The sequence below is a fragment of the Callithrix jacchus genome, chromosome 1, assembly GCF_049354715.1.
Source record: "Callithrix jacchus isolate 240 chromosome 1, calJac240_pri, whole genome shotgun sequence".
NCBI classification, from domain to species: Eukaryota; Metazoa; Chordata; class Mammalia; order Primates; family Cebidae; genus Callithrix; species Callithrix jacchus.
Window position 1 is genome coordinate 2,085,534 of NC_133502.1, and position 72,089 is coordinate 2,157,622.

The following is a 72,089-nucleotide window of genomic DNA, read 5'->3' on the forward strand; positions in this document are numbered from 1 at the left end:
TTGTTTTGCTCATTTTTTTTAATTACAAGAAAGTGAGACATATTTAAATTATTAACATCCCTTATAATTTTATTTAATGTGAAGTAATTCTTCATATAATGTTCACATTTTCTATTGAGTCATTGGTCTCAAAATATTTACAGAAGTTCTTCAAATACTAAGTAACATAATAGCTTCATCATATACTTTGTAAATATGATTTAACAAATATTTAATGTAATAATGTAAATACACATTTAATATATTCTATTTCAGGATAATAATCCCTCATAAAATTATAATTATGTTATTTGGGTTTAATTGGACCAAATGCATGTTTTATTTTGAGAATTACATTATTTCATTCAAGGATTTATTAAGAGAGAGAAAGAGTGATAATTGTGGGCATTAAAATATTAGATAATCACTATTTTCCATATTTGAATCCTTCTTTGTCAAAACTATATATGCCTTTTAATGGGTAAAGTAAAACCATATATGCCTTTCAAAAAGCCAGAAAGTAAACCATTTTAAATGTTTGGCAAATTATTTACATTCTAAGCTTTGCCACATAAATATATATACATTCAGATAACTCTACATTTACTTCCTTTTACCCCATGGGTAATATATACTTCTGGTTATTGAGAATAATATAAATTTGTAATCAGACTGGAAATACACTGGCAAATATTGAAATTGTTCAAATTTGCATCTGAGTGACCAGTGTAACCTCACCTAGACAGTGAACATAACTTTATTATATTGTAAACTTTTTCCCTTGGAGATAATATCTTTGTGCCACACAAATATAAAAATAGGAAATTAAACTAGATAAGAGAGTAGCAATGACAGGCAAAGACAGGGTAAAAGAGATACGCTGTATCTACATCTACCAGAATCAGCTGGAGCTCTGTTGCAGCAGGAGAACTAGCATTCACAAACCGCCTCTGCCATCACAGCGATGGTATTCAGGAACTGTCAAAATGAAGCCTTAACTGATCCTCATTTCCAGGATGATATATAGCAGCAGACAGTGCCTCAATGAAACCTTTGTTTACTTACAACTTTAATAACCTAGGTTATAGAGATGGCAAAATTCTATGAACTGCCTTTAAAAGATATTTTATTAACCTTTAGGATGACCTCATTTCAATGTTTAGCATATGCATTCTAATTTGACACCATGTGACAAAATGTTCATAACCTAGATTTATTTCTTTATCAGTTGTCAGAAGAAAATTCATTTTGACATTAGAGCCATTTATGTTTCACCTCTGTGATAATATATTTTATTCCACAACTTATTGAACACAGAATGTAAATAAAGCAAGTGTCCTCGCTATTGTTAATATTTAAAAATAAACTAATAAACTAATAAGCTGATACTTTCTAAGTTTCAAAGTAAATTTGGAATCAAAAACGTTACTAACAATGTTACTTGCTATATATAATGGAGGGTCCACACTTTTTCTCCATCTAGCATGTTAGCACATTATAGATTTGAATCAAGTATACTTTTCCTAATTATTTCTCCTATTAGATTTAGGTGTCATTGAAATACTTTCATGGCTGGATAAGTCAGGAAACACAATGATAAGATTTTCCTGTGTAGGCAAGACCTTCAGCACCTGGAAATTTTAAATTGTAACTCCACAGAGGACATACTGGATATGAGCAAAGTTTTTAAATTGTTTTCTACCTGCACAGATCTATGCACCTGTGTCTTTCTCAAACTTCTTTGTTTCTGATATTCCAATCTTTCTCCTACCAACCCCTGATAAAACCACCTATCTTGTTACCAGTGCTCAGTAGCCTATATATATATTATATATTATATATATTATTATATATATTATATATATATGTTTACAGATTACATATGTATTCACATATTCTATATGTGTGTATATATACACACCCTATATATTCACATATTTCACATATATGCATACACACATACACACACATATACAATATATTCATATATTCCTTAATTCTGGACATTCTTTCTGTACCAATGAAATAACTGGGAGCACTGCCCAAAGCACTTCTCACTAGGAGGATTAACCCCCACTGCTGACTTTTCGAGACACCTTTATGTGAGATTATGGTGAAACAGTTCACTTTCCACTTGCACCTACACACTGAGCTGACAATGAATGAACCAAGCTTGATACTTTTCTGCTTTGTCAGTTGGCTGTAAATGATCTCTCCATACGGCCACAGCTGTGAGCTGAGAGAGAGTTCATGTTGGAATTTTTGGTGGGTGACATGGCACTCTGCATATCCTAAACATGAATCTTAATTTCGTCGTTAGATTTGGTACATGTTTGATGCTAAAGGCAACACTTCTTTCTTTCGATGGATTGCTGCTGAAGACATCAGATCTTTCGATTTTGTAAGTCTGACAGAATCCAGCTCCTGAGGAGGTGCTCTAGTATTATGGTCACTTGATGTATTGTGCTCAGAGACCAATGACATGTCAGGAACTTTTTAAAAAATGGCATCATTCTCTGTTGCTGTTGGCATGGCTTTGATCTAATGCCCTCATGGCCTATTTAATGATTTTCCTCTTAGGACTTGTCGTAAATGCCTCATGACATCCTAGACCATCATAGATGCATATGGCATCATAGGGTTTGGCTAATAGATTGCCTCCAGCACTAGACCTGTTTACACCGCAGCCTGGACTCCCTAAAGAATATTTTTCTCCTACAGATCACGTTCAAATCAAATAGCCTTCTTCCACCTTCATAAATTGATGGAGGCAGGCTTGTCAGAGTGAAGTGTGCTAAGCCTCAAACTCAAAGAAGTCTTTTATGTGTTGTGCATCCTTTGTAATGACAGGAAGTAAAAGAATATATAATTTATTCTTTACTTTGGAAGGCATATTTGATTTTACCACTGGCAAAGGAAATTTCCACTGATGAGGCAGGTCTGTAATGTCTCTTTCCTTTTGTCTCCTACAGAATGTATCCTCTGTAGATTATCTGCCTTATAAAAGTCTCTATGTTTTCACACTCTTTGGACATCCACTTTGAGACTATAACATCGTTAATATAATGGAATATCATAATAGTATATAGCAAGTCAAGATTTTCCAGGATTTTCGGACTACATTATGATGGGGTTATGGGTAGGGTATACCCAACTTACTGCTTAGTGTATGTCTGACTTTCTCATATAAACACAGACTGCCCCACTTGCTTGATAGGGATGGAAAATGCATTTGCTATGCACAACATACTAGAGGCTGTGTCAGTCCGCTTGAGTAAAGCTACTATACCTGGCATCACAACTGCAAGTGGGGCTACAACTCTTTAAATGTGTGGAATCTCACTATTCCCCTTCTGAATCTGTTAGGTTTATGTGGTGCCAAAGTAAAACCCTAAGTAGAGATATGAAGATCACCACCCTCACAATAGGTAATTTATGGAGATGGTAATCATTGTCTTTTTCCAAAAATAAAATTATTTTTCATGTTTGTAACATTACAACAGAAGTCCATTTCAGTAATTTCATTAGATCTTCTCTACTCACCCAAAATACCAAAGAAACAGGGTGGTGTTTCTGCTAGTCCCAAGTATGCCCATTCCAATTATAAATTTAGGCACTGAAAAAATTATCAAGTGTGCCCATGTATCTGGTGAATTCATCATGCACAAAGACTCAGAATGATATTGTATTTAATGCTTTCACCCCTGCTATGGTTTGGATATTTGTCCCATCTAAAATTCATGCTGAAATTTAATCCCCAGTATAACAGTGTTGAGAAGTCAAATTTTTTTTCCTTTTAAATTACCCCATTTCAGGTGTTCTGTTACAAGCAACAGAAAGCCGAGTAAGACAGAAAATTGGTATGGAGGGTAGGGTGTTGCTGATAACAAGTATATGAAAATGTGGAAGCAGCTTTGAAACTGGGAAATAGACAGAGGCAAAAAGAATTTGGAGGAGCAAACTAGAGTCTATTAAGGGCATAGAAGACAAGAAAACAAGAGAAAGGAACTCCTTAGAGATATGTTAATTGGTTGTGACCAGAACGCTCACAGAAATGTAGACAGGAAAGGCCATTCTGACAAGGTTTGAAATGTAAATGAGAAACAACATATTTGAAACTGGAGTAAAGGCTATTCCTGTCATAAATTGGCAAATAACTTGGCAGAACTGTGTTCATGCCTCAGGGCATTGTGGAAGAGAACTTAAGAGTGATGATCTAGGGAACTGGACAGAAGAAACATGATTCAGGAGCAAATAAAATAATTTAAAGACATCGTTTATAATTCAAAGGAAAGCATAGTGGTATGACTTGGACAACTCTTAACTTGGCTATATTAAGAGCAAAGAATCGATGTTCAGGTGAGGAAACCAAAGGTGTAGTCCAGCACCTGTTTTCCAGAGAAATTATTAGCAGTTCTAGAAGGGAAATAACTGCTATTCCTGAAGACAATGGTAGAAAGACACAGAAGGTATTTTAGAAATCTTAGAGGCTACCTCTTCTAGTACAGGCCAGAGGTCTAGGAGGGCACAATGGTTTCAGGCCCAGGGCACTCTTTACAGGCCAACCACCTAGGACTGCCTCAGGACTCTGATCCTTACACTCCAGCACAATGCTTAGATGCTGCCATAGCTCAAACAGCCCTAGGTGAATGTACAAGTTGTCAGTCCTAGTGGCACTCAAATCAAGAGCTGTGGAGGCTTGGAAACCTCCTTCCAGATCTTAAAGGATGTCATAGAAAGCCTAAAGAATCAAGCAAAGATTTTTTTTTTTTTGTGGACAGAGACAGAGAAGAAAGCCCCCACTAGGGACATGGATGAATCTGGAGAACATCATTCTCAGCAAACTGACACAAGAACAGAAAATGAAATACCGCATGTTCTCACTCATAGGCGGGTGATGAAAAATGAGAACACATGGACACAGGGAAGGGAGTACTACACACTGGGGTCTATTGGGGGGAATAGGGGAGGGACAGTTGGGGGGGAGCTGGGGAGGGATAGCCTGGGTAGAAATGCCAAATGTAGGTGAAGGGGAGGAAGGCAGCAAAACACACTGCCATGTGTGTACCTATGCAACTATCTTGCATGTTATGCACATGTACCCCGAAACCTAAAATGCAATTAAAAAAAGAAAAATACCAACAGGAAATGTGAGGTTGGGAATGTCACAGGTAATTTCCATTAGGGCCATGCTTAGTGAAACTATGAGAGTAGAACCACCACCAGCATATTGAAACTAAAAAGTCACTGGCAGCATGCAACACCTGTCTGAGAAATCTTCACGCTCCAAACTCTAACGCTATAAGCAGCCACATGATTTGTACCCAGCAAATCTTGGGGACAAGGCTGCCTGTGACTTGGGAGCCAAACTCCTGGAGGCAGCACATGGAATCAAGAGCTATATTCTCCAATTTTAATATTTAATGTTTTCCCTGCTGGGTTTCATACTTGCTTAGACCCTGTTACTACTTTCTTTTTACCTAATGTTCCCTTTTGGAATGGGAATGTCTGTCTTATGCCTCTACCACCACTGAATCTCAGAAGTAGATAACTTATTTTGCTTTAACAGTCTCACAGGTGGGCTTTGGACTTTTAAGTTGGTGCTGGAATGAGTTAACTAATTTAAAAGGAAAGAGATTTAATTGGTTTATACTTCCATAGGCTCAACAAGCATGGCTCTAGCATCTTCTGTTGAGGGCCTCAGGAAGTTTTTGATCATGGCAGAAGGCAAAGGGGAGCAGATGTGCCACATGGCGAGAGCAGGAGCGAGAGAGCAAGGCCAGGGAGGTCCCAGACTTTCAAACAACCAGACTGCATGTGAACTGACTGAGCACTAACTCACTTATCACCAAAGGTACAGTGTCAAAGCATTCATAAGGGATCCTCCCCCATGACCCAATTACCACCCACTAGGCCCCACCTCCAACACTGGGAATCACATTTCAACATGAGATTGGGAGGAGACAAACATCCACATTATATCACATAGGTTAATGGGTTAATGGATTAATATGTTATCATGGGGTTGGGACTGATGGTTTTATAAGACAAGGAGGAGAGAACTGAGCTGCCACACTTAGCCCCCTCAGTATGGGATGACCTGGTCTTGGGACTCTGCAGAGTCCCCACCAGCAAGAAGGCTCTCAACAGATGTGCTCCCTTTACCTTGAACTTCCTAGATACCAGAAATGTACAAAATGAGTCTTATTTCTTATAAATCACCCATCTTCAGGTATTCCATTATAAGTATCAGAAAAAAGATGAAGACAGCACTCCACATTTCCACTCTGGCATGGGAGCCATGATCTTGCTTTGAGTCTTCAGTTATTACTGTCCAGTTGGACACAGTGTACAACAGGTTTTGGCACACTTTTGTATGTTTTAGTACTGCATTTTCCTGCTATGTTTACCTGAGTAAAAGTCTATAGGTCGCTTTGCGGAAGGAATAGCAGGTTATTGTTGTGTATGTTTGCCATCGTATTCCAGCATCTTTCTCAGCTCCAACCTTCTCTTCGGTCTTCTAGGCTGAGAACTGATTCAAATCTGAAATCAGGGTGAGGGATTATGCCAGTTCATTGGTAAGTCTGCTACTGCTTCCTAATCATTCATCCTGGATTTACATAAAACAGTATCTCTTTTGAGTTACCACGTCTCTTATTCCTGAGAACTCCATGTTCCATTTAATATCTCTATAGTTCTCTGTGGGTCAAGGCTTTCTAACTGCCAGTTGTTTTTTTAATCTCTACTCATTAAGATAATCAGATTCACCTGGTTTCATTTGATTAAATACCACCACCTGGTCACTATTAATTCTTTGAATCTTATCTTGTCTATTACTATTATGGTAGCCAGTTCTAAAGCAGCACTTATTCTCACATCCCTTGCTTACAAAAGAGAGCCACCACTGAGCTCCTTAATAATACTGGCTATTCTCTGGGATAGCAGGTGGGGCAAGGAGGAGATTGGGGAAGGATAACATTGGGGGAAATACCTAATGTAGGTGATGGGGGATGGAGGCAGCAAACCACCAGGGCATGTGTATACATATGTAACAATCTTGCACAATCTGTCTATGTACCCCAGAACTCTAAGTATAGTAACTAAAAAATAATAATAATACTGGCTATTCTCTCAGCAGCATATTCCTGTGTCTTCACTTGTCTGTTCTACGTAAGATCCAGATGAGTCAAGGCAGATGATGGGGGTTACTGTAAACACCGTGATTTTCCCTGACTATTCTATTCTGCTGGATTGGGTGACTTCACTGGAGCAAATCAATGTACATGATAGGCATCTATTGATTTTATGAATGTGTTCTTTTAGATACTTAGCAGAGAGAATCAAAAGCAGTTTGTCTTTCAACAGTATAAAGGAAATTAAAGGGGCAGTGGCTCATCGTTGTCTAGCCTCAAGATTATTTTAACTATCTATCCTTCTATGACATACAGCAACTTTGGTTGTCTTGACATTCCACATAGCAACAAGTAGGTCCTCTAATTTGACGACATGTCAAATAATTCTAGGAAAAAAAATCTGTTGTTACTCATATGTCCACTAGATACCCTGGACACTCTATAAAGATACATTCCAAGCCAGAGAGTAAAACTATATCCCTATAAAGATATATTCAACTCAGGGAGTGAAAATAAATCACATAAATATTCATGGAATTATTAATATATTGACATTTTATGGATCTGTTTTCTTGAGTATTGAGGGGGATTGCTTTTGAGTAAGATTATGAATAGAACTACCAACCCAGTTTGTATTAACTACTTTACTTTTTTCAAAAGTTTCATGGTTAGAATTATTACCTACTTCTATGCTAAAATGTCAAATTCTTGAAAGCTGTTGCCACTCCCACACAAGAATTAAAATATCATACTAGAAAATCACAAGGCAACTATGGTTTTGTTATTCTAATATTAAAAGACATCATTCACAAGCTAATATTGAGCCATGTCAGGGAAACTAGGAACCCAAACCCCCAAAGTTGCTTCAGTGTGAAAGCTGCCTCTTTTTGTCAGAAGATCCCATCAACAAAATTATCAGACTCATACACTTGTAGTTCAAAGGAGTCATGAGGGATGCGCTTCTCTACATGACGTCCTTCCTGATCAATATAATTTCTTCTGATACTTATGGGATGGGGAATTACAAGCATGTAGCATGTCAGTTACTATCATATATTCTCAGGTAGAAGCAACAACAGATTTTGAATTGGCTCAAAAGGTCATAAATGCAAGATCATTCTTACGTGTTTTATTCTGTATGTAACGAGACTTTTTAGTCAGGCTACTTTAAGATTTTCTCTTTATTACTGATTATTAGAATGTATTGTGGTATAGTTTTCTTCATATTTCCTAACCTTGGAATTTGTTGGGCTTTTGGGATGTGTGAGTCATGAACTTTTGCTCATACATCCCAAAGTTGATGGGAACAAGCATTATCCCCAGCCTTCTATGAATGTTTAAAACTATTTTCTCTGATTCACTAGAGTGGTTCTAATCAGACATTCAAGAAGTATATTTCACATGCTCTGACCAGCACTCTAATAAATAACAAAGGTAGCCCCTCTGAATGTTTGACTATCTCTCTGTGTGCACCTCTTTCCTCTCCAATTACAGTATTCTGTGAACTTTAGCTGCCTTGTCCTATCCAGATTCTCTGCTCCATTTTCTCTACTAAAGGTGTCCCTTGGGCTTTTCCTGTTATTCCTTCCTGATAGCATCCAGGAAATTCTCTCAAGGTAGCATGTTTAGGTGATTAGAGGCCTCATCTCATTGGTTTCCCATGTCTTTAGGATCACTAATCTTCATGGACTCTGTTACATTTGGTTGTTTCAGGAAGCAAAGTAAATCTGGGTCTAGCTCTTCCACCTTTGCAAGATGTAGAAGCAGAATAAATCTGGGTCTGGCTATTCCATCTTGGCAAGAAATCCTGTTGAATCCTGATTTCACAATTGAAATCCTCTTACATTTTAAGGTCCTGACAATTAACCATATTTTATACCCAAGATTGCTGAAACCTTTGTTAAGCTTGTGAATTTTTTTTTTCAGTGCATTCTGTGGTTAATTCTAGCAAGCCTGGAATTAGCCTGAGCTCCTTCATTAAAAGGTAATTTGTATCTGAATGCTGCTCACCCTTGGTGAAGATATTAACATACTCTGATTAACACCGTATGAAGTAACTATGCGTCTTAGAAAATTTGGGGTGATATTTACTAGCTTATCTGTATTGTCTATAGACTACAGTGAGACTGATAATTTACACCTGTTCTCAGTGAGAACACCCCAGGATTCTGCATCGAAGATCCATCATATAGGAAGAAGGTGCCTAAACAAGCCAGGTATTAGAAATTCTGGATGAGACTCCATTGTGGGCTCACTGGTTCTAAGTTGTGCCATGCATATTGATATTCTCAGTTCAGGAGAGAGAACTCAGTATGATCCCTACAAACGGAGAACAACTGGAATTGCACCCAGCCTCTTATTGCTTAGTTTGAAGCAACCTGTGGCCATTTTGCCTACCCTTAATGTAATGTTGTTGTTATATTGTATTGCTTTTTGCAATAAACTGGCTATTTGGTAAGGATTTTTATCATGTGTCTTACAACTTGTTTTTAGCATTGATCAGTTGCTTTCTGGGAAGCTCACATTGCTGATATTCTGCTTGAGATTTGGCAAAAGCTTTGAGAGGAAATAATATGCAGTATTTCCGGGTACCTTTCCCAATATGCTTTTTCTTCTTTAGATCCTGGTTTCCATGGAAATCCTGAACCCCTTATTTTGCATCCCCAGCTACTGGAGAGTATCTCAACTTCTTCCTATATTTTTCAGCTTCTTCTCTCTTTTCTTTACTCATGAATAAGCAAATGAACCAAAATTAAGCAACAACAACAAAAACAGAAGCTAAGTGTGAGGTTCTCATTCATGTGCTACTTTTATTTTTGAGGTATTTTTGACTTTCAACCTGCCTGTCCCAGTTCTCAATGACTTTTTAACACTTGCTTCGTGTATTTTCAGCTTTGTAGTTTTATAGTGTAAATGTTAGTCTGATATGGTATATGTTCCAATTACTAATATTGAAATGCTGTACCTGAGGTACAGTTTAACATCTTATATAGTAGACTGGAAGTACAAAGCATGCCTACCACTATATTCAAATGTAAGTTTCAGTGTTTACATTGCCTAATGTGGTGGCTACTAGACAATGTGGGTACTTAATATTTAAATGCATTAAAATTAAAGTACAAATTTTATTGCTCAGTTACATTTGCCACATCTGGCTAATGGCTGCTTTTTGCATAGTGAATATATAAAAGGTTATTTGGACAGTTTCAGACAGTTCATATAAAACTTGCCAGAATAATGGCGCCAAGCTTTTCTTCCAATTTTAGTAATCACACTCAAAGCTAACAAATAATTTTGGAGGTAAAATACTGGTAGAAAGAGAATCTTTTTTAAGACAAAGTCATCTGAATGCTGTGCATACATTATTCCAGCCCTAGCAGGCATAAGCCAAGTGAGAAGGGCTTAACAAATATTTGCAGAAGTTCTCCCAGCTATATAGGTCCCATATTGATAACCTTATAATATGATTTTTATGTGGCTTTACTACAAATCTAAGTTTTCTTGAAGCCCGCAGCTTTCCAAAAGCTAGAAACCAAAATCTTGGGATCACAGGAAGGTTAAAGCAGCATGTAACCCCCAATTAATGAACTATACTGGTTCCTCTTCTCACATAATATACATTTATCTACTTTTATTTGTCTGATCTACAGTCTGAAAATCATTTTGTCTATCTGTTCCATTTATCATTCATAATAACATATGCATTAGAATTTCACTCCTCAACATTTTACAGTTATTTTTGTTTACTTCATATTTCATTGCTTTTGTCCTGGAGCAAAGTTATTTTTCAGAGCACACACTGATAAGGCAATGTTAATCAAGTGTCTTGTTTACCGCATAGCTTTGCTATTCTCAGCACTGATGATTTTGAACCGTGGCACAAAAAAATTTAAACTCTTTTATCTTTCTTTTAAGTATGTTCCCAATTACCATATCTGCTATGATTTTCAAGAGTTTACCTAATTCTGAAAAGTTTTGGTGCATATTATTTAATTTCCTACTGGTTTTTCATATGTTATAGATTCAGCCAGTTTTCATTTCTGTAATCTCTCTTCATGCCCAACTTAATATGTTACCAAAACACCAGGAGTTCAGTCTAGTTCCTACTGCTTGCCATGCAGAAGCCAATGACTGAGGCAATGAGTATTGACAAGGAAGAAGGGTTTACTTGGGTGTTGCATCTGAGGAAGTCGGAACTTAGTCTCAAATCCATCTCCCTAATGGACTAAAACTAGGGGTTTATATAGCAGGGAAGAAATTTAACAACCTTTTAAAAAACAGGAATTAGAGAGGGGCAAGAAAATAGACATGATGAATGAGGGGTCTCCCATCTCATTGCCTGGATGTGATTATCTGGTGTGTTTCAGTTCTTTGTAACTTTGAGATGCCTGTGGGATCCTTTCCTGAGGAAGGAACTCAAAAAAAAAGTAAGTTTCAAGCTTTAAGACAAAAGGTCAATTTCTGTGTTTATTCAAGAAATTATCTATGGGACTATTGGGTGGGTTTCAACTATCTAACTTTGTTGTTTATTTTTTTTAACATGTAAACCCTTTCTTAAGGCTACTGGAGTGAGTAATACATTCTATGAAAACAACAGTTACAATCTTAACCTTTCCTCATGTGTGTATTTGTTTATACTTTAAAAAATATAATTAGTTTTGGATTTTAGAAGCTCTATATCCTAGAATATGACACTGTTAAAATGGCAATTTTTTCATATCTTCTATATAAATTGGTATGTTGGTAGTTTCATACCTCAAACCATATTTAATTAATTGAGTTATTCATTCGTTGCCTTTTGCCAACAATTATTTAATTTAGTACTTATATTTGCCTTCACTGAGAAATTGTGACTTTTTTGTTTTTATATTAAATGCTCTCTGCTCAATCAAAATGTAAAATTATTTGCAGTAAACATTAATATATGTGTTTAATATATTTTTCATTGTAATATGTGATTACTCTTTACCCTCAAATCTCAGGAGCAAAGAGGTTTTTATTTATTACTGTTCTCATTTTTCTTCTTTGTCTTCATCTTTCTCTCTCTCTATTTTATATTACAGGTTTGATAGTGTTTTACACTGTGGGATAATACTGAGTGAAGGGTGGTTTCTAAACAACATTCTGATGTCCATGTTATAGTTTATTTTTATTTGTGTCTACAGCAAATACTTCTGAACTTCTTAAGTTATTCATACTGTAGTTTTCTCTTGATTCAACTGTTCTTGTGATTCATGTACGTTCTTCAGCTTGCCTATTTTTATGTCAATTCACCAATGTTGTATCAATTATTTATTAAAAAATATACTTTTTTCTTATATATTTTGTGAATGTAAAAGAAAGCACATTAGTTATAAGTTAAAAAAACAGGTATTCTGAAATAAATTATATGTAGATTTTATCTATAGAAAATCTAGTTTTGAAACGTACTTATTGCTTTGAATATACTTTATATTTCTTCTCTAGCCTACCTTTGTACTTTTTTCTTCATTTTATGTCTTTTAACCAATCAGAGTATGATTATTGATATATTTTTTCTTATTATTTCCTGATATAAAATGTCATTGTATAAAATTATAGATATATTTATTGGTATTGTTATACCAGAGCAAGTTTAAACAGAAGCACCACACACTGAGTTTGCTGAGAGTCCACCTTTATGCTGGTGTCTGAGAGTCAGCTAGAGCTCAAACCTCTCGGCCAAGAACAAAGGGTGGTCCAATTTTTATACCAGTTTAAGGTCAGGGGGTGGTAAGTAGATTATTACAGAAGCAGAAGGAGCAGGTTAGGGGAGAATAAGGGCCTAACAAAAAGTTCTACTTAAAACTGTTTTTTTACTCAGGAAGTGGGGTAGCAGTTACATAGTTACAGATACAGGGTATACAGGGCCGGTGGGCCCTATTTCTCAAAAAATTGGTTACAAAGATGCCAGGTGTCTCGGATGCCAGATGTTCCAAACTTTTGGAACAGAATGCCCTACATAGCTCAGGGTGGGCAAAATGGAGTTAGCAGGATTGTTTAAAATATATTCATTATAACCAAGCTAGAGTATTTAAATATCTCTACCTCTAGATAAGTAGATAGAAAAGTATTATTTTTCTTCAGGTTCAGCAGTGAACCATTATAAAATTATTACTTAAATGGACGATATTAACATAAAATGTTCTATTTACAGAAATGAACAATTAGTTTTTGAGACCACTGATATTATTTAGGTATTACAGGTCATCTATGATCTCCTGCACATCTTGTTCATAATAGTCTTGATTGTAAAAATCTTTCAGAAATTATATTTAATGATTAATGAAACTAGCCAATAAAGCTACCGCTTAATGGCTGTCATAAAGATGGACAGATGCTACATTAATTTGTCATTTGTGCATTATAAGAATCATTTAATTACTAATACATGATCAAGTTTGCACTAGAGAATGTTTAGAATGAATATGGTTCCTAACTAGAAAATTATATGTCACATGTTGGAGAAAAGAATGCACAAGATGTCAAATGGATTAAAACTAAAATAATAATGTCAGAGAATAATGATGACCTTTATCTTAACATGCTTCATTGAACAAAAGTTAAAGAATAAAATATGTACTTTTCCAATAGATTGGCAAGAAGTACTTTATTGAAAAACAGTTTATGAGTTTTAGTTCTATTATAATAGCAGTTCCCTTATACTTTTTATCAAATTATTCAATGTCCATTATTTACATTTCAATACATGCCATTTATAGTTCAGAAGTAATATGAATACCTTTAAACACTAGTAATTTTGCCGTATATAATTAAATTTAGTTGCTTTTTAAGGACTATTTAAAAACTTATGTTAGATTAAATTTTTAAATCCGTGTGTGTTACCACAGAATTGATAGCTTACATTGCAAAATGAATCTGCTTGACCTGCTGGTAAGCGCATTTATTTTTGGCCTCTGCACAAAATATTTGTATGATAGTAAATAATATGCTTTACACGTGCCAAAAATTATCTTGGACGCCACAATTTCCACCCACCTTTGAGTTCCTTAACTTGTGAAGTAAGGGAAAATAGATTTATCTTTCAGGATTATCAAGATTGTACCCAAGAATATAAAAATTCTGCTTTAGAGGGTGTGTTACTCACAAATGTTAATTTTTTTTTGGTCCACAATTAGTGTAGTGTTCTTAAACATTATTACATAACTCTAAGGGCTTGTGGATTGAATAAATACCAAATTATATTTCTCTTTGAGGTCAATAGTGAGTATAGATCATTAGTGTATGTGTTGTAATGGGCTCCATGTTGTTTTTAAACTCAAAAGATTTCTTTACCATATAATATTTGATTTGGGGTTCTTAGTACTATGAAATATTTTCAATAACAAATGCTGAGCTCTAGGTCAGTTTCTCAAAATTCCCATTAATTTTATCCACATTATTCACAATATCATTAGTTACATTAGAAGTAAATATTTGTGGTATTTTTCACAGTAAGATTGTATTTGAAGTAAAAAAATAATAAAAGAATGTAATGAAAGTAATTGCATAATTGGGGATAATTAGAATATTAAGGAACCATTATGTAATTGCTAAAATTCCCATCAAATATTAATGGATCTATTTGCATATGTGCCAAGTTAAATGTAAAAATCTAATTTCCCTGACCATCCCATAAAATGTATCTTTGTCTTTCATTTGACATTTATTAGTTGAGATTCTCCATGTACACTGAGAAGTAGAAAAAAGAACTCTTGCTTTTTCCAAAGTTGCTAACTCAAGTCTCAATGCTCTACAGCTTATTCTACTTCTAAATAGCTTACATACTAACTGTTGGCTTCAAAATAAAGTTACCCAAAGTTACAACATTAAGATTTTTGATTATTTAAAGTGGTAAATAATCACAAAGATGACTGCATAATACTACATCTAAGCCTAAATGTAAACTCAATGATCACATCAGCCCCCTGTAAAATAGTCTTACAATGAGGTTGTGAGATTGTTCAACATAAACTATGCTTTGTATTTAAAACAGCATGGTACTCATACCAAAAGAGATACATAGACCAATGGAACAGAACCGAGGCCTCAGAAATCACACCACACTCATAGGATCTTTGACAAGCCTGACAAAAACAAGCAATGGGAAAAGGATTCCCTATTTAATAAATTATGCTGGGAAAACTGTCTAGCTATATGCAGAAAACAGTAACTGGATCCCTTTCTTACATCTTATACAAAAATTAACTACAGATGAATTAAAGACTTAAATGTAAAACCTAAAACCATAAAAACCCTAGAAGAAAACCTAGGCAATACCATTCAGGAGATAGGCATGGGCAAAGACTTCATAACGAAATCACCAAAAGCAATTGCAACAAAAGCCAAAATTGACAAATGGGATCTAATTAAACTAAAGAACTTCTGCTCAACAAAAGAAACTATCATCACAGTGAACAAGCAACCTACAGAATGGGAGAAAAATTTTACAATCTATCCATCTGATGAGGACTAATATCCAGATTCTACAAGGAACTTTAATGAATTTACAAGAAAAAAACAACCCAATCAAAAAGTGGGTGAATGATGTGAGCATACACTTCTCAAAAGAAGTCATTTATGCAGCCAAAAAAATATGAAAAAAAAGCTCATATTACTGGTCATTAGAGAAATGCAAATATAAACCACAATGAGATACTATCTCACACCTGTTAGGATGGTGGTCATTAAAAAGTCAGGAAAGTGACAATGTGGAGAAATAGGAATGCTTTTACACTGTTGGTGGAAGTATAAATTAGTTCAACCATTGTGAAAAAAGTGTGGTGATTCCTCATGAATCTAGAAGCAGAAATACCATTTGACCCAGCAACACCATTACTGAGTTTATATCCAAAGGATTAAAAATATTTCTACTATAAAGACACATGCACACGTTTATTACAGCATTATTTACAATAGCAAAGACTTGCAACCAACCCAAATGCCCATCGATAATAGACTTGATAAAGAAAATGTGGCACATATACACTATGGAACACTAGGCAGCCATAAAAAGTGATGAATTCATGTCCTTTGCATGGATATGGATGAAGCTGGAAACCACCATTCTCAACAAACTAACACAGAAACAGAAAACCAAACACTGCATTTCTCACTTATAAGTGGGAGCTGAACAATAAGAATACATGGAAACAGGGAGAGTAACATCACACATCAGGGCCTGTTGGGGGTTGGAGAGCAAGGGGAGGGAAAGCATTAGGACAAATATCGAATGCATGTGGGGCTTATAACATTGATAATGGGTTGACGGGTACAGCAGACCACAATGCCACATGTACACCTGTGTAACAAACCTGTGTATTCAGCACATAAATCCCAGAACATAAAGTAAAAAAAAAAATTAATATAAAAATAAATATTCTGGATGTGAAAATGAACTCTTGACTTGGGGAAAAAAATAAATATTCTGGATGTGAAAATGAACTCTTGACTTGGGGAAAGATTTTTTTTCATAAATAGGAATGAAAGTTTTCATGCAAGGTGAGTAAAAAATGAGTTTAATAAGTTAGTCATTTGTAGTTTATATTTTGTTAATGCTAAGATAGATTTCTTTACGATGATAATATAAATCATCCCTTTTTCTATAAGAGATTAAAAATATGAAGAGGAGAGTTGAAAGAAAAACTTCTAATTTCAGATTTAGCTCATGTACCATAGCATGTGTGGCATATGTAAAAATCATGGCAAATTGTTACACAGAATATTTTTATTCTTTTCTTTCTCTTATTAACTCCTAAATATTTATTCACTAATAAACATTTCCAGGTTATATTTTATATTTCCTACATGTTTAATTTCAGGAGGTCTTATTATTTTATTTTTATTAAAATATTTCACAGAATGTTAGACTAGGTGCAGCTATCAATAATAACAATACAGGTATATAACAACAGAGCTTGCACTTTCTGTATTACTCTGTAATCATATCCTCCACCTTTGCAACCTACACTCCAGAGAGAATTATATCCTACATTTTATTTTGGTAATAACATGAGCATTTCTTTTACTTTTTTACATTTGTGTATCTTCAAGTGTTAGATTTTGGTTATATATTTATTTTTTAATTTTAAAATTCTTTTATTAGCTAAAATTATATAAATGTTTTTATACAAGCATTCTTACATACATATGAGAGAGTTCCTTGTAGGCTTAGGAGAAAAGTCATTGCCCTATGATGGACACAGACCTTCATTCATAGACATTACCAAAATTTTCTTCATACTAGCTATGACAGTTTACATTTCCTTCAAAAGTACAAAAGAGTTCTCATCGTTTTGCACTTCATTATCACTTAAAATAATGAGAGGATGTTAAAAATTTCCTACCCTGGTAAGTGTAAAATGTTTTCTCTTTGGTTTAAATTTGCATATATCTAATTGTCAGTAAATGTAGTGGCTTGTAATGAATTAATTACCAAACATTTTTCAATTTTGTATTTTTGTTGCTATTATTAATAACCCTTAATTTATTAGTTATGTTTTATTAACCTCATCCCATAAATTTTAATTAGTATTTAATTGGTATTTTGTTGTTCTTCTATTCTAGTTATGTTCTATCTTCATTGTCATTGACTAACTCAGGTTATTGAAAAATACATGTGATATGTGTGTATTTCATGTGTGTTAGTCTTTTTAATAAGAGTTAATACCTGCTGGGTATGCATTTAATGCTGAGCATTTAATTTAACACTTGCTGGCAGTGTTAAATTTTATATATTCTATCACAAAATATATAGCCTCTGTATGATAAATATTATTCATATATGCATTTTAAGGTCAAATAAATTGCATTAGAAAAAATTGAGCATCATACCCTGGCTGATGTGTCAATGAATAAGTAATCTGATCCTAAGAAGTCTGATTTCAAAATGTACCCTTTATAAAACTTTATGGTATATTATGACTCATAACAAATTTATACAATTAGTCATAAACATTTATTCCAAGCAAATTATATTGTCAAATAAAATGCATACACATGGGGCCATAATCAAGCCACAACAAACACAAAAGGCATGAAAAATGTTGCAGATTTAAGAGACTATCTTTCTTGGGTGCCTAATGTTATAACACTGCTCAACCTTCAACCCACACTTCAAGCAACGGGAAGTTTTTAATAAGAAATTAAGCATAAAGAAAAGCAGATTTTTAAAAATGGAAGCCTGCATATAACAAAGTGGGAAAACCTGTAAGTGGACTGCTGCTATAAGACAGGCACACTCAGGGATCACCTTGAAAGACATTTAAAGTGAGACATTCACAACCTAGCAGCTTGTGTTTTAGACCTTATTTCCGTTTCCAGGAAAGAAAGTGTTTCAAGGTCATAATCAACACAATTTATGATCAATCAGAAATGGAATGTTTGGCTGACCATTACAGCCATAAGACTGATTTTGGATAACTTTCTCTGTTTATCTCTGTTGTATATATGACAGGAATGTGTGTTTCAACTCAACAATTATCAACTTCTTTTGATCAAATCCACCCTGCATGATACAACCTAAGTACCCAATTAAATGCAGAAATAAACGAAGTTAAGGCTAAATTATTACACACTTTCAAGGAAACCTAGTCATTATCCATATAACAAAAATCATTATGGATTTGGTTTGCTTTTGCTGCCCTTCCTCTGTCAGGCTTCAACAATATGTTATGGCCTTACTCATTGGTGCCTGCATAAAATTGCTTCCGACAAATCATGAATTACTCACTTAAAAGGCTCTAGCCATATGAAACATTAGACTCACCTACTGCCAAATAATATGGATTGCCACCTGAAAACCTTGATGTTGGACTGCTCTTCTATTAGATGTGCTCTCTCAAACCTGTATACATTGTCAAAAGAAGAAAAAGGTTTAAGAGGAAGATATATTCTAAATAGTTTATATAATTTATTTCAAATTTTTACCTCTTTCTACAAATTTGAGTTCAGCTCTTTTAGAGATTTTGGGGCTTGCGTCAGTTCTCCTTCTTCAGTAAGCATGTATTGTGGTAGAATCATGGGAGCAAGAGGTTTTGCGGGATTGATGTATGTGAAAGAAAGGAGAGAAGCAGAATTGAGCAGGGAGGTCATCACATACAATGCAGATCTGGCACGGTCTTCGACAATCACATGGGATCTCCAAAGCCTAAATGACTCACTTAGAGGAGTCCCATGTTGGACAGAAATAGTCATGTCCTAGTACCTTTGTGGTGTTCAGTTTTCAGCTAGGAGACACTTGGTAAGAAAATGGCCTCAACTCAGATATTGGATGCACATCCCCAAGATGCTATTGCTGAGGGCCATCAAATAGACACACGATTTGCAGCTGAGTGGCACACTAATTCTTAAGAAGAATTTAAGCATAGAACCTCCATGACTGACACTGACACAAAGATATAATAAACATTAACTTGAATATGTAATTTTGATTATCATTTTGCCATATTGGGCTGATTCCATTTGTAAAAAGTCATAAATGAGGTTAGAGGATAATTAACATTTAAAATAAAATATAATTAAAGAGTTGCTTTAATAAATGGCAATGGAGAAGGTGAGCAATTTCTGGAAGCTACCATATTCAGATATGATTAGTGGAGACTCTTAAACCCTGTAAAAAGCAAGATTCAAAGACTAAGATGCTATCAGAGTGTAAATGTTAGGTCACTTCTCTTGTCAAAAAGCCTTGACCAGCTAAAATACTAGTTGAAGTAGAGAAGCATAGACATAATTTGGGGATTGAAGTCATATATGTAGTCTATGTCTTGAAAAAAAGAAAACCCTCTACATAAACACACACACACATATCACCCATATACACATTTGCATAAATATTAGTGTTCTTCTACCCATGAGTATCCGACGCCTAAATTTTTCCAAAAATGGTTTTAGTATCTTTACTATGTAACAGACTATGTGAAACAAGAAAACTAGAGTGGGAAAAAAGATAAATATGGTCCTTACTGTGCTTACAGTTCAGGGGAGAAAAGAGAACTTTGGTGGTATCTCAGCTAATTTGTTTAATAACCATGAGCTCCAATGATGTCTTGGGTAGTTAAATGCTAGGCATGAAAACTAAACTTTAGGACAATGAACCTAATATCACCTTTTCCTGGTTACTGCTTACAGGATGGATAAACGTTTTCAGGAACCCATGGAGTGTCATCATCTATGAGACGCTTGCTGTATGCATTTATAATTTCTTTTTACATTCACTGTTTTCCAAAACTGTTTCTTTCTTTGAATTTTCTTTGTCATCCTCTCTGTATTAGGTCCTCATTTTGTTAACCTTAAGCATTTTTTAATCAAGCTGCCTAGAGATCAAGTCTACACTCACTGTGTGATTTTAGGCAAATTACTTAACTTTACATTATCTCTTATCTGTAAAATAAGAATAGTACTATACTGTAATTACTAACAGTACTCTCCTGAAAATGAAATTAGGAAATGTATGGATATACAGAAACAGTATTTGCCACTTGGTAATTCAATATTACCTCTTTTTTATTATTAGCTATCACTTAAATTTTGTAATGCCTTTCTAAATTCCAACACCTGCCATCTATCACAGATGCTTTTTTTTTTAAATTTTCTGGAACATATTGACTTTTTCTCTTTTTTTGGCTCCCAAACTAGAATAGATCCCCATTACTTGTATGAAATGGCATCTCTACTCCTAATATTAAAGGTTTTGAACAAGGTGACCTCAATCCCTTTCCTGATTGTAGCATAGGTAACCTCCATCCCCATCCCGTTATAACCAGTATAAAAGGAATATAATTGGATATTCCCATCTCTAATCCTTTATTTTCTCACTTTTCCCAGAAATCCTTTAACTATATATATGTCTATAGAAATCTGAGGCAGTTTTTATCATTAACTAAAACCCCTCCTCCTTTATGAAATATAATTAGGTTTTTCCTAAAAAAATAAATATAAAATTCACCTGTCTAATATAACATTTCATAATAATTTTATGTAAATGTCTCGCTACTCTACTAGATTGTAAATGGCATAGTAGGAGGAGCTCTAAGACCTTTGTAATAACGCATTACCATCGTATGATTAGATGGGGGATTTCAACTTGTTCTTTTTACTCTCAAGTTTCAATAGAATGCTGTATAGTAGATCTCTTCAACTTATTTCTTTTATCTAACTGAAATTTTATGTTCTTTGATCAACATCTCCCCAAGCTCCTCTTCCCCCAATCACCCCAGACCCTGGTAACCTTCTCTGTACTCTCTACTTCTATGAGATCAATATTCTTAGATTTTATATATGAATAAAATTATGTAGCATTTATATTTTGTGCTTATTTTATTTAACTTAATGTAATGTCTTCCAGGTTCATCCATGTCACAAATAACAGAATTTCTTTCTTTTTATTGTTGAATAGTATTCCATTATTTATACATACCACATTTTCTTTACATGTATTGAATTTAAAGTTTTAAAATGTTGGGTTCAGTAATGTCTGCACTATGAATTAGCCAAATCTTCATAACTGGTCAGAAGCATGATTTTATAACTGTTCCCTTTAGCTCCTCATGCTATCAATTTTATCTGTCAATTATGTCTTATGTCTGATAAACAAAATTTTATATGAAAGTTATAAAAGTGGCTTTTTAAAGGAAATCAGTGAAATCATCACCAATATCATAGAAATTTTATTAAGTATTAAAAAGTACCTCATTTTTAGTATTAACTTTTGAAACTAATTATTTATGATTCTTACTTTTTAAGTCACAAAGGTGTACTTAAAATTCTTAACTGGTAAACAAAGGTGGATATTATGAAAAGTTGAACAATTAGCACAAACAACTCATAATAACATAGTTTTTGATATATATACACATATATGTATATGTACACACAGTTTTCTACTAACAGGAAAACTATTGAAAGTAAACAATAGTGAATAGAATGGGGTAGTGAGAAATAACTATGATTTTATAAAAAAATGAAATAATAATTGTCTATGAATCTAATTCTATTCCATATATGAAAAAAACTCCAAGGTGAGGATAATCATTTGATTACATGCATTAAATAATATAGAGTTAAATTTTCCTGTTTCTTCAAATGTTAATAAAGGGGATGACATATAACAGCATGTGATTTTCTGCTCTTGTTATTTAATGTGCTGAGCTAATGTGCAACATCAATACTTCCTTATCTATTTGAGTTTCACAATTCAAAGTGAAATCAGGTTTTATTACTGAGACCGGGTTCCAGGGCACGGGGGAGGATCAGCTCCCTGATAGGATGTGTTCTTCCAGATCCTTTGTCCCTCACTCACCCAAGAATGGGAGGGGGGACCCCACTAGGTATGGTGAGCTCCTTTTAAGTAACTATTGGACCCTAAAGAGTTTTGCAGAAAGTGATTTATTTAGGGAGACAGAGAGAAAAAAAAGGAGAAAGAAAAGTAGCTCCCACAATGTTGTGGAAGGGGATCCAGAGATGGAGTCCTCCTAGATGTGGGAGAAGGGGACTTTTAACCTGAGAGATATTCCTGTTCTATTCCAGTTTTCTGTCCTATGAAAGGAATTCCTTTAAACTTCTGCTGATGTGATTGACCTTTGATTTCTGTGCAGTCTAAAGTTAAACAAAGACCTCTAAGCTCCCAGATGGAGATGTGGGTGGAGGTATGGCACTGGGAAGTTCTTGTCTTTGAAACTCTGGCCCCTTGTGGATCCAAAGAGAGAATACATTTCCTCATTACTTTGAAAATATTATTAAAATGTGTATCATCTTCTTACTACATTAGTTATTTGTTTCATTCCATACATAGACTGTTACAGTCTTTTGCTAATATCACAGTAGCTGCTGGCCATAGTCACTTTACAGACAAGTTTTGAAAAAAAATCTCAAAAAAGTTATGAGACTGATGATATTATAGATAGAACAGAAGGGAAAAAATAAACAAAACCTGGAAACTTTGCTTTGTTTATGACATGTAAAAGTAACCATAAATCAGAATGGTACTTGACAACATTGCAGGTTAGTTTGTTAATAGTTCTTACATTGAATTTCAAATTATATGAACTGAAGTAACAATGTTTGAGGCATAAATTGAAAGTATATTCAAAGTGAAGATTGCATGTACTTGACTATTGATAGGCATATATGTAACAAACATTCTATAAGCTACAACAATGAACATATTTTGTTTGAAGATAGAAACTGAATAAAAATTCATGGCAATAGATAATTTCTTTATAATTTCAAACTGAATAATGTGTCCAATAAATATGACACTATAAATATAGGAATGCATTTTATGGTTATACAAATTAAAATTGGTCAAAATGATTAAGAGTCATGTAACTTTTTTAAAGTATTCATAGTTATAACTGCAAGGTGCTAGGAACTTGTAAATTAATCATTTTGTCAAAACATTTAGGAAATAATTTCTATTAAATGCAAATGTACTTACTACAAAATTTTCATAAATTATAAAATATAACAGATAAAATGTATCTTTCTATTCCAATAAATGCTGTGTTAAGTGGGTTTATTTCATTTTTGAAACTAGATAGTTAGTAGTTGGTTTGAAATCTTTACGTGCACATTTAACGCTTATGTGATACCTTCTGTTCTGTTTGTGTAAATTCTATCTTTAAAACATCAATTTATTTATATAACATATTACATGCATATCTACTTTCTCGCATGTCAACAGTCTCCATTCTTAATGATGACATAATTGTTTTATCAACCATACACGTATTTTCATTATCTGAGTACTAACAACAATTATAGCAACAAAAATATATTTACTTTAGTTTAACATTGTTTTAACAATTTATTTTTTACCTAAGACTTATTTAATTAGACATATAAGATCAAATAACAATGTTTTAGGGTAATTTGAAATAGTTTTTCTGTCTGTGATTATATAACCAATTAGATATAAAGATAGGGTAACTTATTTTGTATTCAAATTTAGTTATTTTATTTTAAATTTAATTAAGTTTATGCTTGTATAAAATTTTAATGTGTATCCAAAATCAATTTTTAAAAAAAACTAACAGGAATACAACAGTGACTAGAAGGGGGTAGTGAGGAATAACTAGATGATTTTCTTTAAAAATGAAATAATAATCGTCTATGAATCTAAGTCTATTCTATATAAAAAAATCCCTAAGGTGAGGATAAGGATTTGATTGCATGCATTACATAATAAAGTTTCCTGTTTCTTTGAATGTTAATAATGGAGATGACATATAACAGCATGTGACTATGTACCTAGTACAATACCCTCTATCTTACTGATACCTAGTATCTAATGCAGTACCCTCTACCTTACCCTCTTCCATTTTATTTTATGGTTCATCTTGCTATTTCCTTGTACATAATCGAATTTGTATTTCTAGCCTTCCTTTCATAGATTCATGTTAGTGCACAATAAAATGTTTCTTTATTTGCACTTTTATTTATTTCACTTAATGAAGTATCTGGTTATGTTTTGTAGTAGTATATATAAATATTCCTTCTTGATTTTGTGGCTATATTCTATTGTGAGGAAAGTATCGAAGGCTGTTTGACTCATCTTCGAGTGATTTTTCACTTGGGCTATTGCCACTCTGCAGTCTACAAATACAGTCAATAAACCTGTGTATATGCATTTTACAATTTCATCATTGTATCTTTGGGATATATTTATTAGAAATGGGCTTGCTAAGTAAAAGTGTTTAAGCATATTTAATATTTCTAGATGTTGGCAGATTGTATTTTAAAAGGATTGAACCATTTAACCTCAGAAGTGAAGTATTTTATTTTCTTACAGTTCACCAAAAAAGTATTTTGTTAAACTTCGATTTTGCCATGTAAATAGGCAAGAAACAGTGTCTCATATTGTTTTAATTTTCATGTTTTTATTATAAGTAAGATAGGGCATATTATTTTGTTTAGATCCATTTTTTTCTGAACCTCAATTTTTTTGTTATTAGTAATAAAATGTTACCTTCTAAGTACATTACGTTTTATGATAAAAGAGGGTGTTTTAACTTATTCTTAAAACAATTATTAGATTGGTGCAAAAGGGATTACAAATAATAGCAAAAAAACTCACAAATACTTTTGCACGAACCTAATAAAATCGATCTTCCATGTGCAAGCCACTCGTCTAGGAACTAGCAATAATGTGATAAGCAAGATGAAGTTCATGCTTTCATGAACCGTGGAATGAGTCATGGTTTGGTGAAAGAAACAGGCAGTCATAAATAAAGAAGTGATCAGACAGAATGTCAAATATTGTTAACTACTAGTTAAAAGAAACAGAGACTGTTGGAAATGGAACCATGTTTTATAAAGAGCTTTCACTGACAATCTCTTTGAGGAAGTGACTTTGTGATTCAGACATAAATGACAGAGAGAGAGAGAGAGAGAGAGAGAGAGAGAGAGAGAGAGAGAGAGAGAGATTTGATGTTCTTTCAAAAAAGCAGAAAGATACAGCAAATGTGAAGACCTGAAATCAGTAAACAACTATCCAGTTTGGTGCACACAAAGATGTACCATTGGCTTTAAATGTCACAAGCGGTAGATGTACCATTGGCTTTAAATGTCACAAGCGGTAGAGTGGCACGTATCAAATAAAAAAGGAGGGAGGTGCCAGATCATTTACCATTCTAAGACATATAATGAAGGTGTTCAATTCAATTCTAAGTTTATAGGAAGCTATCAGAGTCTTTTATAAGAGGGGAATTGTAATTTATGCACTTATAAAGATAACCTGGAAATGCTGTAAGTAGCACATTGGATCTACATGGCAATAATGTACACATAGATGCCAGTAAAAGGCTATTGCAAGAGTCCAGGTGAGAGGTGAATGGTGGCATCAATGTTCTTTCAGAAATTTCTGTATTAGTTCCTCAAAATCTCAAAAAGATATAGTCCTGCTCCTCAAATTCTTCCATGTTTTAAAACTGTTTATCAATATTATTGAGAGCTTATTATATGTGAGGCACACTTCCAAGTATTTTATGTGAGTTGATGCATTTAAACCTTCTACTTTTATGAGATAGATAATCATATTACAGATGAAGTAATTGAACGCCAGAAAGGTTAACTAAATTGCCCATGGTCATACATCTGGAAGCAACGAGCATTTGAATGCAGACTGTCTTCACTCTGGCATGGAATTTTTGTTGATATTGTATAGAAAAATTCTTGCTGTTAAAAAGTTGGTAGTGTTAAAATGTATAATATATTTAAGGTTATAAGTATATTAGGTCATTTCAACATTGATTTTACCTCTATTATTCGCCAGTTAAAATTAGAAATTTTTTATTTTTTTATTTTTTTTAATTGTACTTCAGGTTCTGGGGTACATGTGCAGATCTTGCAGGATTGTTGCATAGATACATACATGGCAAGGTGGTTTGTCGTCGCCATCTCCCTTTCACCTGTATCTGGCATTTCTCCTGATGTTATCCCTCCCCAACCTTCTCACCCCCCACTGTCCCTCCCCCAGCTCCCCTAAGAGACCCCAGTGTGTGATGCTCCCCTTCCTGTGTCCAAGTGTTCTCATTGTTCAACACCCACCTATGAGTGAGAACACGCGGTATTTAATTTTCTGTTCTTTTGTCAGTTTGCTGAGAATTGTGCTTTCCAGATTTATTCATGTCCCTACAAAGGACATGAACTCATCGTTTTTTATGGCTGCATAGTATTTCATGTTGTATATTTGTCACATTTTACTTGTCTGGTCTATCATTGATGGGCATTTGGGTTGGTTCCAGGTCTTTGCTATTGTAAACAGTGCTGAAATGAACATACAGGTGCATGTGTCTTTATAATAGAATGATTTATAATCTTTTGGGTATATACCCAGTAATTGGATTGCTGGGTCAAATGGAATTTCTATTTCTAGGTCCTTGAGGAATCACCTCACTGTCTTCCACAATGGTTGAATTAATTTACACTCCCACCAACAGCATTCCTATCTCTCCAGCATCTGTTGTCTCCCGATTTTTTAATGATCACCATTCTAACTGGCGTGAGATGGTATATCAATATGGAGAAAATATTTTATTATGAAAGTGAAGTCATATGTCTTGGAAATTGTTAAACAAAAGTTTTTGTTTATACTATAATTTAATTCATAAATATTGATGCAAAATAATCAAATATAGACATTTCTCTCTTCAGTGAAAATATAAACATTAGAATATTGTGTTACATTTAAAATAAAGTTCACAAAACATGTTTAAACTAGATTTTTAAAAAAGGTTTGGGGAAATGATTAGAATGATGATAAAGTTACAGGCACATTTTACTATTTGTAACTACAAATGATGTAACAAATGATTATTTGTAGTTGCAGGTAGTTTAATGGGGCAGCTATGTTTTCTGCTGCTGGTTAGTTCATGCTAAAGTTAAGCATGCTAACATTTGACTGTGGTAGCACCATGGTTTTAGATGGAATTGGGACTGCGGGACTTCATGCACATTTCCTTTTGAGTACAACAATATCACTCTCCAACATAGTCACACATTCACTTTTAAGAAACTGTAAGTTGAAATGGCTAAAATGTTTACTGAAATATTTAGTATATAAAACCAATTTTAGAGGCAAAGATATTGTACACATGATAAATTATATTTAGTAATAGGTAATAAAAATAGTCAATAAGATGTTACTTTTTCACATTTTCTGGTGATTCGTCTTTGGAAGCATGTTTGTTTGTTTCCCACTTTGGGATCATTTTTATTCTGAAAATTCATTAAGCAGGGTAATTTCTACTGTAGGACCATTACTCTTTTTCAGAGGACTCTGTTGTTCTAAAATAAATACTTGGTTAAAACTACAATGAAATACCATCTAACACACAGTGAAATGGCTAGAATCATAACGATGGTAAATAATAAGTGTTGGTGAGAATGTGGAGAATGTAGGACTCTCCTACATTTCTGGTGGCAATGTAAAATGGTATATCTGCTATAGGAAGCAATTTTGTAGTCACTCACAAAATTAAACATACAAGTGCCATATGGCCCAGCAATTTCATGTCCAGTTATATACCAGAAAGAATTGTAAGGCAGGTACTCAAATATTTATTCATATTGAATATTTCAATATTTATTCACATTTACATGAATAATTCATGCCAGCACTATTCATAAGAGCCAAAAAGTCAAAAATCTTAAACATTCATCAACTGATGAATGAAGAAACAAAGTGTGGTGTATATGAACAATAGAGCATTAGTCAAGCATAAAAAGTAATAAACAATTACTATATACTAGAAGTAGGTGAAACTTGAAAACATGCTAAGTAAGAGAACACAGAAATGAATAATCTTATATTGTGTTACTTCCTTTATATGAAATATTTAGAATGGGTGAATCCATAAAGATGGAAAATAGATGGGTGGTTGTCAGTGCTGGAGGAAGGATGGTGTAGGGAATGATTGTTCGATGATATGGGGTTTTCTTCTGGGGTAATGGAAATGTTTTAGAACTACATGCAGATGATGTTTGCACAGCACTGTAAATGTACTAAATATAACTTAATTATACATTTTGAAAGGGTCAATTTTATGTTATTTGACTTTCATCTCAAAACCAAAGAAGATATAAAATATATAGCATTTTGTCAATAAGAAAAAATGACAGAGCAAGAAAATAAATACATAAATATTAGGCATAAAAATGAAATGTCATTTATTAGGCACTGAAGTGTCTGTTTACTTAAACTGTGCATGAATGGCTCATACCTTCACTTCTAGTAAAGAAAACATAAACATTTTAATGGGACTCAAAATACTAAAATGGGATAAGACAGGATATAAATAATATGTGATATAAAAACAATACTGAAATGGTAAACTGAAGCCATTTTTTTCACAGAATTCTGTTTATGTGAATAAAACCTCTGGATGAAATGTTGCAACAGAAAGAAATGAACAGTCTCCAACCTTCTTGGCACCAGGGACTGGTTTCATGGAGTGAATGTTTCCCCAATTTGGGGGAGAAAACTGTTTCAGGATGAACTGTTCCACCTCAGATCATCAGGCATTAGATTCTCATAAGGACTTCACAAATGAAATCCCTGGATTTCACAGTTCACAGTAGCGGTAACATTCCTACGAGAATCTTATGCTGTTGATCTGACAGGAGGTGGAGCTCAGTCAGTTGCTCACTGGCCTGCTGCACACCTCTGGTTGTGTGGCCTGGTTCCTAACAGGCCACTGACCTACTAATTCTAGTTTTTCCGATTTGAGTCACTTTATTTTCAGTAATAAATAGTTCTGTTATTGTTGGGGTTGTTGTTTGAAACAGGGTACCACTTTGTCACCCAGGCTGAAACTGGCTACTAATTTTTAAATTTTGTGTGGACATGAAGTCTAGCCATCTTGCCCTTGCTAGTCTTGAACTCCTGGCCTCAAGCAATTTTCCTGCTGCAGATTCCCAAAGTAGTGGGATTATAGGCAGGAGCCACCATGCCTGACCACAAATGTGTTTCAAGTGACTGAATAGTGCTGGGGTTACAGGTGTGAACCACAACACCTACTGAGAAGTTTTTGGAAAAAACTTTTATTATTTTGAATAAGCTGTTATGTGGCTTTAATTATTTCAAGTTACTTGTTTATTCCTTAATTCTCCAAACAGCACCAATTTTCAAGTACGTCTTAAAGTCCTGCAGTTGAATTCAGTGCTGTGCTGTGCTGTATTCTCTAGAAGATTTTTTTAAAAAGAAAAATAAATAAATCTAAGGAACTACATCTATTCTCACAAAACCCAGGAAATTTATGTGCATTATAAATTTTAATCTTAATGATTAAATTAAAAGAAGAAAGACACTAGTATGTACCAAACTGGAGAATATTGAATCGATTTTTAAAGATAAATAACAGACAAAATTATTCAGAAAATAAAATTAGTAATATGCAATAAAATGTTTAATTTAAAAAGTCAGTGCCTAACATTCACCTTTCAGGTAGGTACCATCATCATCTCAACTGATAAACAAAGAAACTCCGGTACAAAAGATACAATATTTTCAAAAACATATTAGCAAAATAAGTTAATTTGAATCCATATAGTATAGTTCCAGAATAAATAGTCAATCTAGTTGTCTTTTACAAGTATTATAACACTATATGTATGTGGTAAATCTTGTTTTTTGCTCAAATTTAAGAAAATAAAACTTATTACAGGTCTATATAGATATAGATAATTTTATATGTAAAAATTCTGATAAAAGTCACCATGTGAGACTCAAAGCAATTCCACTGAAGTGATTTAAAAAATAAATTTGAAATATTCTTTTCTAAAGTAAATTGTAGACATTGCAATTGATTCAGTGACAGCATGGGGGCATCCTAAGATCATGGATACAGTCACCTAATCATGTATACTGGACTTCAAATATATCATGCAGTCATATTTCTTTTATTAATACAAAATTGCTTTTAAAACAATCTGTCATCCTGCAATATCTGAGGTATGAAAATTGAAACCTTTACAGCAAAATATATATTTGTTAAATTTCACAGAATACCTGTTCATAACATTTTTACTTTTATTTATTTTCATATTTGTCATTATATTACATTAACATTAATGTCATAGATGCTGTTGGAACATTTGTTTAGCCTTTTCCTGAGGATTCCTGATCAGATTAAAGAGATACTTGACTGGCTTCTATTCTTCCTCTATGTACCCGATTTTCCTAGCTGATAAAATAGAGCAACACTTTTTCAATACTTGGGAGTCAGAATCTCTGCATGTATAGCTTAATGCAGAAGGTATAGAGACTGGAATCTGCAGCTACAGGTGCATTAAAAACTCCTGAGTTCTGCATTACTGAAATAGAAATAGTTCTTATAATCTATTTACTATCCTAGAAATGTTCCAATATATTACTTTTTAGTTTTTAAACTTTGGTTGTATAGTCTGTGTTTGTTTACTTAAATAAAATAAATATAGATTTAATGGAATGAAACTCACGTTTAAAAAGTAATTGATACTCATTAGAAAGCAAAAGAGAACATATTGAAACAACTAATTTATTGATACAGAATGATATTTAACATGTAGTGAAAAATACAAATTTTTAAAATAAAATTTATATCTCTAAAATAGCATCACAGCATACATTTTAGAGTCAGATAAAACTGCACTTGATAAATCATGAAATCTATGCTTTAATGTACTAATTTTTAAAGTAAGGTAATAAAAGCTTATTTATGGTGTTTTAGTAAAAAATCAAAATGTGGAAATTACATACTTTAGTATATGGAACATAAAAAGGTATCAATCAATTTAGTTGTTATTAGTATCTTCAGCATGTTTTTCATTTTACAAGGAATTTATCATTATTTACCCTACATTCTTACTTGTGAAAGCAGTACTATACTATTTTAACAGCATAGTATAGCCTTTCATTTCTAAGCAATTCTCAGAGCTATATTTCAACCTGTATATTTCCTTGAAGTAAGAGGTTACTTTATTTTGAAATCTGAGGCAAAATAAAAATATGATCCTAGCGTGAAATCTCACATCCTTAAAATTTAGATATCTGACAACTAGAAAATGTTAAAACTATAAAATAATAGCAGAAAAACACTCTAGTAAGCAATAATAGAAGATACAAAGAAATACTGATAGGTCACATCTGCTCAGTGACTAATCTGTATGTGTGTATCTGTGAGAAAGAGAGAGAGAGAGAGAGAAAGAGAGAGAGAGAGAGAGAGAGAGGGAAAGAAAATGAGAGATATGATTCATTCTGAAGTAATAGCCATCGTGGTAATATTTTGTGCCAAATTGACATATATATATATATAATATTTTTTTTTTGCTCATGTTTCTATTTTCTCACCATCACTAGCTAGGCTTCTAATAAGACCCTAATATAACTAGCTTACATTTTCATTCTTACAATAAGACACCCAGGCTAAGGCTCTGGTATATGAAAACATATTTTGAAATGAATATATACAGGGTAATTTCATGCTAACATATACATATTCATGCCAAAATAAATATTTGACAAGTAATTTAATAGTGCTCTACAACATGTATATTAACGTAGGAATAATACGTTGAGAGATAACTTTCTATGAATCTCTCATGTTTCTGCATCCCATTTGAGCCTTTGTTACTGTACAACATGCAAGTCTTGGTTCCAAACTATCTTTACAAGAACAGTTTTATGGCAATCAACCTTGGAAAATTGATATAGTGTCCCTTTGTGGTGCAAAGGACAGGCAGGCACACTTACTGTCCAGTAAAAGAAAAATGTCTCCTTCTAAACTGAGGTTTGGCATGTTCACTGCTGTTATAAAATTTTCAGGTTTTCTAAGCTCAGAGCCCCTCTCCTGTAAAACAATCTACCTCATATGCAAGCATGCTTTTGGGACCATATACATCTGTATTATGGAACTATGGGGTGCAAGAAAAATCAGTACATTATATTTGTTTAAAAAAACCCAAATAAATTAATGCTTATGTGTGGTAAAGTCCTCTGTCTCTGACCCAGGAGTTGTATGCCTTCTGCCAGTATTTATTAATCTGTGGTAGGCTAACTTGTTATGTTCCACATAGGAAAATCTCATATCTTTTATATTTCTTGATAGGTTTGATACACAGTGGTATAATTAAAGGACATGGCTTTCTGGAAAAGTAAGAATGGGGGCCTTTTGAAGCAATTAATGGAAACCCAGAGAAGTGCATAGGAATAGACAGTTGATATGTTGACAAATCATATGGTACATAGGGCAGTAAATGATGCTTCCTATTTTATGCTGTTAATGAGAAGAAATTGAAAGGTGGTTCTAAGCCAATTGTTAGAAACTACACACAATGACAATAGCCTGAAAAGTACCCAGTTTGCTGCTTCCCATTCTTTGAGAGGTGGAGATTAGATGACTAGAAGAAAAATAGAAGATGAATGAAGATATCTTGATGCTGACCTCCAGATTGGTCAGTATCAACATCTCCTCATTCCATTTTCTATTGCTAATATTCCAGCCCTTTTCAGCAAACAGTTACAGAGATGTGTACAGTATTAGTGCATTCTCACACTGCTAATAAAGACATACTCAAAATTTGGTAATTTATAAAGGAAAGAGGTTTAATTGACTGACAGTTCAGCATGGCTGGGAGGTCTCAGGAAACTTACAATCATGGTGGAAGAAGAAGCAAACATGTCCTTCTTCACATGGCGGCAGCAAGGAGAAGTACAGGAAGAAGGGAGGGAAAAGCCCCTTATAAAAACATCAGATCTCATGAGAACTCATCTATCACAAGAATACCGTGGAGGTAACCACCCCCGTGATTCTATTACCTCCCACTGTGTCTCTCCATGACATGTGGGGATTATGGCAGCTACAATTCAAGATGAGATTGATAACATTTGGGTGAGGACTCAGCTAAACCATATCATGCACCTACACTGAATGTGAAAGATTTCACCTCTAGGAATAACACATGCAAAGACTTGTTACTTTTGACTGTTTGCTTGAGATATTGGGAGAAGGACAGATCATGCCTGTAAAGAAACAAAACAAAATGGCAGGGCCATTTTAGAGCTCCAAGTCTTCTGTGGTCCAGCATTCCAAATTTGGATCCATGGAGATGACAATGAAAGTTATTGGAGTGACTTTTTGTTTTTGTTTTTGTTTTTAAGATTTACTTGCTCCTATAAGTGAGGTCTGGCTTTTTCAAAGACAGTTTTCAGTGACAGAGAACCCTTGTTTCTGATAAAGCAATGAGTCTAGACTTCTATTTTAAAAAGGTGACTCATGGTAGAATAAAAACTAGCCCAATGGAATCTAAATTATTCTTACAGTTATACCACGACTGTGAAAAATCCCACTGACACTCATGTTAAAACTGGATGAAAATTCAAGGAATTCCACTTTGATAATGGGGCAGCTAATGCCCTGAAATAGAGTCCTCATAGAAATTCACTTCTCTGTGAGACAGGCCCAAGTAAAGCAAGGAGTACACACCCCAAAACCCCAGCCAGAAGGTAGTGTACTATGACTGTTGAGTCAAGGGATTTTCAAAACTGAAAGAATCACATCAGTCATGATCACCTTGCTGTTTCATAGACAGTTAAAGCAGACAGAAATCATCAGAAATTAATTTGAGTGAACAGTGAGCAGCCCATTTAGCATCAGTATTACATGAAAAAAATGATTATCCCTGTGGTGACAATGTTACATTACATGAAGCAAAGCTGTGAAATCAAAGGAGCCCTGGGTTCTGAGAAGTTTCTCTAAAAATCTGAGTCTGATGCACTGTTAGTTTGGCAAATCTGCAATCTGATTGGCTGTGATGGTGCTGTGGATATTGAACCATAGGTCCAGTCTGTACACTGATAAATGTATGTGATCACTCTCCTCAGTGGGCGAAACCCAAGGTCAGTTTTTACAGCCCTGGGCATTCCCACTTCCATAAAACTTGTTATGTTTTTACTGACTTTTGGACTGTAGATACATTCTCAGCTATTTGTTCTGCCACTTGGAAAACTACACACAGCCTGGCAGATTAAAGTCACTCCTCTTTGGGATCAGAATTTTATAAACAAATTGTGGCTTCTAATTTAACCATCTGTGTCACTCAGATGCATTCCCAAAATAAGAGCCTACTCTCTGATGAATCTGTCTGGGATTCAGTTACAGATTGAGCCTAGAATACTCAGATGGTGATTTTGCTACTTGGACCCAACATTGTACAAGGCATGGAAACAGATGCACTGTTATAAGCTAGGAATGAATAAAGGACTCCATGTTTCTGAGTAAGTGCCTACCACCATATTCACATTGTAACTCCTGTGGCTGTGCATAGTGGCTCATGCCTGTAATAAGGACAAAATGGGAGGCCAAGGTAGGAAGATCTCTTGAAGCAAGGAGCTTGAGAATAACCTGGACAACATAGCAAGACCCCATCTCTAAAATAATTTTAAAAAATAATTGTAACTCCAGCTAAAAGTTACTTGTTGGGCTCCATCTAATATTGGGCACTTGCTGCTACATTGTCATCAAAACATCTCTTAAATTTTCATCTAATTTTAACATAATATATAGGAGAGTTCCCCAGAATAGTAAGCTGAATGTAAGAATTATTAAAATTCCATTGGGTCAGTTTCTCCTTTTCCTGTGAGCCACTTTTTTTCAGAAGTTCAAGAGGCCACATCACATAGTTTGTGGTTCCTGCCTACTCTTGACAGAAAAACATCATCAGGATTTTGGCCTCTTCTTGGGCTTAACACCATAAACTTTTTTTTTTAGGTTACAGAGTTGCTGTTCTAATCTGATCAGCTAATTCCAGCCACACCATTATCATTCTTGAAACTAATTAGTCATGTTTTCAGAAATCAGTGTCATTTTTAGTCTGATAATGGTATACCTTTCATTGCACATGCCACTCTACAATGGGCTGATAGTTAAGGTTTTTGAGGAAACTATCATTCTTCTTGTTTTCGAAAATCAGCTAAAAATGATATCTTATTTGAACTCCTTGAGCTCTTTCTGTTTCACAGATCTAAGGAAGGAGGTTATGTCACTTTTTTCAGCTGTCTGCATGAAGAAATTATTTCCTCTAGGTCCAGCCTAGGTAATGATCAAATAAAGTGGTGGTAAGTAATCTAAATGAATTTTCAAAATTTGGTATCCCATCATGGTCAAACCAGGGAATGAGGCATCATTCTTTTCCTTAACAGCAACTGTAAAATGGCCTGATTACCACATCTCCCTGGTGTCTGAGTGGCCAAAAAAAGCAGAAAGCATAGGGCATTAATCCTGGTTTTGCTCTTTCATCATCTAGTTGGATTGACATGGTCTTTGATTACGAAGATAACCTCTTGTTTTAGTACATTGCTCACCAAGTTCATTTATCATGGTCATAATGCATCTATGTAACTCTTATAAAAATACACTTCCAAAAGTTTGCAACTTACCCTTCCAAAGGTCTAGATGCAAGTTGAAGGTGATTGGAAAAAAAGTTAAACCTCTAGCTATCTGAAAAGATAAGCCAATTTTGTGATTGTGGACCATTTTGTTAGGGAGGGAGGCAATACTTAAGACACTGGGAGGTACAGGGCAGAGAAGGGCATCACTGACCTTGTTCTTGTATTAACTTTTCCTCATTAAGGAAAACACTCTGATTTAATGCTTAATGCTTCCAATATGGTTCATGCACCTAAATTTAATTGGTCACTAAGTTTTCTTTCTGCCATATAATTTTGATCACCATTTCTCTAAACTTTCCCAAGAAGTCATTCACAAATAAAACGCCATGGCTTTAGTTCCTGGATCTCTACCCAACATACCTGCCAAACCCTCTGGATGTGGTTCCCTGGGCTATAATTAACACCCTTAGGTCTATATATTATGTATAGAAACAAGGGATTAACTTTCCTCTCTCCTTAAAACATGGAAACTTGCTTCTTTTTTTTTAGGGTGGTCATAAAGGACCTATGTGTTTAAAGAAACATGTCAGTAGACCTTCTGATGACTGGAGATATCTCCAAAATATTGCTACTCTTAGTAAGATGCTTCCTGGAGGGATAACTGGCTCATTTCTATGTGTACCCTGCAGGAAGTTATTCTTACCATGGGAATCAATCCTGTTAAAATATGTGGTAAGAAATCTATCCCTTTCTTTGGCTCAAGTGATAAATCATCTCACCTTTCAAGTCAATCTCAATTCTCTGTTTGTGGTTGTTATGAGGGATAGAATTTTCCTTTGGAGTCCACAGAAAATCTGTGCATTGCAAATATATCCTTCAGTTCCTGATTTAATACCTGTTCCAAAGGAAAGATCAATACAATAACTAAAAAAAAGCCAAATGGATTTCTAATGTAGACCCATATGGCATATGATTTGTTTAGTTAGTTTGGTTTAGACGCTCTGGGGGGTAAGCTCACTAGATAAAACACAGGATGTTCACATAGATTCAAATAACATATAAACAATAACGAATGTTTTATGACAGGCATGCTGCATGCAATATAAGGAATATCTATTTTAAAGAGTGTTTATCTGAAATTCACATTAGCTGGATATTCTGTATTCTTACATGTTAAATGTAGCAACTCTTTGTGAGAGGTATTGTTGAAGTCATTATTATAGGATGGCCTTACTCTTTTTCTTAAAGTCCTGCTGATGTTCACCTTAATTAAATGCTGCATGAGCAAATTGAATGCGTTTGATCATAGTCTCTGTTGGGCAGATTAATCAAGGCAGCATACTCATGGATAATTTACTTCAGTTAAGACATTGTAAGAAAAAGGGATAGATGTTTTTAAAAGGCAATTTTCTATTGTCACTTGCATTAAAGGACACTTTTATATATCTGTTTCAAAAAGTGCATTTTGTATATAACAGCATCTAATTAACATATTTTACTCTTTACACATAATTTTCATAGGATTCAGGAACAATTTCTTTTTATCCAGCTTATAAAGAGTGCTCATAATATTGTGTCTTGCTAATAAATATTTTCACATTTAGTTATAACTATGTGAATTAAAAAATAAATGAATAAATTACCATAAAAGAATATAGTGATTCTTTTATGGTAATTTATTCATCAGATACATAGAACTTATTGTGTTTTTCAATCAAGACAATGTATTTATAACTATAACTTCTGCATATAAATAAATTTGTCACTTAAAATATGGCACTGATGTCTTATTAAGCATGATGGACCAGAGATGAAATTTAATATAAGCTGGATAATGTAGTGCCACATCCAAGTGTGGTTAGTTAGAAAGCTCAAGAATTCTAATGAATTGTTGTAATGGACTTTTATTGAATTAACATTAAAATTAAAGAGAGTAGACACTACCAAGTATCTGTTCTAATGTTCTCTGAGAATTCCTGATCAAACAGGGTTAGATTTCTGGCAACTATGCTTTTACTATATAATTCCTCTATCAGAGTTGTTAAATTATATTGAATTTCTCTCTGTCTTTATTGTTTTTTAGCATGTGGCTGTGAAGTTGTTAAAGGTAGAGTGAGTGCCTTATTATTAAATGATTCTTGTTGAAAAACTCTAACCTGGGATGATTGTACTTTATTTCAGACTAGGTTATTACTGACTATTATAGACGCCATTAAAATGGTTTGAATTCATATAGTAATAATAAATAAATTTCCTGTTGCTGTCTATGTAGATTTCAAAAATTATTCCCAAAAACATTCGTCAAAATTTCAAGTAAAATAATTCTGATCTGTTTGTATGGTGCCTTTATTGATTCTTAACAATACAGTGTATGCTTCACGGAAAAGGATAGCACATTCTCATAACGAGTAAAAATTAATTTGTTTGTCATCCCCAATTAGAATTAGAGCCAACTTTTATTTAATGAGTAATTATAACCCAAGCAATTGAGGTTAAAAAAAATTATAACCCAAGCAATTAAGGTTATAGTTGACCTTTGTTGTAGGTGACTGGTCAGGGTTCTGGGAAAAATTATAGGAAAGATGTAAACCTTCTTGGAAGGCTGGGAGGTTTTGCATAAGCTTCAGGGAAGAGTGAGCTGAAGGCGGCTGTTTTTACGCTGAGGCAAAGGGCAAGGATTAGGTACCAGGGAATGTAGGGGAGTTTATCTAAATACCTTGTTTACGCATGTTGTCCTAAAACTGACCTTTGATCATCCAGACATAGGACTTCCCCCTACTCTGGGGGCAACAAAGTTAATTACATACAAACTGTGTTTGCTCTAAGCCTTTGACATTAAATCTGTACTAAATAAATGTGAGCATCTCCAGCTTATCAGGGCCACACTTTCTCATTTGCAGTGCTAAGTCATGTGGTCCCCTAGCTGCTCTCATAGGCAAAATACCTGTGTCTGTGTACTCTTTTCATCCGTCAGGACAGACTCGGCACTTTGTCATTGAGCTCAAGGCTTAAAACTCACACACTTCACTTTCTGCTATGCCTACTTCAGAATCCTTCCGAGTTCTATCCAAACAGGCCCCATGACTGTGCTTCCACACGTGCCTTAGTTACTCTAACTTCATGACATAGTTTGTACTTGGAAATTACATGTCAGTCATGATCCAGTTATCTACAAGAGAGAGCCCTCAATTGTAGGCTAGTGATACTTCAAACTCTCTTTAAGCTGACAATGAATTATTAAAACAAGTAGAACTGGTGTTGTTCTGTGTGAATGTAAGTAAAAACACAACGTATGAGGAATGTGTTTTATTTTTTTATTCTTTTTTTTGGTGTGCATAATTGATTGAAAGGGACTCTATATAGTAGCTTTTGGAAAAACCAAAGAGGACTTTAGCTCCTATCACTTTATGTCATAATAGTGAGGTTTCCTTGTAGTAACTGTCTTTCATTTTACCAGAGATTCCAAGAATAAGCTTTATGTGTAAATTATGTAGGGTAAAAAATCTCAAATTTGCAAAAGAGTAGGGAAGGTACCATGTGGTGACCCATAAGTGCAAATGAAGCTATAAAATTTGCATAAAATATTAAAAAGTTTGAAAAAGAAATAAGTTGGAAAATTAGAGAAATAAGTCCATGGATTTATACCGTATTTTTTCCCTCTTAATATGTCATGTGGCTTCAATAATGTGTGAATATATAATATCCAATAATATAAATTATAAAGTATTAGGAGGATTTGTGTATGGATATAAGAAAGTGACATTCACTTAATATGTTTATTTTCAAACATTCAGCTCATATTGGGGAATTCCTTCAACATTGCAGGAAAATGACTGACAGAAAGCATTGTTTCATACTCTTTTTGATCCAGTTGGCATGAGACATGGAGTTTAAAAAAGGCCTTTGTAAGTAAAAGGTTGAATAGTATGAAAGATAGTTTATACAGCCTGTAAGTAACCCTAAGGGAGTTTGTTTCTGCTCTTTAAAATTTGCCCTTTTGACAAACTAAAATGATTTTAAAAGAAAATGATTACTAACACAGTACATTTCACTATGGATGAACAGTGAGCTATACATTGAGATAAAGGTCAGCTGTGGCTATTGGTTAAATCTGCAGGAGCCAGGAAATGAAAAAGCTGTCACTGCTGAAGGAAAGAAATGTGAAATGAAAGAGTCACCAAATCCTTCACAGATCTCTAACAGGAGACAGACAGCTCAAACTCTCAGGTTGAATAGAAAGTATTAATAACACTTCATTAGTCGCCATTATATTGTAGTGGAAAAGTTAGGGTAGCATTGCCTTTCAACAATAGGAAATTCTTTTATAGTCTATGCTAAAGAGTGCCATAGTGACTCTTAGAAGTAATTCAGAACTAAAGCTTAGTGATTTTATGTAGGCCTGTCTTTTGACATTTTTGTTTAAAGAGAATCTTATCTTCAAAATTGAGTAAATATATCCCAACTCATTCCAGCATTTTGAACGAGGTAGAGTTTCCATTTTTTTTTCAATATTTATTTGACTTTACCTGCCTTGAGTTCTTTATGAAGATTTTTTTTTTTTAATTTGTATTCCTCAAGTTAGTTCTGGCTTTCACATTAAATCGGTGAAGATATTCGGTGTCTTGGAAAATTTAGAAATTAGACACATTCTTATAGTATTGTTGGAAGTGTACAGTGATAATTCTTTCTTGGAAATGCTTTTATAAAATATATATGAATATCCTTAAGAAATTGGCCCATTTGCCAGGTGTGGTGGCTAATGCCTGTAATCCCAGCACCCTGGGAGGCTGAGGCCAGAGGATCACCTGAGATTGGGAATTGGAGATCAGCCTGAACAACATGGAGTAACCCTGTCTCTACTAAAAATACAAAAAATTAGCTGGGCATGGTGGTATATGCCTGTTATCCCAGCTACTCAGCAGGCCGAGGCAGGAGAATTGCTTGGACCTGCGAGGTTAAGGTTGTGGTAAGCCAAGATTGTGCCACTGTACTCCAGCCTTGGAGCGAAACTCCATCTGAAAAAAAAATAGAAAGAAAGAAATTGGCCCATTGATTTTATGTATAGTTAGGAACGGATAAAAGGAAACAGACAAAAATTTAGCCATTTATAGCACAGTTTCTGAGAAGAGAACTTTGAACAAAGCCAACAATCAAAGAATAATTAAATAAAATGTGGATACCCCTAAGACAGCCATCTCAGTATCACTTTTTCAGAAAGGTTTACCCTTATTACCCTGTCTAAAATTTCTCTCCACCCTTTTTCTATGTCTTGTTCCTAAGAAACAGTCCTGTCCTTCTCCTGCTGTGCGCTATTTCTCAAGATGAAGAGTCCTCATCTATAGTAAACCCAGCTGACTTCTGCCTGAGTTTGGTCAATGGGAGACCAGCATGGGAAGTTGAAGGACACAAGAAGGGAGGAGTTTATGGATTTCTCCCTCTCTCTTTGCCTTTGGTTGCATCTCAAGCAGTAGATGGGTAAATTCCTAACGAAGACCTATCACAATTCCAGCTTCTGCAAGTTCTCTGGCTTCTGGGTTTCCAAAATACTATATCTTCAATTTGTTCCCCCAGGAGTGGAATAAGCATTCTACTACTAGGCTCTGCATGGCTTTATAGATATTGCTTCAACTTCTTGACCTACCACATTAATAACCAATCCTCTGCATTAAAGTCCCTCTCTTTGAATACCCAGATAAATTTATTTCCTGGTTGGGCACTTATTGATAAATTAAATTTTTTAATTCTCAAATTATCTTGGTAATATATTTTTATAATTTGTTGTAAGGGGATCACACCATTACTTAATGGGAATATACCATTAGACCCTGTGGTTGCTGGAAGTTTCACTTCTAATGTTCAAAGAGCTTTTTGGAAGTTTGTATTCTGTCTTAATTTCAAGATCTTCACTAATGTTAACTAAATCAAGTTATAACAGTGAGATAATAATGTAAAAGAACTTTATGTACTTTGAAGAAACTACACTAGCCACTGTATGAGAAAATATTCTCAGACAGCTTCTTTTCTTTAATAAGAAAATCTTAATGCATTTTGTTTAAATTATATCTATTTTATTTCATATGATTCAGATGAATCATAAGTTATCTCTTTATCCAAGGCATATTAATTGAATGGCAATAATTATATTTTTATTTTTTCAACATGCAGCAGGGCCATGTATATAACTCATTATGAATGAAGCTAAGCAAATGGCATGCCAAACAGTCTACTTGTGCTTATGAAATTTTAACTGTTCTATCTTTTAGTTTGAATTTTCATTTAAAACTCTGAATTTATTTTCTGATAACATTCTTATATTTAATCTTTCATTTCACAGTTTTTCTTTAAATAGTTTTGTTTTTTACAATGTGCTTTGTTTATCTGTAGTAAGTGTTCTGAAATTAGATCTGCAAATGAACTTTAGTTTTGCATTTATTTAGCATGCTTGTTATGATGGCAGAACTAAATGAAAATCCACATCTTTTCCCAGTTGGACCTTCCAGTTTTTTATTTGTCTGCCAGTACACCAAATTATTTGTTTTTGTATTTTAGAATATATGACTTACTTTAATCATCTAATTCAAATTTATATCTAATGCAAAACTAGGGATAACCAGCAATCAGGAAGATCATGTAATTGACATTTATAATTTGAATTTAAGGTAGCTGAGTGACCTGAATATTTGTCTAAAATAATTTACCTCAAAAATATTTATAATTATGGAATTATATTTTGAAAAATCAATTTAGTGACACTGAAATAATTATCTCCAAATAACTTGACGTTATTCAAAAATCTCATTTTCTATGGTTGTGTTTCTCTAGTCAACCAAATTATGGAGATGCAGTTGAGGGGTTTTAACACTGTAATGAACAAGCAACACAGTAGCATTCAGGTACTTCTATATTTTGTGCCACAGACCACACTTAGGCAATTCACTGATGACATATTATGAATTGTTCCTAATGTCATAAATAGCACCCATAATAAAGTTAAATTAATAATGCTATTTAGATATGCCCTGAAATGGTTAGACATGTATAACAGGGAGTAAGCAATTAATGCAATTTACTAATAATTATTTTAAATCCATTCAGAGATAAACCACATTAACTTTAATTTGTAATACTTCACATTTACTTAGAAATCTTTGTTAAAGTTGGTATCTCCCACAACATGAAGGCATCCTTCTGTAACATGTTAAAAACATAATGCTAATTCTGTATTTTGCTTTATATACACATCATTTTGTTTTGCTTGAAAAGAATTGTAGGTCATTATAATAGGTAGTCAATTCAGGTTTGAAGTATCCAGAAACAATGGTTTCACAAATCAAGCTTAAGCAGTGTTGGCTCAGACTGCTACTCTCTGCAACCCATTTCAATTGATGAACACCACCTGTGGCACTCCTAATTCACAGCAGCAGGCAATAATTTCCCTTGGATACCCATTACCAGTAATTATTCCCAAGACAGACTATTAGCTATGGCTTGTGAACATCTCAGCTGTAAACTTGAAAAAAATTAATTCTAATATTTCCTTTGAGAGGATTTTGGACCTTGGTGACAACATAAATTAATAAAATTCTCTTTAAGAAAAAAAGGCATTATCATAGTTTTGGAAAAGTTATAAAATTATTTCAAATAATAGATTCACATATTTTGCAGGGTTCTTATGTGATTACGTTAAATATAGAAACAGTTGTAAATTCTGTTGATAAGGTAATGTGAAGCAGTTGATATTTAACTGTTGACTTTTTCTTTTTTATGAAGTCATTTTCAAAATTTGACTTTTATCGTAAACAATCACTGCTTAAGAAGAAAAAAAAGAGAAAAAAAGCATTGAGTGTAAGAAGAATGCAAACTCTTTTTCTCTGTTCTCACATTACAACAATCAACATAGAAGACTTGTGAGCAAATACAGGAGGATTTCTCCCCACCCGCAAGCAGGCAATCAGTTCTGCAGTGGACACCAGGTGGACGTCCTCCAATCCCATTCAATGCTGAAGCTGTGAACCTGGCAATAGCGTCAGACCCCAAGGGTTGAAGCTTAGTCCCACAAGACTACCCCACTTTAGACATCAACCACAAGTCCTAACCTAACCTCTGGGACTTCTGACTGACCCTTTTCAAGTTGCAGTTCTCATGACTCTTTCTTGTGGCTCAGTTAATTTGCTAGAGTGGCTTACAAACATCAGAAAAACACTTACTTGCATTTAGTGATTCATTAAAAAGGGTATTTTAATAAAAAAAAAATAAACAGCCTGATGAAGAGATACGTAAGGTAGTCCAGACGTTTCCCAAGCATGGAAGCTTTTGTTCCCAAGGAGTGGAGGTGCACCACTTACCCAGACTACGAATGGATTCTTGTTCACCTTCTTGTAAGGCTTCACGAGTTCAGCCATCCGGAAGCTCTCCATGTCCCATTCTTGTAGGAATTTTACAGAGATTCCTTACATAGGCGTGATCTATCTAATCGTGAACAACTGTGTAGAAATGTGATTGGACAAAAAGAGTATTATTGAATACTGACAGACCGAGGGTGGAAGTCCAGCAAGGCCTGTTGGTTCAGACTCTTTTCTGCCTCTCCGTGCAGCATTTCTTTCCCCAGGTTAGGACTCCTTCTGAAAATGGGGGTTTTAGGACCCACCTCATGCAAAATACGTCAAAGGATTTATTTATGTCCAGCCCTGAGACAGAAAGGCGAGGGAGGGTCTGCCTTTGGCAGAAAAACCAGCCGATGAAAGAAGCGTAGGAGAAAGAGAGACTCTGCTTTCTAAGGCCGGCTTCTGAGGTTTAAAGTGACCCAACATTGTTAAGCCTGTTGTGTGTGTGTGTGTGTGTGTGTACACATGTATACGTGTATATATTTTACATATATAAAATATCACAAGCATTAAAACATTTTACATGCAAACTGCACTTGGAAACTTGCATTTACTAAATTCCACAAGAATTTAAAGTGGTTGATTTCAATATTCTTTCATAAAAGCATAAATTCGTTTGGAAAAGTGCAACCTGTACTTTCATGCAAGTTTACTATTTCTACACTTTGTGATATTAAAAACGTCATGGACTTTTTATCTCTTATTTTTATAGACCACATATATTTGGGTCCTTTCATGCCCTTGTTCATTTTTGCCATTTAGAGGAGTTGTAAAAAATAGACATGTATGTCTGTAAAACTTCAGGAAATGTATATTCATAAGCTCTGCTAGCCTGCTGCAAATGCTAGTGTTTGACAGTTCACAATTATCCATTTTTTAGTTTTCTCTGTGAAGGCAAAACTATATTGGCTAAACATCATAGCCAATATGTATATATGTGACTAGTATTAGAAGCAGAGAGAAATGTTACCATGCAAGATACGCAGGGTGCATTTTTGTTAAGAAAAAAGAGTTTAGTATTGCTGTAATGTAAAATGGCTGGTTCTTCCGTAATCAGAGAAATGTGTAGGTCAAGGCCTGGGTGGATACAGACACTTGAACAAGATTTTATAGTTGAAGATAGAAACTGAAATGTTTGGAGACTTGGAAAGGAAATTTTATTTTTCTTGGTCAAAGATGGCTAACAATTAGTGAATTTATTTATAAGATTTTCAAAAATAACATTAGCATTCAATATATCCTAGTACAAAATTGGAATTTGGTTTTTGTTATGTTACAATTTTTTAGAGGCTTCTTGGATTGTTGGTCTTCTCTGAATAAGAGTTTGGAAAGATTTTTCATTATCTTCTGAGTAACCTGAATAAAAGGCAAAGATCCTATGTGTTATCATTCTATGTCTTTCCTGTGTTTTATATTGACTTTAATATGTTCTTGACTGTTTAAGAAAGCGGAGACTTACACTTATACACAAAGTGGGGTTCTTTTTAATTATGTCACGTCTTATACTCTTTACTTGCAATAAATTTTGTTTCACTTTAGCAGTCAAGTATTGTTTCTTAATAAGCCGGGTCTTATTTAATCAAGTTTTCAGATCTTTTGACAAATTTTAGTATTTTGCCATTTCAAATGGCATTCTAAGTAATTTTTTTTTTTTTGTTTGTTTGTTTGTTTTTTGTTTTTTTCTTGAGACGGAGTTTCGCTCTTGTTGCCCAGGCTGGAGTGCAATGGTGCGATCTCGGCTCACCGCAACCTCCGCCTCCTGGATTCAGGCAATTCTCCTGCCTCAGCCTCCTGAGTAGCTGGGATTACAGGCACGCGCCACCATGCCCAGCTAATTTTTTGTATTTTTAGTAGAGACGGGGTTTCACCATGTTGACCAGGATGGTCTCGATCTCTTGACCTCGTGATCCACCCGCCTCGGCCTTAAGTAATGTTTTTAAAACCGAAAACTCTTTTAAAGATTTTCCAGAGGCCTCCTAGATGATCATACACACACAAAAAAAATCTTTTTTCACTTTTTAAAAAGAATTGCTAGAACTAATTAGATTTCTACTGTTATTATTGTTAAGAAGCTTGGTAAGTATCCTCAATTCAGATATGTTATTTAATCTTTCCTATGTTAAACATGTATGAGTAAAATGTTATATAAATATTTCTTAATTTTAATGCTATATGAAAAGTTCCTAAAGATATGTCAGTGTCCTTTTGTCAATTATGTTTTATTTATCAGAGTTCTGGTGCTGCTTTATCTTATATTAAATAATAATAGCATAGTGTTACCAATTATAAATCCACTCATCTAAGAAATATTAACTTAACCACAGTTTTATCATTTAATTTCAACACAATGTATTCTAGGACAGATATTTTTTCTTTTTTTAAATAATTATGCATTGTTTATCTCAAAACTGCTTAAAGAGTAGACTTTAGGTGTTTTTGCCACCAAAAAAGAGTAAGTATGTGAGGTGATGGAATTGTTAATTAGCCTGATTATTCATTCCACTTTGTAAACATATATCAAAACATCACATTGTACCCCAAAACTATATACAAATATTATCAATTAAAATAAAATTCAAAAAACTTAAGGTATTACCTATACATTTTGTCTTCTGTTTGCCTCCTTTGGTTGTTGTTTTCTTTATTTCTTAAAAAAAAATAGGATTCATGTGCAGAACGTGCAGATTTGTTACATATGTATAAGTGTGCCAGGTGGTTTGACCTGGCACACTTATACGTGTGTAACAAACCTCCTGACCTGTCCTCTAAGTTCCCTCCCTTCCCTCCCATCACCCAACAGGCCCTGGTGTGTGCTGCTCCCCTCTCTGTGTCCACGTGTTCTCAATGTTTAATTCTCACTTATGAGTGAGAATATGCAGTATTTGTTTTTCTCTTCCTGTGTTAGTTTGCTGAGGATGTTGGCTTCTAGCTTCATTCATGTCCCTGCCAAGGACATGATTTCATTCCTTTTTATGCTTGCATAGTATTCCATGGTATGTATGTATCACATTTTCTTTATCCAGTCTATCATTGCTGGGCCTTTGGGTTGGTTCCATTAACTTGCTCTTGTAAATAGCACTGCAATAAACATACGTGCACACATGTCTTTATAGTAGAATTATTTCTATTTCTTTGGGTATTTACCCAATAATGGAATTATTGAGTCAAATTTTATTTCTGGTTCTAGATCCATGAGTAATTGTCACACTGTCTTCCACAATGGTGAAACTAATTTACATTCCTACCAACAGTGTAAAAGCATTTCTATTTTTCCACAGCCTTGCCAGGATCTGTTGTTCCCTGACTTTTTAATAATCACCATTCTGACTGGTGTGAGATGGTATCACATTGTGGTTTTGATTTGCATTTCTCTGATGACCAGTGATGTTAGGCTTTTTTTCATATGTTTGTTGGACACATAAATGTCTTCTTTTGGAAAGTGTCTGTTGATATCCTTTGCCTACTTTTTGATGGGGTTGTTTTTTTCTCATAGATATGTTTAATTTCTGTAAATTCTGAATATTAGACCTTTGTCAGATGGGTAGATCGCAAACATTTTCTCCCATTATTTAGGTTACCTGTTCACTCTGATGATAGTTTCTTTTGCTGTGGGGAAGCTCTTTAGTTTAATTAGATCCTATTTCTCAATTTTTGCTTTTATTGGAATTGCTTTTGGCATTTTTGTCATGAAGTCTTTGCCCATGCCTATATCCTGAATGATACTGCCTAGGTTTTCTTCTAGGGTTTTTATAGTTTTGGGTTTTACATTTAAGTCTTCAATCCATCTTGAGTTAATTTTTGTATAAGATTTAAGTAAGGCGTTCAGTTTCAGTTTTCTGCATTTGGCTAGCCAGTTTTCCCCACACCATTTACTGAATAGGAAATCATGTCCCCATTGAATGTTTCTGGAAGATTTGTTGAAGATCAGATGGTCATAGATGTGAGGTGCTATTTCTGAGGTCTCTGTTCTGCTCTGTTGGTTTATACGTCTGTTTTAGTACGATGCTCTTTTTGTTACTTTAGCCTTTTAGTATAATTTGAAGTCAGGTAGCATGATACCTCCCACTTTGTTCTTTTTGCTTAGGATTGTCTTCTTTGATTTTATATGAAATTTAAACTGGTTTTCTAATTCTGTGAAGAATGTCAAGAGTAGTTTGATGGGAATAGCATTGAATCTATAAATTACTTTGGGCAGTATGATCATTTTACGATGTTGATTCTTCGTATCCATGAAAATGGAATGTTTTTTCATTGGTTTTTGTCCTCTCTTATTTCCTCTAACAGTGGTTTGTAGTTCTCATTGATGAGGTCCATCATATGTCTTGTTAGCTGTGTTCCTAGGTATTTTATTCTCTTTGTACTGATTATTAATGGGAGTTTATTCATTATTTGATTCTCTGCCTGCCTGTTCTTGGTATAAAAGATTGCTTGTGATTTTTGCACATTAATCTCATAGCCTGATAATTTGCTGAAGTTTCTTATTGGTTCAAAAAGTGTTTTAGCCCTGATTATTGTGTTTTCTAAATGTAACACCATGTCATCTGCAAACAGAGACAACTTCACTTCCTATTTGAATATCTTTATTTCTTTCTCTTGCCTGATTGCCCTGGCCAGAACTTCCAATACTGTGTTGAATAGGAGTGGTGAGAGAGGGGATCCTTGTCTTATGCCAGTTTTCAAAGGGAACGCTTCCAGCTTTTGCCCATTCAATATGATATTGGCTATGGGTTTGCCATAAGTAGCTCTAATTATTTTGAGATATGTTCCATCAATACCTTGTTTATTGAGAGTTTTTAACATGAAGAGATGTTGAATTTTATCAAAGGTCTTTTCTGTATCTGTTGAGATAATCATGTGTTTTTTCCTTTGGTTCTGTTTTTGTGATGGATTACATTTATTGATTTGTGTATATTTAACCAGGCTTGCATCCCATGGATGAAGCCAGCTTGTTCATGCTGGATACGTTTTTTGATGTGCTGCTGGATTTAGCTTGCCAATATCTTACTGATAGTTTTTGGGTTGATGTTCATTGGGTCTACTGGCCTGAAGTTTATTTTTTTGTCATGTCTCTTCCCGGTTTTTGTATCAGGATGGTGCTGACTTCATAAAATGAGTTAGGGAATTCAATTGTTTGGAATAGTTTCAGAAGGAATGGTATCAGTTCCTCTCTGTATTTCTGGTAGAATTCACCTGTGACTCCATCTGGAACTGGGCTTTTCTTGGTTAGTTGGCTACTAATTACAGCCTCGATTTCAGAGCTTATTATTGGTCTATTCAGGGATTTGACTTCTTCCTGATTTAGTCTTGGTTGGGTGTATGCATCCAGAAATTTATCAATTTCTTTTAGATTTTCTAGTTTATTTGTGTAAAGGTGTTTATAGTATTCTCTGATGTAGTTTGTATTTCTGTGGGCTCAGTGGTGGTATTCCCTTTATCATTTTTAATTGTCTTTATTTCATTCTCCTCTTTATTAGTCTAGCTAGCTGTCTATCTATTTTAATTTTTTCAAAAAACTGGCTCTGGAATTTGTTGAGTTTTTGGAGGGTTTTTCATGTCTCTGTCTTCTTTAGTTCTCTGATCTTAGTTATTTCTTATCTTCTGCTAGCTTTAGGACTACGTTTCTCTTGCCTCTCTAGCTCTTTTAATTGTAATGCTAGGATGTCGATTTGAGATCTTTCTAGCTTTCTGATGTAGGCATTTCATGCTGTAAATTTCCCTCTAAACACTGCTGTAGCTGTGTCCCAGACATTCTGGTTGGTTGTCTCTATGTTCTCATTGGTTTCAAAAAACTTCTTGACTTCTGCCTTAATTTCATTATTTATGCAGGAGTCATTCCGGAGCAAGCTGTTCAATTTCCATGTAATTGTGTGGTTTTGAGTAAGTTTCTTAATCATGAGTTCTAATTTGGTTGCACTGTGGTCTGAGAGACTGTTTTTTATGATTTCAGTTCTTTTGCATTTGCTAAGGAGTGTTTTACTTCCAATTATGTGGTAGATTTTAGAAAAGTGCCATGTGGCACTGAGAAGAATGTATGTTCTGCTGATTTGGAGTAGAGGGTTCTGTAGATGTCTACTAGGTTCACTTGATCCAGACCTGAGTTCAAGTCCTGAATATCCTTGCTAATTTTCTGTCTCATTGATCTGTCTAATACTAACAGCGGAGTGTTAAAGTCTCCACTAATATTATGTAGGAGTCTCAGTCTCTTTGTAGGTCTCTAAGAATGTATTTTATGAATCTGGGTACTCCTGTATTGGATGCATACATATTTAGAAGAGTTAGGTCTTGTTGCTGACTATTTTGTAATATGTACTATTATGTAATGCCCTTCTTTTTCTTTTTTGATCTTTATTGGTTTAAAGTCTGTCTTGTCAGAGACTAGGATTCCAACCCCTGCTTTTTTTTTTTTTTTTTTTTTTTTTTGCTTTCCATTTGCTTGATAAATTTCCTCAGTCCTTTTATTTGGAGTCTGTGTGCATCTTTGCACATAACATAGGTCTCCTGAATACAGCACACTGATGGGTCATGACTCCTTATTCAATTTGCCAGTCTGTGTCTTTTAATTGGAGAATTTAGTCCATTTACATTTAAGGTTAATATTGCTTTGTGTAAATTTGATTCTGTCTTCATGAGGCTAACTGGTTATTTTGTACACTAGTTGATGCAGTTTCTATATAGTGTCATTGCTCTTTATATTTTGGTGTGTTTTTGCAGTGGCTGGTACCAGTTATTACTTTCCATACTTACTACTTTTTTCAGGAGTTCCTGCAGGGCATATTTGGTGGTAATGAAATCCCTGAGCATTTGGTTGTCTGTAAATGATTTTATTTCTTCTTCACTTATGAAGTTTTGTTTGGCTGGAAATGAAATTCTGGATTGAAAATTTTTCTCTTTAAGAATGTTTAATATTGGTCCTCAATCTTTTCTGGCTTATAGAGTTTCTGCTGAGAGGTTCACTGTTAGTCTGATGGGCTTCCCTTTGTAGGTGACCAGGCCCGATATTTTCAATTGTGGATTCACATAACTTGTTTTTAAACATTTCTCCTGGCTTATAAAGTGTCTCTTGAGAAATCTTCTATAACCTTATCAGAACTCCCTTGTTTGTGATTTGTTTTCTTTTTTCTTGTTTCTTTAGAATTCTCTTTACTTATTTTTGATTTCTGAGAGTTTGATTATAATAAGTCTGAGTGTATTTTTTGTTTAGATTAGATGTTTTTCCAAACTTCACCAGCTAGTTTCACTGTTTAAAGACCTTCTCCTATGAGGAAATGAGAGGTATGCTTGTTGAGTTGGGTGGATCCATTTTGAAAACCATAATGGTCCCAGCTGTGTAGTCAATGTGATATTTTGTCAGCTGAGGAAAGTGTTGATGAAGATTGCAGTTTGACATTTCTGTCTTTGTATATTTACATCTTTCTCAAAATTTGACAAGTTTTCTGCTATTACTTCTTTAAGTTGTCCACTTCTTTCTCTCTTCTTATTGAACACCTATAACTTGAATATTTTCTTATTTGATGCTGTTCTATAAATCTCATAAGCTTTGTTTTACCTTTATATTCTTTTTTTAAAATCTGACTGTATATTTTCAAATAACCTGTAATGGAGTTTACAGATACCTTTTTCTTTTTGATTAATTCTGCTGCTGGTGATATTTTATATATTTTTATTTTACTCATTGTGTCTTTCTGTGTATAACTTATTTTTGACTTAAAGAATAATGTCAAGGCTGGGTTCAGTGGCCCATGCCTGTAATCCCAGCACTTTGGGAGGCCAAGGCAGGTTGATCATGACATCAGGAGTTCAAGATCAGACCGGCCAACATGGTGAAACCCTGTTTCTACTGAAAAATACAAAAATTAGCTGGGCATGGCGGCTCATGCCTGTAATCTGAGCTACTTGGGAAGCTGAGGTAGGAAAATTGCTTGAACCAGGAATCAGGAGGCAGAGGTTGTGGTGAGCTAAGATCATGCCACTGCACTGTATCCAGCATGGGCTAGAAAGTAAGACTCCATCTCAAAAATAAATTTAAAAAAAAAGTCAATATCTCTGTGAGACTTCCAATTTGTGTCATTGATTATATTCCTGATGTCATTGAATTTTTTCTCAGATTTTTTTCTTATTTTGCTGAGTTTTTAGAAAACAATTCTTTTGAATTATCAGACAGTTTCTCTATCACCATTTCTTTGTGTGATTATTTTATTCTTTTGGTATTGTTGTATCTCCTTGGTGTTTTATGCTTCTTGTTGCCTTGCACTGATGTTCGTGCATTTTGTGAAACAGTCACTTTTTTCAGACTTTACCAGCTAGTTTTACTGTAGAAAGACCTTCTCCTGTGAGGAAGTGAAAGGTGTGCTTGCTGAATTGGATGGATCTGTTCTCAAAATCATAATGATGCCAGCTGTCTAGTCTTTGTGATGCTTTGTCAGCCGAGGTCAGTGTTATTAAAGATTGCAGAGCTCCTCAGTGGCCAATGAACTGTGGATTTCTGCAGTGGTGGTGAGGGTTGCTGGAGTTTTCTTTGCTTATGGCTGCTAAGGTCCTCCTGATCTCTGTTTCTCCCCTTAGGAAAGTTGGGGCTAAGAGGATTCATCTTGTCACTTTATATGAGTTGTAGGTAGCAGTGGTACCAGTGTCAGATGATTGTCCCTCGTGAAATGAGTGTTTAATGCGTGCAAAGCTGATTTAATACATGGGGATACTGGAAATATCATGGCTCTAAAATTCTAGAAGGTAATGTCACTGATGCAGGCACCCCTGCTGCAATGCTGGTAATAGTACAAAAGACATGGATGCTTGTGAAGCAGCTTGGGGAGCTGAGAATTGGTACACAGAGGTCCATGGAGCTAGGTGTTCTAGGGACTTTGTCTAGCTCCCTTTGGTAGCTGAACTAGTGCTCAGAACTTTGGCACACATAGTGAAGGCTTGGTTCTAGGTGTAAAGTATAACCTAGCTTCCTATGATAATGGCTATGAAATGTAGGCAGGCCCAATGCTGTTGCCGAACATGTATCTGGACTGTGGTTCACAGAGCAGCAACAGCTCCAGGGTTTGGGCAGTCATAGGGTTGGGAAATTCATGTGGTTGGGAAAGGTGGTAGCTCCTTTACCAAAGTAAATGTGACCAATTCTCTGGGATGGATTGATGTGAAACTGCATTGTCCTCCTTGTAGATTTATACCAGGAATGGCTGTTCGTTACTTCAGTGGCAAGAAATGCTCATGTCCTTTGCAGGGCAGGCAAGTGGACACCACAGTGGTTCTCATCATGTGTTTGATACCTCTTGCCTCCACTGTTTTTTTTTTTTGGCTCCTAGGCTTCTCTGTGTCTCATGTATGCTGATCTCTCTGGTGGTTCTTTCTATTTAAATATTCTCTATTTTCCTGCTCTGCTCTTATTCCAAATGCTTTACAGAGTTCTTGAGCCCTTAATATGGGCTATTCTGGTGAGGGGATGGCTGCCTATATTTTTTTGTTTGATTGTTTTTGAGGAGAATTGCTATGGTTTGTTTCCTCCAAAAATCATGTTGAAATGTGACTGCCATTGGTATTGGGAAGTGGCATCTAATGTAATATGTTTGAGTTTTGGGGGTATATCACTCATGAATAGATTAATGCCAGTCATGAGACTGGATTAGTTACTGGGAGAGTGAATTGCTACAAAGTGAGATTCCTCCTCATGTTTGCCTCTCTGCACATGCCACTCACCTTTCTACTTCTCAGCCATGTGTCACAGAGCATGGGGTTCCTTCCAGAAGTCTAGCAGATGCTGGTGTCATGCTCTTACAGGTTTCAGCCACCAGAATTGTTAGCAGAATATATCTTTTCTTTATACATTTTCTAGCCTCAGGTATTCTGTTGTAGCGATATGAAATGGACTAAGATAGAAATAAAGGCTGATTTATCCTATGCTGTCATCTTAGTAAGCATATTTTGAGACTGACTTCCAAAAACTAGATTTACAAAATCTCCTTACTTGAAAATGTTACTAGATTCTTGGTATATTCTAAGGCATATCCATAGTATGTTATGACTCATGATTATATTTTATATCTTAGATTTTTTTTCTCTGTAAGGCTTACATTTATTAATTTTAATAAATTAGATACAGTATCCACTCTTCTTATATACATGGACAATTATATATTATAATATATATATAATATATATAATATATAATTATATATTATAATATATAATATACTTTTTTGTCTAAAGCTTTTATATATTGACTTTTTAATATCACAGAAATAACCTAATTTTCTTCTCAGCTGCATTATTCTTGTACTGAGCTTTCATCAGATCTTCATTTTTAAAAAATCATCAGCCATAATTTAATCACAGGTGTGTTAAGTCTTTTGCTATCTTCCTCCAGTTATATATATTTTTAAACTGATGCTTACCTGAATGTGCTTGTAAATCAGCTAGAGGCCAGACTTTTATTTTCAACAAAGATCTATCATAGAGCCTTGTGTAAAAGGAGTATGCCAAGCAGTTTTGGGTGCAGCATCGAGTGTTACCAGTTAAAGAATTTTGAAGCTATACTAGTGTATAGTGTCCGGCTTTCCAGGCCTTTAATTGAGGAACAGAAGTTATATAAAATTGATAACCCAAGTTTGAACTGAAGAAATATTAATTACAAAGAAATGAATGAGCGGATGAGGAAATAAGTTTAGCTTTTTCAGAATATTATTAAGGTGATAATTGTTTTGTTTTCTGGAGGTAAGAGACATATTTCTCTTTTCTCTTAAAACATTCATAATTTATTATCCTATTAGACTGTGCTTTTATAAATAGAAATAAAACATGTATATTTTCTCCCTTACCCATGTCTGCAATTCAGAACCTCTTGTTGAGTATGCCTATTTCCATGGCAGCATGGTTGTTTGCATAAGTTCAGTAAGAAGCTGTCCTCCTTTTTAGTCGTTTACAATTAAAATCATTTATTATACAAGCAGAGCTTTGCCTGGAATGTCATATTTGAACAAAATACTCATATAATCAGATATACCCAGGCACGTCTAAGAAGTTTAAGGCATAAAAATACTGTCATTTAACTCTAAAAGTTAATGGAAAAAGGCTGATATCTTATCAATTAAAATGACTTTTTAAAAATATGTAAGTTCTGGGATACAAGTGCAGAACATGCAGGTTTGTTACATAGGTAAGATGGCATTTTAAGATATTCAAACAGCTGCTAGATTCTTGATTTCTTGCCAAAATGTAGTCTATGGCTTCCTGAAAATTATAAATTAGCAAAATTTCAAAGGTCTACTCCACATTTCAGCCCTCATGTTAAGTAGGTCACCTCAACTTGTCTCATCTTCCGAAACAAATCCTGTTCAAAATATAAAGGTAGGGCACAGAAAATTACCAGACCTTCTGATCCATTTGCAAATACATTTCACTCATTTTCCAAGTATGAGGCAGTATAAAAATGTTCTGACCCAGATGGTCTTAATATTCTCCTTAACCTTTCTAAACTGTAAACAGGCTTTCTCCTATTGGTCACTGACATCCCTTTCTTTTAAGAGCATTTATTTTCGAAATCTTGCAAGTGTCAATTTTTTCTCTGCCTCCTTTGAGTGGTGGCTCATGCCTGTAATCCCAGCAGTTTGGGAGGCCGAGGAGGGTGGATCACGAGGTTACGAGTTCAAGACCAACCTAGCCAAGATGGAGATATATGTATATATTTCCACAGTCCCTTGGCATTTTTACAATTCAGAAATGCATTTCACAAGGAACTGAGATCCACACCTTGAAAATGTGATACTCAAGAAAGATGGCACTCCTGTCTCCTAGTTTTTGGTAAAGGGTAGCAGGCTAACTTTGGTAAGCACCAATTAGCCAACACATTAACTAATTTCCCTCCCTCAATATTTCCACTACTTTTTCAGTAGCTCACACAATGCTTAAAACTGTCATGATTTTTTTTCAATGGATTTGAGTTTAATATCTCTTTAATACAGTAAAAGTTTTCAATAAAGTCTTTCTTGCCTTTTTAACTTTTGTGGATTTTTTTTATAGTTCTAACCTTAATGTGCATGTTTTCAGATGGTTGGAAGCTCATCTTCATAAATACGCTCTTATCACTTTAGCTTAACTTAAGCTTCTATTTAAATATGTTTTCCTATTTGAAGGATCTCATTGTTTCTCTGTAGCAATAAAGGAACTTACTTCATTGGTAAGGTTATTCAGAACATACAATGGGATTCACACTCTTGTAAAAGCTGCACTCTCCTTTTCACCCTCAATTGTCTGAATAATGAAACAGGACAATACCATTCTTAAATGCAAACTTACCAAACTCAATGAGGAAGTCAACCAGTTTTGGCTAAAGTCTCACCTTTGGCTTTACCTGATCCTACTTTGATCCTCTTTTTCTAGACATAATCAACCACCTTTTTATAAAATTGCTGGCAGGCCAATATGGGTCCTGTATACCTACTGGACTTTAAAGGACTCTAATTTCACCTTATCTACTATATCCTTAAATATTTCCAAAATCTTATTAAGTGCACACACACTTAACACCAATGAGTTCAATCTCTATTTCTCCCAGACCTCCCATTGCAGCCCTACATAATCTTTAGATAGGACACCTAGTTTTCTGAGAACTACAATAATGCAAAGGCCAATCTTGAACTCAGGTAGGATGGATCTTACACTGTCTTGCCGACCACCAACACCGCTGAAAAACTGTGACGAGCACAATCTTGAGCCCATGTTTCACAACTTAAAAAGAAATACAATCTTTACTCTGAATGAAAATCCACCTGATCAATGAGTCCCAGGAAAACATAACAGGAGTAAGGAGATGGAGATGTTTTTCCCAAGAAGTTTGGAATAAGCAAATGGTATTACAAAGGGTCAGCTTCCACGTAAGATGCTGAAAAAAACAATTATCTAGAATATATCTAGTAAGGTCCTACTGCTTTTCATCTTTGTCTACACGTTCTCATATTGCTTCTTCTTTTCCAGTGACCTGTCACCCAACTCTCCTACAATGAGGTGACCAAAGGCCTTGCCTTAGGTGCAAAATTTAAAAGGGCACAAAAAGCCATAGCAACCCAAATAAATATTATTTTGATGCAAATGGTTAAAAAGCAAAATTAATGCCCAAATCAATGATGAACAAGAGGTCAAGGGTATAAATAAAGATGGGGCATTATAATTGTTTTCACATTTTGGAATGTGTAATGAGGTGACACACTTCCTGATCCAGTCTCATTGTTATAGTTTCATTATCATTAAGTTTTTATATTATTTCTAACCAATTAATTACTCAGATATTCAAATTTTAAACGTAATTTTCTAATATGACTTTCATTTGAGTTACATAGTTTATGACTTCTAACCTCTAAATGCATATCTTCACATTGCTCATGTTTGTATAAGTCAAAATCTTTAAATTGATTATTATTATTATTGTTTTGACAAGGTGTCACTCTGTCATCCAGCTGGAGTGCAGCGGTGCAGCCATGGCTTATTGTAGCCTTGATCCTCTATGTTCAAGCAATTCTCTCACCACAGCCTCTGGAGTAGCTAGGACCACAGGCATACACCGCCATATCTGGTAAATTGGTGAAAAAATTTTGTAAAGATGGATTATCTCTATGTTGCCCAGGCTGGTTTTGAACTCCTAAGGCTCAAGGAGTACTCCCACCTCAGCCTCCCAAAGTGCTAGAATTACAGGTGTAATCCTGGCTTGCATGACGTGTACTCTAAGTCACATCTTTGTTACTCTGTATGTAAAGATTTTCCAATACCCTGTCTTCTTTTACTTTTTTATTTTTAGCTGACATATAATAATCGTACATATTTATGGAATACAGAGTGATATTACTATATGCACATACACTGTGTCATCATGAACTAAGGATAATTAGCATACTCATGACTTCATTTATCATTCTTTGTGTTGTGAACACTGAAAATTGTTTCTTCTGCCTAGCTGAAAATATGCAATAAATAGTTAAATATATTTACTCTACAGTGATGCTGAACATCAGAATTTATTCCCCTATTTAGCTATAATTTTGTGTCCATTACTCAATTTCTCCCTATATTCCCTTCTCCTTCCCCTTCCCAGACCCTTATACCCACAATTCTATTCTCTGCTTTCATTAGCTGAAACTTTTTTGCTTATCTCTCACAAAGAAGTGACAGCATGTAGTACTTAGTGTTCTGTGCCTGACTTATTTCATATATCATAATATCCTCTGGGCTCATCTGTGTTGTCATTAATAAAAACATTTTATTATTGTGTATTACATATATATACTATGTTATTTTAATCAATTTTTCTGTGGATGAAACTTTAGGATGATTCTATATCCTAGCTACCATGAACAGTGCTGCAATAAATATCGGGGAACAGGTATCCCTTTTTCATTCTAATTTATTTTCCTTTGCATAAATACTCAAGAGTGAGATTCCTGAATCACATGGTAGTTCTATTTTTGTTATCTTATGAGGATAAGAGCTGTTCCAATCATAGTCCTCTTTTCTCTTCTTGAGCATTTCAACATGAAATAGATAAACTGTAACAGAGGTAACATAGTTTGAGTCCTAGAAATAGGTATGAACTGCTACAGTTGGTTTTACATTAATCACTTTACCATAGAGCTAGAAACAAATAAATTCCTTAGATGCCGTCCTAATGAAGATAGATGGGTTCTGTACCACTAAGATATAATCCAAAAGAGGCTCTTAATAAGCACTCTTTTATTATAAGTCACATCTATACTGTGCAGGAGAATTGCAGACATACGAGAATCTTCCACTACAAGGTCATTTGTCAATAAATAGAATGCAAGGCACTTATTGCCAGTAGCTGTTAGTTTTCTTTGCACACATACATAATAAAGCATTTTTTTTTTATTACAAAGCCTTAAATTCCATTGTTCAATGATTCTGGGTTAGAGAAATTTTTAACTGGCCGTAGATAAATAAAGTTACTTAGCACAACATGCTTCTGAAGCCCATTGGGTAAGACAATGGTAATGATTCATTTCCATTCTATATTTTAAGGAGGATATATTTGAAGTACAAGTAGATTTATCTATTAATACATTGAATACTTAAGACCACAGAAACAAGATTAAGGTTTGCTAATTCCCAATGCTTTATTTTACCAAAATACTTTAAAAGTATAGCACTTAGTCACTGTTACAAATCATTATAGGCAAATTACTCATTGTCCCTACCTGGTAATGCATGATTCTAATGAAATGTAAAAGAATTTGGTGAATCAGAAAAGTTATAGTAAAATGAAAGCTTAAAGCATTAATTACCAAGATAATGAATTTGTAAAATACATATGTTTCTATACTATAAGTTAAAGGTGATTAAAATACCACATAAATAAAATTTAATTTCCTCTAGGGCCTCAATATTTGTAGGATTGTAATACATTAATATTTTCAGATATTCTCAATATAACCTAAGCCAATCTTCTCTTGATTCTTAGGTTGATGATGGCATTGGTAAATATGCTCTTTTACTTTCATAGTTACTGGGTTAAATGTCATAGGGACAGATATGTGTTGTCACTTTCTCTAAATAAAATTCAGAAGCAGTAGCAATTACTTCCAAAGAATATTGACCACATGCCAGAAACTCAGGAAAGAGGAGAAGCAAAGAAGGTAGAAAAAAAAAATAGGGCAAGAAGAATTAAGAAGGGAGCCTGTGACACCTATCTCATATTTTTTCAACAAATACAGCAGTCACATTGGCTTTCTTTCCACAGAAAAATTGCATTTTTCTTTCTATTTTTAAAAATATTTCTATTTATCTTTCACTTATTAACAAAGTGAGCTTTTTTTGCATATTTTTACTCTCTCTCTCTCTCATTTTACTTGCATGAAATATCTTCAAAGCCTTAAGCCCTCACTCTCAAGCATCTTTAATGTCTACTGGGTGCTGTTATGACACCTTTTTTATCCCTGATGCTCTTACTTTACAGAGAATGTGGTAGGTGCTCCTGCTGAGACTCACAATTTCCATATTTTAAACCCCTTTCAACTTATTGGTAAAAACTCTCAGAAATGTTGTTAGAGAAGCCTAAAAACATAGACTCCTTTCCAAGAACTTTGTTCTTCCCCAGCTTTTTGGGGCTCCATCATTATATCTTTTCTCTCAGAGTTCTCCTCTGTGATATCTTAAAAACGGTACCTGTTTTAAAATAAAGTAAAACAACTTTTTTAAAAAACGTCACTTCTATTTTTTTCCAAACTTGGAATAAGAGCTAGAATAAATTAGGTGTGCTTATCAGAGATTTTAAAAATGAACAATTAGAAAGTTTCACATATTGGAAACAATTGGAAAGTTTCATTGTTCAACATCCCCATTAGAGGGATTCAGTGTATGTAATATATCATACTCTTTCCTTTAGGTAGCCAAGATATTTACATAATGCTAGACCATAATGTTTACATAATATTTACATAATTTTAGGCCATAATGGGTGTAAAATAGGAGACTTCAGGGTAGTAAAATTTCTGATCATTGGATTCTGCAGTAACTACTAAAGACTCATATAGTTTTGTTTTCATGTGCAACTACATCTTCTCTAAAAGGAGAACACTGAAATGTGTTTTATAAGATCAGCTATGTTATGAAAGCTAATTTATGTTTAAGCTTTCATAAATTTGAATACAATCACATATAGCCAGCAAGTAAGTTCTACAAATACTTGCATGTCCTCGATTAGTAATTAACATCTTATAATTAGTAATATTAAGTAATGGTCTTACATGATGAAAAACTTCGGAACCTGACATTTTTATCACATTGGTAGAGGCAAAAATTTTTAACGACAAGGTACAAGATTATAATATTTTAATTATTCAATTTGGAAGAATTTCTTTTTGATTAAAAAACATTCATTCTGGCCGGGTGCAGTGGCTCACACCTGTAATCCCAGCACTTTGGGAGGCTGAGGTGGGTGAACCAGTTGTCAGGAGTTCAAGACCAGTTTGGACAAGATGGTGAAACTCTGTTTCTACTAAAAATACAAAAATTAGCTGGGCATGGTGGCAGGTATTGGTAATCCCAGCTATTCAAGAGGTAGAGGCAGAGAATTACTTGAACCCAGGAGGCAGAGGTTGCAGTGAGCCAAGATTGTGCCACTGCACTTCAGCCTGGGCAACAGAGTGAGATTCCATCTCAAAAAGAAAAAAAAAAGATTCATTCCAAAAAAACCTAAGCCTTTGGTCATACACCATACACAAATGCCTCTGTGGTGTTGTTAGGAAATGCCTTGTTGTTGTACCATCCTATCCTTGGCATCTTGGCTGTTTATCAGAGTGAAGTGGGGTAAATGACTGTGTTAGGATTTAGTTGTATATGAGATGACAGTCATGTTTTCAAACAATAGAGTCTAAAACTATGAAAAGAGTGGTGTCCAAGTAATTGGGGATTGATTCAGGGTTTGCAGCTGCCTTCTAGGATTTATCTTAATTCCAGCCCTAACAGGAATTCAGGAGTTAGCTTGAAGTTAAAGCTATATCTGTTCCTTTATTATCATCAAATTTGTTGATATCCATGACCTCTTGAGAAATGGTCTACGTTTAATGATTAATTTGCCATATAATTGTTTATATCCCTATAAATTATTCATTAGAAATGTATTAAATGGTACATTTAACACATGTATAAATGTATCAAATTGTGCATTTAACACATTTATAAATGTATTAAAATAAATTTATAGTAAAAATATTATAACTTTACAAAATTAAATGTTTATTTAGAATATCTTTTATTCCAAAATTCAATGTCCAACTAGAATAAGATGTTTATTTTTGTTTTAATTCAATCAACTTATTCCTTACAAAAAGTTCAGGATTATAAAAACATCAGGCAATAAATAAACTATTTAAAAAAAAGAAGTAGCAAATTAATTCAAGCCAGCCCCCTAGAAGTCATCAGTATAATCATTTGACAAGTAACCTTCAAGACACTCATACAGATAAAAGAAGAGAAAGAAGAGTAAGAAATTGGCAGAGGGCAGAAAAGTTGTAATTAGTGAGAACAAATTATATGTATTTAAAAGTTTACATATTAATTTTCATGATTATCAGAGTAGATAAATAAGCAAAAGACATTCCCAAAATTGCGTAAATATTGCTTCACCAGATGGTCTATCTGGTTCTTAAAACATATTTCACTAAGATAATAAAATTCTTAAAAGCATTATTTTATAATTTTAATATATAGTATTCATGCTTCTATCTTAAATATTAAGAATGATTCTAAACTATACTTTTAGAGAGAAATACTTAATTCCAAGGTTGAATGTTTTTATATAGTTTTCTTCTTTGATGTGGATTAGCAAGTGTATTCAAATTCTGTAGTAATAGAATCCCATTTTACAGAACTGTTTTTTGTTTTGGTAAATTCTATGCTCACCAGCAATATAATCATGATTTCTGCATCACTGTTTTGTTTTTTATTCAACTTTTCTTCTTATCTATAATACTTTTGATTCACATTTTTTCATAAGGGGCCAGTTGTCAAATGCTCCATGGCAAAAGTATTAAAACTGGGAACAAATTGTTTTTACTGCATTTCTTGGTTTTTAAAAGTTGAGTTAAAGTCCAAAGCCAACTAACAGCCTGTTATGGCAGATTAGATATAGGTATATATCTCTTCTGTTGTAGAAACTTACTGTTATAATCAATAGAAGTAAAAGATCAAGAACCCAGGATGAGAAGTAAGTGGGAAATAGCTAAAGAGGTGTCACAAGAATTTTAGAAGCTAAGAAGTGGATATGCAAAGTTATCTGATACCAGAGAAAGAAACGATCAAAGCTGGCAAGGAGTGAAGAGTCTAGAAAGTGAGGCACATGACCCAACAAAGAGAGATAATCTGCCGACCCTCCAGGTTTCTGAACTAACAAGTACCAAGTTCTTATTTATACAGCTTGGAAGTTGGAGTTGCAGTGAAATTAGACAGATATTTTTTTCTCCACAAGTTTCATTATTAATACATTATGTTGTACACCTTAAATATATGTAATAGAAAATAAATTTTAAAAGCTGAGAATATAATAAAATACTTTAATAAAAGTTATTAAAGGTTTTAAACATTGAAGTTAAAATAAAAATACCTTGTGTTCATGGATAAATATAGCAAAATTGCCGTCATTAAATACAATACCAAAATGATATTAATTTTCTCTGCAAACAATTTACAAATTCAATTTAATTTTAATTAATAGGCTTATAGGGATTTTTTTTTCATTTTTCCCTTTCTTCATTTAATTGAAAAATTAAATGAAAATGCAAATGAAACAAGTTCATCTATGTTTTCCTATTGACCATAATTCTTTTTCTCATATTTGAGATTCAATGCAAATAGTGCAAATTTTTATATTTTTAAATAAATTGTTTAAGAAGTTAAAAAAATGATTGGTTATATTTCTAATCATTATCCTCTAAACCACTTATCTAAGTGAAAATAAATCTAACATAGTTTTAGTGGCTTGTTTTGTGCAGATTTATGTACACTTAGGGAAGGAGTTTATTTGGTTAAACATTAAACAGGAGATAAAGTGATGAATGAGACACCAGTTGGCAGCCAGGTTTTACATACTAGACAAAAATTTAGTATTCACTTCTTGAAAACCTTAATTCTCCATTTAAAAAGATATTAGCCAAAAGGGGTTTGAGGATAATTAAAATGCTGTGTGACAATGCCTTTGACAGCATGCAAAAACATCATTAATTTTATAGTTTTATATTGCATTGCATATATAGATGGATAATCCAAGATGAATAAGTTTGAGATAATAATATCCAACATTGAAGATGGAAAATAATTTTGTTTCTGCCTATGATTTAGCAGTTTGATGTAAAGCCATAAAAGAATCAAACAAAATGGAAAACAAAAGTTTCATGAAATTTACTGCAAAGAAATTAAAAATTTTTGAAAAAAGAAAACATTTTGAAAATAGTTTTCCTGAGGCATTTGCCATTTCAAAAGGTGCCTGTGTCAGGGTCCAAGAGCTCAGAGCTCTTTATAGTCACATGAAGCTATAATATCAAACACTGTTGTTGGGCTACCAGAGAGTAGCCAGTACAGTAAAGCTCACAGGTTTTCACATTTAGAATAAAGCTTTTAAATCAGAGAAATATGCTGCCATTTTTAGATTAAGTATTTCAATGACAAAATATTAATCTAAACTATGCATAACGAGAAAACCTGCAATAATATATTGTTATTATGATGCCCAAATATCTTCAGATCAAGATCTGTCATTGATTTCAAGAACAGTATTTTGATGCTTAGAATAGACTTTTCTTCCAAATTATCCTGTGTGAAAAATGTCATGGTCATATTGTAGAAACAATGTGAGCTGGGCGATATTACTGTGACCATCTTTGGAAAATACAGTGTGCAACATGGAACAGAGCCACACTATAACAGACAATATTTCTTCAGAGACAACTATTGGAAACTAGTGAAAATTAAAACTTGGCCGTAAGTTGACAGGTGGCAATTGGTTGAATTTGAATGTAATGAACAAGATAGTTTCTTACCAATCATGAAATAGAGATTGTCAATAGAACATTATCAAGTAGAACTAATATATTTAGAATAAAGGTTTGAGTAATTCCCAAATGTGGGAGTCATTTGCATTAACAGAGGGCCCACACCTTGTTATGATATTATGTCAGCTAAGCTAGGCTATAGTACCTACATTTATTGAATCACTACACCAATCTCGGTTTGGTTGTCCAGGTATTTTGTCAAGGTGGTTAACTTCTATAAGCAGTTGACTTTAAGATTATCTTCAATAATATGGATGAGCTGAATCCAGTTAGGTAAGGTCTTACAAGCAAAAAAAAAAAAGAAGTGTCTGTAGAAGAAATTTATTTTAAGGAATGAGCACATGCAATTGTAGGATTAACAAGCTGGAAATTCTTAGGGCAGTCCAGCAACCTGGGAACTCAGACAGAAATAATTATACATTTTTGAGATAACATTTTCTGAGGCTTTTCAACAGACTGGATTGCTTGTGCTTCTCTGGAGAATTCTAAATGATACACATTTCCAATGTCTCAACTTTTGCTGTAGAAGTATTATGAGAAAGAAACAGTTAAACAGCCAAGTAGCCTCTCCCCGTTTACTGTGAGACCTTGCCTTGAATAAAAACAAGGTAGCTTAACAAATCTTTATACAAATAGTTAATACAATTCCTTTCAGATTTCCTAAAGGAAGATCCTAATCAATGGGATAAATGTTTTCAGCAGAGTGTGCCTAGGATGACCGTTGCCTAGAATTACATCTGCCAAACAAACACAGAATCTGGTCATTGATGGGGCAAGGATTCTTGGAAAATTTTATGGAAGAAATAAAATAATCTGAGTACGAAACTGAGATATTTAATACCAATAATGTAATGTTTGAGAGTGTCTACTTTGCTCTTGTTTGTGTACATGTGTATACAATGCTTAGTTCCCACTTGTGAGAAATGGCAGTATTTGGTTTTCTGCTTTGGTATTCCTTTGCTTAGGATGATGGCTTCCAGCTCCAACCATGTTGCTGCAAAGAATATGATTTTATTCTTTTTTATGGTTACATAGCCTCCCGTTGTGTATTTGTACAACACTTTGTTTATTCAGCCCACCACTGATGGGCATCTAGGTTGATTCCATGTCTTTGCTATTGTGAATAGTGCTGTGATAAACACATAAGTGCAGATATCTTTTTAACAGAATGATTTATTTTTCTTTGGGTATGTACCTGGTAATGGCATTGCTGGATCATATAGTAGTTCTATTTTTAGTTCTTTGAGAACTCTCTTTCCTGTTTCCCATAGAAATTGTACTAATTTACATTCCCAAAAGCGGTGTAAAAGGGATTCCTTTCTCTGCATCCTCTCCAACATCTCTTATTTAACTTTCTAACCACAGGCATTCTGACTGGTATGAGATAATATCTTATTGTAGTTTTAACTTGCATTTTTCTAATGATTAGAGATTTTGAACATTTTTTCATATGCTTGTTGTCCATATGGGTATGTCTTCTTTTGAGAAATGTCTGTTTATATTCTTTGCCCATTTTTTTTTTTTTTTTGAGATAAAGTCTTACTCTGTTGCCCAGGCTGGAGTACAGTGGCACAATCTCTGCTCACTGCAGCCTCCTACTCCCGGGTTTGAGTGATTCTCCTGCTCAGCCTCCCCAGTAGCTGGAACTAGAGGTGCACCGCTACACCTGGCTAATTTTTGTACTTTTTTTAAGTAGAGACAGTGTTTTGCCATGTTGGCCAGACTGGTCTCAAACTCCTGACCTAAGGTGATCCACCTATCTCAGCCTCCCAAAGTGCAGGAATTATAGGCATGAGCCACTGTGGCTGGCATCTTTGCCCATTTTAAAAAATAGGATTGTTAGCCAGGCGCGGTGGCTCACGCCTGTAATCCCATCACTTTGGGAGGCCGCGGGTGGATCACGAGGTCAAGAGATCAAGACCATCCTGGTCAACATGGTGAAACCCCGTCTCTACTAAAAATACAAAAAATTAGCTGGGCATGGTGGTGCGTGCCTGTAATCCCAGCTACTTGGGAGGCTGAGGCAGGAGAATTGCCTGAACCCAGGAGGCGGAGGTTGCGGTGAGCCGAGATGGCGCCATTGCACTCCAGCCTGGGTAACAAGAGGGAAACTCCGTCTCAAAAAAAAAAAAAAAAAATAGGGTTGTTTTGTTTTTTGCATGTAGATTTGTTTAAGTTCCTTATAGATACTGGATATCAGACCTTCATTTAATGCAGTTTGCAAATATTTTCTCCCATTCTGTAGGTTGTCTGTTTACTCTGTAAATAATTTATTTTGCTATGCAGAAGCTCTTTAGTTTAATTAGGTCTCACTATTCATTTTTTTTTGTTGTTGTTGCAATTGCTTTTAAATTTGTCTTGAAATCTTTGCCAGGTCCTCTGTATAGAATGGTATTTACAATTTGTGTATTAGAAAACAGAAGCACAGAGAGGTTTTGTTTCTTTCTCAGCCTCACAAAACTACATGAATAACATATGATGTTAGTAAAGGCAGGCTATCTCTGAAGTATATATGTTATAAAATTAAAAAGAATTCAAATGAAATTAGTATGCAATATTTGTGACTAGGCAAGAGAAATAAAAGTTAAAGAAGACATAAAAAGCAAAAGAAATAAACTTTGCTAAACTTGGTTACATCAAATATAATTTTCTAATTCACCATTAACATTGTTAAAAGACAGGCAACAGACTGAGAGGAAACATTTGCCACATGTTTAACATACAGAGAATTGATATCCTCTGGATATAAATACATATCCAACAATGCAAATAAAGAAAATAAAAAGCAACTCAATTACATAATTGTGAAACAATTATAAATGGGAGCTGAAGAAATAGGAATAAAATTGCCAGTAAAAAAGGTGTGTCTTCTCATTTATAAAAAGAAATGCATATTAGAACATTATTAACATACTCTAACCACCAGCTTTTAATAATGCCTAATGTTGTGGAGAGTTGAAATTAAGATAACTCTATAGAATGTACTTCGAAAACTACTAATCATAGAAATATGCATTTTAAAAATATCTTAGCACTTCTTCTTTTATTTATTTTTCTAATGATTCTTCTTAATGTTCATAATAAAGTATGTACACTAGTGCCCAGGAAACCTTTTTTTAATAGTGAAAAATCTAAGAAAACATAAGTGTACATTATTAGAAAGTGATTAAGTAAACTTAGGGTATAACCATATTGCAAAATGCAATGCAGAAAAGTATTCATACATATATAACATGCATACATACATATGCAATATGTATACCTATATATTTGACATATTGAATATATGCCAAAAATTAAAATATAGACTAAATTTAAAATATATTATCAATTGTGCAAAACAAAGCACTCACATACACCATTAGTATGAATTTCTACTCTTAAATACGTGCACATACACACATAAGGATAAAAAATGTGAATATACACATAAACAGATAACAGCTATACCTGCGTGTAGGAGAAAAGAAAGGCAGAAATTAGAGCTCTCAAGAGACTTTAGCTTAAATGCACCATTATAATTTCATGATTAAACAGTCACATTAATGTTATATTCAATATTACCATTTGAAAGAAAACCACTAGAATAAAAACATTCTCCCTCATGATAGTGTAATTTAATGATTTTAGAAGAAATTTATTTACAAAGTTAAGTAAAAACATCTTCACTGCATAGTTAGATAGTATGACATTTAAAGCTGAGCAAAGCACGGGGATCTGAATGACAGTGGAAATAAAACAAAAATGGGGAGCACAGGGAAGTATCTGGAAATTAAAGAACTGGCAATATATTGGATTGTGCAAGAAGTGATGAAGAAAAATGATTATATTAAAATTTATCTGAGGTTTCTGGAATTGCAGGCAATCAAATTCGCCACAGTTGTAAGTGCATAGAGGAATGTTTCTCTTTCTTTGGCAATTTTGTTTGTTTGGAGTAATACACAAAATATTGGGCTTGGTTTCTTTGCTTATAAAATATTCATATAAATACTTCTGCAAAATATCATAATAAAATATTTTATGCATATAATATACAACTTCAACGCATATGTTTTAAGAAAATTATGTCAATACCTGTTACAAAGTAGGAATTGAGTACTGTCTACTTATCATGGGATAACGGGAACTGTATAGCTAGAATTATCAGACAGTGAAAAGATGAAATAGGAAGAGAAAGAAAAGAAAAAAACGACAAAGAGGAGGAGAAGGAGGTGGACCAGTAGCACCACTACCATTACAATCATTACCATCACTACCGTAACCACTACCGAAACCACAGTGAACAAAAATTTCGAGGACCCTTCTTGTCTATTAACATATTACATTCTTGGGGAATAGAAGTCAGTATTTTAAACCCCATGCCATGTGTTCGAGTTTATGACTCTGACTCTTGATTGCAAGAGAATTCAAACAGAAGTAATTTGTTAGGCCATTCCTGATTAGAATACGAATGAAACAAAACAGGTTGGATTATTAAAAATCAATCCCACTATGGACTATGGCACCATATTTTTAAATGTCATCTTGATAATACGGCTGAGTAAAAATAAAACTCTAAACAAACCTAAGCACATTTTAAGCACTGTATAGTTAACAGGAGAAATAAATCATAAATATTATTTAATGCCTCATATTAGTATTAACTATTTATTTAAACTTGTTGATATGTGTATTTTTCCTAAAATTAAATTTAGTAGTTATTTAGGAGGCAATAAATTTAAAATTTGGTGACTCATAGAGAAGAGATTACAAAATATGAATATAAAATGTCTGTATGTGCCAATGTTTTAATATAAAAGTCGATTAAAATTAAAACAGATACTATAGTATTGAGGGCTTTATTCTTTAAAGGAACGTCTATTTAGTGAATTGCAAGATATTGACATTGTGGAATCTGGAACACAGTGTAATATCTATATTTGATAAAAATTTATGATGAAATAAAAGCAGCAGAGCCATTGACAGACATTATAAAAATGAATGCCAATATTTAGAAAAATGAATACTTTTATATATATCACTTTCTATCTCTTAATATCCAAAACACAACATTACTCACATTTTTGGTAAAAATCACTATTATAGTTGATATGATATAGATTAACAACACCAAAAGTAGTATATACTTCAGTCTCATTTTATAATATCACATTGATTGTTGGCAATAATAACTACTTATCTACCTATCTATCTAAATTACTTTATTTCTATCAGGACTTTTTCAATTTGTTACTAATTACTGTGATTGGCTAATGTTATAGACTTGTAAACAATTTAAACAAACACAAGCGTTCAGTGTTTTACTAAGAAACTATTTCACCAAGTTATATAAATGTATGTATATATAGGTTCCATTTGTTTAGTTTAAACTAATGCATTTTCTGAAAACTGACTAAACACTTCATCTCTTGTTCTGAACCAAATAATTGATTGCTTGGGCCCCTACTTTGTATTTTATTCAAGCTAAGTATTAAGAAATATATTTTCATATGTCTTAGGACTTAAATTTTAAAGCATTTGTACAACTCTTGTCCTCTAAACAACACTGTGCAATTATTATTATCAGTCCTTTACAAATCATAGTAGACGCAATTATTGTTCAGCAAGTACCACTCCCTTCCTCCATCTTCATCCCTGTGGGAGGAGCTCTCTTCCTTCATTGAAGCTCCATTCAGTCATTAATTTGCTTTGACCAAAGAAGTGTCATGGATGTGGTGCAAGCATAGACTTGAAATGCATGTTTGGAAGTTTCTTTCATTTCTCCTTCCATTTTTGTGAGATAACTCTCCTTCAAATAGCTTCTGGAGGAAGAATGCTAGACCTCTGCAGCAGACTTGGATCCACATGTCTTTTTGGAACCAAATCTAGCTGAGTGCAGCCTAGATGGACTTACCACAAGCCAACACAGCAATGTACTTTAAAGATGAATAACTCCTGTTTTATGTCACTGAAATGTTGCTTGTACACAACAAAAACTGACCCAAACACAGATTATACAAATTAATTAAAGGAAAATTAAGGAAGTGACTTTCTTAATATTATACATGTTATTAGAGAGTAAACACCTTTTTGGTTTTTATAAACTAGAGGCTGTTTTTTGGCATTGGCATTATAAATTAGAAGCAAGATTTAAGCAAATTTTTATCACTTAATATAATACATGGAAAGTATAAAGATAAATTTAAGTGTTAATACTGTGCATAAGAGTAGACTCATATAGATACATAAAGGGTAAGCAAATAGAATGAGCATGTAAAACAATGCTTTGGTATTTATGTTTCAATAGCTGATATTCTTCACTAACAAATAACTCTGTGTTCACTATTTGCATTTTCCTTGAAGACTATCAGCATAGCTGTTTAGCTGATCTGATAGCCCATGTACTCAAGGACTATGCAATATCACTAATCATATTTTGTATGAAAGAATATTAGAGGAGAACTCATAACTTTCAAAATTTTACTTCTTCCTTATAAGTATGTGACTGTAATTTCTGCCTATATCCAATAATTTTGCTTCTACTAGAATCAAAATATCTTGAAGATTAAATAACAAAATACTCTAGATAATAGCCGCTCATTAGTGCCTATTGAATTAGCTGCTGAGTTAGTCCTGTGTAATCATATTAAAAGTGCCTAACAGTAACCTGTAATTTTTCAAAAGCTGAAATGAACAAAAAGAAGTTAACAATAGTCAGAGATACTTCTGTCTGCAAAGAAATACATGACTAAAAATCTTTAGGATATTCAGATGTAATATACATCCTGAAGTCAATTCAAAACAAGTTTTAGCTACTCAGATTGCAAGGACCTTCACACATGTAGTTACTTTGAATAATTTTAAGTGACCTATGGCTAAAGTCCTTATTTTCAGAAATTAAACAAAAGACATACCATACTGTTAGAAAAGTTAAAAAGGAACAGAAACTAAAAGTAATGAAAATGGTAATATCCATTTATAATTTAAACCATTTTCTGATTGCATTTTATGTTTAAATAAGTGATGACAGTTTTTTTTTCAGCAAAAACAAATTAGGGAATATTTTAAACCATGGCACATGCTCTAATTTTCAGAGCATAAGATCTAATAACGGGGTTTGGGATTTTATGCAAATTAATTATTAATAGTCTACTAACATTTATTATTTTTATACTCATTAATG